Source organism: Cricetulus griseus, chromosome 2, assembly GCF_003668045.3.
Source record: "Cricetulus griseus strain 17A/GY chromosome 2, alternate assembly CriGri-PICRH-1.0, whole genome shotgun sequence".
NCBI classification, from domain to species: Eukaryota; Metazoa; Chordata; class Mammalia; order Rodentia; family Cricetidae; genus Cricetulus; species Cricetulus griseus.
In genome coordinates this window covers 179,182,792-179,254,880 of record NC_048595.1, presented here as the reverse complement: position 1 = coordinate 179,254,880, position 72,089 = coordinate 179,182,792, and the positions used below count along the sequence as shown (strand labels likewise).

Below are 72,089 nucleotides of genomic sequence, written 5' to 3'. Positions count from 1 at the left end.
TTTGATCCAAGTAAAACTAAGAAATCTTTTACCCCACATAGAAAAACAATGAGAATGATGACCCTGTAGTGGTTTGAATGGGAGTAGCTCCCATAGGCTCCCACATTTGAAACCAGTCGTAGAACTATTGGGAAAACTTTAGGAAGTGTGACCTTCCTGGAGGTGAGTCAGTTTGAGTAGGCTGAGACTTGAAAATACTAGCGCTATTCCCAGTCAACTCTCTGCCCACTTGGGCATCAAGTGTGGTATCTTAATCCTCCCTGCCACCATGCCTTTGGTCCACCAACAGGAACACCAACTGTCTGAAACCATAACCCTAAATAAGATAATTTTTTTCTACATTGCCTTAGTTGTAAATGCTAATCACAGCAATAGCAAAGTAACTAAAGCAGAGGTTGATACCAGAAATGGACTATTGCTATGACAGACCAGACTGTGATGGTTTGGGAAAGAATATGGAAGACTGTGGAACTTTGGACTAGTAAAGTGGTTGATCACTGCTTTCAGTGCTTAATGGACCATCCTAGTAGGACTTGAAAAATAGTAGTGATGTGGAGCATAGAAGCCCAGTTCAAGAGGTTACAGAGGGGAACAATATGAGCAATTTGGCTAGACACCATTCTTTCAATATTTCGGAAATGTGTGCCAGCCTTCTGATCTTATCCTAAGAACTTGCTGAGGCTAAATTGAAAAATAATGAACTAAATTCTTTAACACAGGGGATTTCAATACAGTCTAATATCAACACTGTTTCTTGGTTATTAGTAATCAAACTTATGAAGGTCGACAATGAAGAAACACATGGGATGCATACAAAATTTGTAGTATGAGGAGAAAAATAGCAGCAGGAAATTTAATGTTGAATCTATTACTTTTGCTGAAAGAGAGAGAAGATTAAAGAGAGGCCCGTTCTGAAATGGAATAAAGTGGAGTTCCTCATATGGAAACACCCCATGCAGCTAAACTTCCAAAATTTAAAAAGGAAAGACCTGAAGAATTTTCTGTTCCTAAAATGGAGCAGCAAATGAAGCCTCTGTGTGTGATTCAAGGGAGCCAGGCTCCATCCCAAGTGGCCAGACAGACTTGGCAGTGTGGCCCAGTTACAACTTTAGACTTCTGAAGTACTCACACGGAAATGGGGAATCTAGATATCTTTCTCTGTGATTAAGGAGAATCACTGAGGCCAATGGAGGGAAGCCCTACATAGACTCAGAGAGGCCATTGCAGGCAGTTGTGAAAATAAGGTCTGCATTATGTTAGAGACCTCAAGATGTTATAAATCCGGAGCTATGAGACACCTCCAAGGAGAGTTCCACACAGAGTGGATCCGACCCACGAGAGAAAAAAGAAGGCAGCAAAGCTGGAAGAGAATCATCCCTATAAGCCCTCTGATATCAGACATGGAGCTACAGGATTTGGAGTTTGCACTGTTGGGTTCCAGGCTTTCTTAGATCCAGTGATTCCTTTACTATTTGCCCTTTCCTCTCTTTCAGAATGGTAATATATATTCTGTGTCATTGCATGTTAGAAGCGAGTAGTTCATTTTCTCATTTTAAAAGAGGTTACAACTAAGAGATTCCCCTTGAGTTGTAAAAGATACTTTGAAGTTCACTGGGACTGTGAAAGACTATGGAGACTTTTGTAAATGGACTAATTACATTTTGCATTTACACATGGCCATACACCTATAAGGGCCAGGGAGTGGAATGTGGTTGTTTAAATGAGTATGGCTCTTATAGGTCCATATGTTTGAATACTTTGGTCCCCAGTTGTTAGAACTGTTTGGGAAACACTAGCAGGTGTGGTCTTTTTGGAGGAGGTATGTCACTAGGAATGGTCTAGGAAGATTGAAAAGTTTCAGCCATTCCAATTTAACTCCCTCCCTCCTACTAATTGTGAATAAGATGCAAGATCTCAGATTTTCCTGCCACCACACTTTGGCTCTAGCATCATAGACTCAACCTTCTGAATCCATAAACTCCAATTAAATAATTTCATGATCCTGGTGTCCTATCAAAGCATTAGAAAAGCAAATAGGATAGATGGGTAAATTTGTTTGTGCTTAAATGTGTATTTATGCACATAATGATTTGCCATTACCATGAACATGCATGTTGTAACAAATGAACACAAGGCAACTGTTGGTTTCTCTTTACAATGTGTTTTCTAGTTTGAAATGCATTTTCTCCTGTGGGAACAAAGTCATTGACATGCTTGTGTTCACCTTTGGCTTTCAGCATCAATCCATCCTTTTCAGAAGCTTGTAAAACTATCCACTTTAGTTTACAAGATTTTAAGACTAAAAATAGATTCTGCTCCATGAACTTTGTTTCCTTCTTTATTGCTTCAGATATTCATTTCCATCACATTCACAATCAAACAACACAGAATATATTCTACCCATTTTTCTGTAACCAGAAAGACTCCTTGTTTCACCTGGCGCTTTGCATTGTAAAAATAAATACTATTCAGCAAGCTTTTAAGCATGTTCTTTTTTTATTTTAGGTTTCTAAGATTCTTCATATGCTGTCTGTCTTTTAAAAATAAATTTTTAAGGAGAAACAGAAAAATCTGTGTAAAAATAGAGTGCTTTGTTTTTTTTATAACCAAGAAAATAATAGTACAATTTTGGTAGACAAAAAGGAAGTAAGAATGAAGTCTGTGATTAAGATTCTGTCTAGCAGATCTGAGTAAGAGAGGGACGATCAGGAAGAATGTTATAGGTACAGAAAACAGAACATATTGACAGACTAATTTAAAGCAGAATCAACTAAAGAAAGCTAAAGGATTCAAACAACATGAATATGGACAACCAAAACTTCCCTAAAGACAGACTAAAATTTCATGACAATTCACATTTATGAAAAAAATTCCACATTTGAGCAGGAATGCAGAGATCTCAAGACTACTGAAAAAGGATCTGACAGAGGTTCTCTTATAAAGGTGAAGATTTCCTTTCCCCGTCCTGTTTATCTATGTAATATTTGCACAAATTATATACTACTAATTTTCTAAGCCTTTATGTCACCTGGGCACCATAATTCACTGCTTCTAAGATAATGTTTGAGGCATATAATACATTGAAATACAAAGTTGTGCTCTGTTATTAGGCACATATTCTCTCCCAGATCTACTGGCCCCCTCCCTCCTCGACAGTAAAGACAGCTGGGAGACACTCTAAGACCAGCTGAACTGCTTGGAAGAGGCTCAGACCAAGCAGCCTGGAGAAAGCAAAGACAAGACAGGCAGCTTGAAAGAAGCAGAGAGCTGCTGAGCTGTCTACATGAAGCACAAAGCTGCCACACTACCTGGAAGAGGCTTGGACCAACAGAATCACCAGGAAAGGATGCCCTTCCATCTGTTGAGATGTCTGCAGGCTGTGCTGTGAGCATAAGCTTCCCAGGTTTCCAGCTTTCAGAAACTGTCACTTGTGCTTGGGTGGGCTTTTGGTGAGGTAGCTGCCTTTGAGTCATTTCTGCTCCTTATATAACTTTATATAAGTTTATTGTATGTGTTTATTATTGTAACCAATAAAACTCATTAGTTCTCCAAGTTTGATATTGGAGGTATCTGTACTTTGGTCTGCCATTGGTTCCTTGCCCAGGATAAGTGACATTTGTTCATGTCTACATTTGATTGTGTCACAAACACACACACACAGACAGAGAGTGAGAGATAGATAGATAGAGAGAGAGAGAGAGAGAGAGAGAGAGCCTACTTGGAACATAAAACAGTCTAGACAGGAGAACTCTTAAAAGTGATGGCAGGGATGCTGAAGTGTAGCTCTCCACAGTTGCTGGCTTATGGTGGGGGTGGGGTTGGGGTGGATTCAGTTTTCTTATTTTTATTCCCTTTCTTTTTTAATTTAATTTTTTTAGTTCAAATTAGGAACAAGCTTGTTTCACATGTCAATCCCTTCTCCCTCTCCCTCTCCCTCCCCTCACCCCTCCTACCCCCCACCCCATCCACCCTCCACTCCCCAGGCAGGGTAGGGCCCTCAATGGGGGCTCCACAAAGTCCACCACATCTCTTTCTTAAAATGCCTCCTGAAAAACGAGCATGTTCACCACACATCACTTATGGACCACTTTAGAGTTTCCTTGCCCCTTCACTCTTTGCTACCTATTTCAGCTCTAGTTACCAGACCAACCAGTCCTAACTTCCACAAGCTCAAAAACTTCAAACTGGTGTGTGTGTGTGTGTGTGTTCTGTACACTACTCACATGCATTCTTGGGTCTCTCCTTAGTATTTTCTAATGTTAAGAGCTGGTGGAAACTATGAGAAAATTAATACCTCCCTATGATGATACTGAGACCAATAGTAATCTAGGGATGGAGTGGAGACACAGGCAGATAAAGGCCATCCATTTACCTTTGGGTGGACTCCCCTGGGCAGCTGTCTATAAACTTATTTAACAATAACCCTCTATATGGGAGCTGGATGAACTATTTGATAGCAAAATGTGTTACCTTTAATGGGCTGGCCACTGGAAGCTTGACCATACTCCAGTGAATATATGGACAACATAAACTGGACTTAGTGTATTTCTCTTCTTTTATTTGTGGGGGGGTCACAAGATGGGTGAAAACCTTGGAGGATTGGGAAGCAAGTCTGATTGGAGTGTGAGTGCAGTATGTGAAATTCCCAAATAATCAACAAAAATATTACATTGGAGTGAAAAAAAATAACCTGTTTACCAGCTTGCTTCCACCTGGATCTAGTTGCTGTCTTCTTATTACTTTGAGTTTCTGTTTTCAGGGTATGGGGGAAGTGGGCTATGACTAATCTTAAATTCTATAAGATGGAGAATTGAAGACATCCTAACTGAAGTGGTGTATCCAGCAGTCTGAACCCATAGTAGAAGGGTGAACTAGACACAAAGGCATAGTGCCAAGCACCTGTGCCTTCTTGATTGACAGAAAGAACAAAAAGAAATGCCCTTTGACAATGTGAACAAAGCACCTGATTCTTGGACAGGTTTGGAAGCAGGGTATTGAAGGGATAACATGAAGTGTTATTAATCACTATTTTAAAATATCCATTATCTTGACAAAATTAAAAGGACGTGTGTCAAAATTACAGTGCAGATAAGAATATTGAAAACAATGGTTTCTTTGACTGAAATTGAAAGAGACTAAATTTAGAACTGGTTAATGACTGCTTGTATTTGGAGGTGGGTAAGACAAAAGGACTTATCTATGAACATTCCAAGAGGCACCTAAAGCTATTTAGTGAATAGCTTCAACCCAGCACAGATTGCATTTCTTACTCAAGGTTCCTCGGAACCTGGGCTTTCTGAAGGGGCAGAGCATTCACCCCAGAGAAAGAAAAATGCCCTTCCATGATTGCTCTGTGGGATGCTAGGCTGGTAACATCACACACTCCTTTTCTCCCAGTCAAAAACACCTACATCCAAATTAAACGCATCTTCAGAGTACACCCTCTGAAAATGCCATTGGGACAAAGAAACAACATAGAAATTAGTGATATCTGCTCCAAGTCCAGGAGGATTTCAGTCTAGGAGGAGGAAGAAATTAAAAGCAGTTTGTGCATAACAGGAAAATGATGCAACAGAATATGGATAGCTTGGCCAAGGAGGGAAGGAAAACAGGAAGCAGAGCAATTCCTTTTCACAGACACAAACACTGGTTAGTTCTGAGCAGAATGAGAGAGATACCATCATCAAAAATGAACAAACCTGTTTGGTAAGAGTGAAAGAAATAGCAGGATGGCCAGGAGGGCAGCATGAGGAAAAGCATAAGTAAGAGAGGACTGCAAGTTCCTTTAAAGATAGGCTGTGTTCTCGGGTAAAGAGTGCACCCATCAAAGTACCATGAGACCAACCGTTTCCCCGGAGGCAGTGGACACTCCCTTTCAAATTCTCCACAGCAGAGTCAAGGTAAACCACAGCTGAGTCAGATAACAGCAAACACCTGAAGACACATAGCCCTGGAAAAGTCGCATTAACTGTTCACCTGGAGAGATACACAGTATTACTCGAGGTTGTAATCTTAGATGCTGAGAAATTCACTGGCTGGCATAAGTAGAGGACAGAAGGACCATCATTCTTACTCTGGAAGGATGCTCCTCGTGGATATTTTATATCATCAGGACGTGAAGCCACACAATTGAAATATGAGCCTGTTTTAATGTCTGAAAAATCAAGCCAAGAAAATACAATCTGTATCCATTCCTTCATTCAAGCCACCTTGTTGATTGTTTATTCTGTGCCATCAGCCAGCTAGTAAAGCCAGCAGTGGAGCAGAGAGGGTAGGCACTCAGAGCCATGTATGTTCTACAGAACCCCCCCCCCCCAAACTAAAGCCATTGGCTGCAGTAATTAAGGACACATGATCTAACTGGCACTGGACAGTGACTCAAGATAAGCTGGAGTCAGTTCTTAATCTCCAGGGAACCTGGATATGTAGCCAGGGTTGAGAAACAGTACCGCAGATCAGATCAGTGCCTCTGAAGCCAGCTAGGGTGTTGGCCCAGAGCTTTGTTTATGGAATTTTGTTGATTTGTTTTGTTTTTCAAGTCACAGTTTCTTTGCACAGCCCTGGCTGTCCTAGAGCTCACTCTGGAGACCAGGCTGTCTTTGAACTCAGAGAGTCACCTGTCTCTGCCTCCCAAGTGCTGGGATTAAAGACGTGCAATGCCACTGTCTGGTTATTCTTTTTATTTTTAATGTATTGAATAATGTGTTATAGTATATTTCTATATGTGTTCATGTGTGTGCAGGTATGTGCATCTGCCAGTCTGTGCAAAGGACACAGGTTAATGTTGTGTGTGTCCCTCAATTGCTCTCCACTTTCTTTTATAGGAGGTAGGGTCTCTCACTCCACCAGAGCTCACCAGTTTGACTATCCTGACTGTCCAGCAAGCTCCAGGGATCCTCTTTATTCTCTTCCCCAAGCACTGAGATTATAGGCATGAACTGCCGTTTCAAACTTTTTCATGTAGAGCCTAGGGATCCAAACTCAATGCTTGTGTACACCAAGCACTTTACCCACTGGACCATCTTCACAACACTCTATTTTTTACTTAATGTCCAATCTAGAGTAGACCAATACTCATAAAATACAATTTTATAAAAGCATAAACATGTGCTGAAAAACAGCCATCAATTAAAAGCACTTCATGTTCTACCAGAGGGCCAGAGTTTGCTTCCCAAGCACACACCACAGGTTGTTCACAACTGCCTCTAAATACAGCTCCAACAAACACTTCTGTCTTCCACAGGAGACCCTTCATACACATGTGACATACATTCAAATACATACACACATGGTGGCAGGGGACAGACACATTTCTCTAGTTTAAAAATAAATAAGTCTATGAAAACATGAAATACCTATTGGATATCTCACTGATGTCAAATTGCTATAAACAATTGCCACCAATGCTTCAAATTCATTCCCACTTACAGACAGATGTCAGTTTTCACACAGCACATAAATATAGTTAATGGCATGCATCTAACTTATAAGTGGCTCCAGACTCCATAAAAATAATTTGTAAAAACTTGTTACCCAAAAATCAGCATGATATGGAAGGGCTAGGAAGGAGAGAGATTCCCCTGGGAAGAGATAATATTCACATGACATTGCCTTACCTTTCAAAGCAGCTGCCATTCAATATGCAATAAACACTTGTGTATTGTTTTAATTTCTGATCTGGAGAAACTACAATCTCACTTTGGAGAAACTAGCCATATAAATCAACAACAACAACAAAAAAAAAAACTGAACATAGCTGGTGATGGTGCAAGAAAATGTAGATGTATGCACTAAATACAAAACTATGCACAGATACATATATAATACAAATATGCATTTCACATTCCACACATATGAAGAGAAAACATATTTTCTACATGTCTGTAGGTTTTTGCACTTGGGTGACAACACTCATTTATCTGTTATAGTATATTGGATATGGAACTAATTATTATTGATTTTGGTCTCTTCCATTGATTCTATGTCATTAGTAAAGAGTAGGACATAGGATTAAGGTATGTTAAAGTAGATATACATTAAACATTCATTTATGTAACTAGAATTGTTTTCCTTAGTGATATACATCTTTCCTAGAGATTTGTTCACTCTCAAAATGACACTTTGTAAGCCATGTAGAGTTATAAAATTCCCACCATGGTGCAAATGAAACAAAACTTCCCAGACATTAATGTATGTCATCAGTTCACTTAGGAGGCAGTTTGAATATTCATTATGCTTCCAATAAGATCTTGGCAAGTCAAGTGAAGAAGCAGGCCATGAGAAGAGCCAGGGAAAGGTCAGGAAGGGGCTCTCTCTCTCTCTCTCTCTCTCTCTCTCTCTCTCTCTCTCTCTCTCCCTACTCATCATCTCATCATTTAGCTGAGGGTCCTGATGTTGCAGCTCTCTTCTTGCAACTCACTTAACAACACCCCAAAGGCATCTTCCTGTGGGTTTATAAACTCTACTACCTGAAGCTAGGCAAGGCAGCATATCTGAAATTCTAACTCGTGCAACTGAAGCAGGAGGATTGCTAAGAATTCCAGGCCATCCTGAACTACATGATAAATTTCAGACTAGCCTGGACTATAGAACGAGACCTGGTCTCAAAAACAACAACAACAAAAATGAAATAAACAACAAAAAAACACACCAAACAAACACCCAAAATGAAAAAATAAAATAGCTCTTGACTAATTAAATTCAAGATATATATAATAAATATATAATAAATTTTTTTCAAGAAGGAAAACATTGGTTCAGAGAAGCAAGCTTACTTCCTTTAGAATAGAAGTATGTTTTCTGGGGTTTTCCTACTTTCAGATTTCCATTTACTCAATTCTGTGTCTATGGGTTAATTTAGCTGAAAGAGTTAACTAGTAACAAGCCTGAGCTATTGACCAAGCATTTATAATTCATATTCAACCTCTAAGTTGGTTATTTGAAAACTGGCAGGTATGAAAGAAAGCTCTGTTTATTCATATAAAACCTAAAAAGGCTTATAAAATGAGCCAAGAGCAGCTCCCTAGTCTCATTTTTTCATGCTGTGGTTCACGGACCTGTGGTAGTTCCCAGAGTCTCTCAATACTGGCCTCAAGTACAGATAAGCATCTCCCAGCTTAAAGGCTCATGCAGTCAGAAAAAAGGCTAAATGATGCACAGTAAAGCAGGTTCAAATGGACAAAACTTCTAAAAAAGGTTCCAGTGTGTGTAACAATGGTGTAGGCTTAAGAAAGAAAATAAAGTTGATATAGACAGTGCCTCCAGCCTCCTTCACTGTTTGAAGCAGACAGTGAGGACAAGGTTTAAGGGATGCAGAGAACTTGGAAGCAGGGTGAGCACTGCCTCAGGAACTGACCTCACTGAATACGTTCAGGTGCTGTGACCAACCAAAATCTCTCAGCCCCTCATTAGAATCACAGAAGGCTAGTTGTAGTTTATGATCATTTCTGCCATGGTGGAAAATGAGCATACCTAGGAGCTACCTTGGGTAAAAACTGAAAGAATAAAAAGAAAAGAAAAAGAAAGTAGCAAAAACTTCAAACAAGTTATTACAGCCTCAACTTTTATTTAAAACATCTGATGTTAAAATATTTTATTTCTAGTATCTAAGTTTGTATTTTTGGAAAATATTAGTCATAAAAGAACCAAAACCAGAAGGAAGAAAAATGGTGTGCTCTGATTCCTGTGCCACTGGGGACACTAGTAGAAACATCCAAATACTGATTTTAAGGATTACAGCAAAACAATAGTTAATTCAAATGCCTAATTATATTATTTTATGTTATCTTTACAACAAATTTCTCATTACTACATGATCTCTATGTAAGTGAGGAAAATAAGTTTGATGAGGCTTTCTCTGTGTACTTTCCATTGTAATATATACATGTAATATCTATATGTAATAGAAAGTCCCTAATGTTGGATAATTGGAAAAGGAAATGAATCCACTTAGGCTCACATTTCTGGCAGCTGAAGTCCAAGATGAAGGCCCCACACAGCTTTAGCTTCCTGACATGACAGTCAGAAGATCAATGGCATTGTGCAAAAGGGACAAGACATGAGTGACAGTCCGCTTCTTCCCCAGCCATGCAGTCACTAACTAGTCAAGGAGAATTAGGACAGCTTACTCTCAAGCACTAAACTAACAACACAAGAAAGGCATTAACTGGACTTTCAAATGGCACAGTGGGTAGGGCATTTGCCCCACAAACTTGAGTTTGATCCATGGAACCTGAGGTGGCAGAAAAGAACAGACCTCAACACAGGTGCAGTAGCTCTGTGGTGCACAGACACACATGCCAACAAGTACAATTTTTAACATGTAATAAATATTAAGATATTTTGAAAAGAAAGGCATTAAACTACTCATGAGTGCTGTGACGCAGGAGTAAAACACCTTCCACTGGATGCAGCAATGTGGCACCAAGGACTTAGAGTTCCAGTATGCGACATTTGGAAAGACATGTTTAAACCAAAGCAGAAGTCAAACAATCAACAAAATTCTACAGCGGCACTCGGGAGGCAGAGGCAGGCGGGTCTCTGTGAGTTTGAGGCCAGCCTGGTCTCCACAGCGAGTGGCAGGACAGGCTTCAAAGCTAAACAGAGAAGCCCTGTCTCGAAAAAAACAAACAAAAAAATTCTACAGCCAATGGACAGCAGGGACTTTAGCACAGGCCCCTCTGAAGCACAGGTTACATAATCATGTGCCATCTCCCACTGGATAATTAGGTGGAATTTTACTCTTGGCACAAAGAGTCTACTAAGTGACCTAAAATGGGCACAAGACTTGGCCAATTTCTTTTCCTTGAACTAAGGTAAATGACCATAGATAGTGTTATAATTACTATAAGATATTAACTAATGAATTAGGCATAATAGCGATCAGATTAGGAACTAATAATAAACCACTCAAAGAACATGTTAGCTACATGAGTGAATATACATGTCCATAACCAACAGGCGCACACAGTACATTCAGGTATACAATACATATGCATAGATATCAACATCATTAAATTTTGGATCACTACAGAAATATCGCTTCCATATCCATAAACGGAAACAAGTATTATGGTCCGCCTACAATGACACTCTCAAAGTTCACGTGCTGAAGCCTTGATCCTAGCTGATGGTTCTACTGAGAGTTAAATACCATCATAAGCCGACTATTCTTAGGTGGGCCCTGGGTGTGGAAAAAAGGTCACTAGGGGCATAACTTTGAGTGGTGTGTATCTTGTTCCTGGTCTCTGTTTCCCTCTTCCCCACCCACTTTCCTCTTCCTGGCTGTCATGAAGGAGGCAGATTAGCTACACTACAGACTCCCAATCAGGATGGCTTGCCTGACCTGGACCCAAAGCAATGGAACCCTCCTAACATAGACTGAAACCAAGAAATTCAAATCATTTATTTCTCCCTACGAATGCAATCTGAGGTACTTTTTAAATCAACAGACAGCAAGGCTGGCCTATCTCCAAATTATTGTTTTCTTCCCTTCCTAATTCCACGCCTTGTTACTAGAACCTGAGGCTTGAACCTTTCACCTCTCTATCAAAGGCGAAAAACAAACAACAACCAACCAAACAAACAAACAAACCTGGAGGACAGAAAATGGGTCTTGAGGAAGCAAAGAGGCCTTGTCAAGGAGTGTGAAGGTCTCTCTCTCTCTCTTTCTTTTGTTCTTTTCGACTCAAGGTTTCTCTGTGGCTTTGGAGGCTGTCCTGGAACTCGCTCTGTAAACCAGGCTGTCCTCGAACTCACAGAGATCTGCCTGCCTCTGCTGAGATTAAAGGTGCACGTGAAGGTCTCTTAAGGTTACACAACAGGTTACAATGAAGGTGCAATCTTTCTCTGTAGAGAGTATCTCTTCCTCCTCTTGAATGCCTTCACAGACCTGGAAGCAGGACTTCCTAAGATCAGCGCCTGCATCTTCTTTCCAAGCAAAACCCTTATATTTGTGCAAATCAATTTATATGTGCTGGGATGGGGGGTGGTGTTACAGAAACTTATCTTTAGAATTGATCCATGTGAGAGAATGTGTTATGAAGGGCTGGGGGGGGGGTGAGAACATTTTCCCTCTCTGAGACACCTGTCCTTTAAGTGGTTGGCCAGGTCCTGTGTGTGTCATCAATGTGAATAATCCCAGTTACCAAGGGGGAGCTGCTTGGTTCAAAAGCTGATCTCAACTGACGCTCTCAACTGGTCAAGTGTGTGGCTTTTCTGCCTTCCATAACTGGATATGGGCTCAGTCTGTGGCAACAGACAGGACATATTTGGAATAAATTCTTCTGAGTGTAACAGAACCACTTTAACCAAGGTATCTATCAGATGGTTTTGTGAACTACAGAGATAAATCTGTTAAAGAGTTCTATTCAAACAAAGGAGTTTGCACGAAGGCCAGAAGACAGAATAGAAAGAAAAAGGTGTTGAAAAAGTCTGAAAGATGATTAACTACCTGAATATCTTACTTAGACTCACACTTGTCAAAACCCCACTTTATTAATTATAGCACACTCAATCAGAGCTGGCATAAAAATAGAAGAATTTAACTACCATTTCACTGTGGAGTCACAGTTAAACGGATGATGAAGTTCAGAGTTGGTGAGGTAGGAATGTTAGTGGAGGAATAGTGAGGGCTAACAGCCTGACATGGGACAAGAAAAGAAATCTGAACACAACACACTTGGATAAATCCTTTGTAATGTACAAATAGACCCCTACTTCCACCAACCCAATGGATAAGAATGCCATCAGATACTATCTCAGGACTATCTGATGGTTCCCAGGTTTTCTGGGAATTGCCTACCTGATGTTTCCAGCAATGCATTTGAAAAACATCCTGATTTATGATTTTCTTTCTTCTGTTACTATAAAACTTCATGAAACTGTTACCACATTGGAAAATGAAATTTGGCATGACCTACATTGTTCCAGGGCCATGGTCACTTATATTTGGCTCCAGAATAAACTACCTTTACCCCTTTGAAGTAAGAGTTGCATTTTTGCATAGACGTCTCTTTTTAGCTACCAGCATACAGAAAGAGTGTCTCCAATGAATTGGAATTTCCTCAGAATCTTATGCCAAAGGAAGGAAAAGATTGAAACTCTGAACCCAGCCAGAGGTAGAACTCATCTCCCAGGAAGTAATCCCATATAGCACTGACAATCTCCCTGACCATCTTGCAGTGGGCACTAAGTGGAGACAATGATGAGTCAGTGATGGAGGGGACCAAGATGTTGACTAGAACTACTTAGTCGTGCAGGTCTCTGTTCTCTGCCCAAGCTTAAACTTCATGTCAGGATCCTGAAGAGACAGCATGAGTGGGTAGAGGTAGCCTGTGTATTTGTTCCTTCATCCAATAGAATCACAAGGAACAGACACCATTTCTCTAATTTCCACTTTTACTCCATCCCCTTACTGATATATTGAAAAAGAGTGGCCCTGGCTTGTGCCTTGAAAACTCCAGTATTAATATCTGAACCATCAGCTCAGTCTTAAAATTAAATTTCGGGAGAGCAGGGCAGATTTCACAAGACATGTAAGAAACTAGTGATCAATCATGAATTGCCTAAAGTGGCTGCAGACCTCATATACATTCCTTGAAATCCTTGCCACCACCCAATGAGATGGGCACCACAATCCATCATCACTGAGAAAAAACGGAATGCAAGTAATGGCCCCAGGTTACCTTCAGATAGAAGAGCATGGCTTTGCAACTAGCACTCTTCTGCATTCCACTCAAGCCCCATAGAACCTAATCATTTTTAAATGTGGCAAAAAAACACATTCAGACAAGCAATAAATGGCACCCAGAGGCTCCAGGTTTCTCCTTATGGGACAGAAAACCCCAGGCACCTGGAAAAGACAAACAAAAAATAACCCCAAAGGCTAAGTGCATATTCCAATAACAAGACGCTGCAGTAAAAGGAGTGAATGCTGCCAAAAAGAGTCCAATTTTCTCCAAAGCATCAAGGTGAAGACAAAGCTCTCAGCAGTATTACACATAATGAAAACCATTAGCAATCCAGCCTCCATTGCCTCTCTTTAATTCTTTTATCATGCAGATTGCTTTAATTCGATTTCGGGATTTCTTTTCCTGCTATTGTTGCCAAGAACTATAAACATTTTTCGATATGAGAGTCAGGTATTCTGGGTCTTTATTGTCATTATTATGCTCATTTCTTTTAGAATCTAAGGTTCGACTTTACTAGCCAAGAGCCTAGCTCTCCATCTTTTCACATAAGATGTGCCAGTTAGAAACCACTAGCCACGTCGTCAGTTCTGCTCACCAGTTTTGCAAAGCTGCCCTGGAGGAAAAGCTATACCAAACAGAAAACACCTGGAAAACTCATTAAAAGTCTTTGTGGAGAATGATGTTTCTCTGGGATTGAGCCACATTTATTAGGTGATGAACACACCCTCTGGGCATTCAATTTATTGGTCAAGCATGCTCTATTTTGCTCAAGTCTCTGCATGGCCCGCACTGCATGCCTGCCAGTCCTCACATAAGCATCTTTTATTTTAAAAGACAATGTCATAAGCCGGGCGTTGGTGGCACACACCTCCCAGCACTCGGAAGGCAGAGGTAGGTGGATCTCTGAGAGTTCAAGGCCACTCTGGTCTCCAGAGTGAGTGCCAGGATAGGCTCCAAAGCTACACAAGGAAACCCTGTCTCAAAAAACCAAAAAGAAAAAAAAAGGCAATTTCATAATTAGGTGAGTTACTCCTTGCACTGAGGAGAGGAAAATGTTGGGCACCTAAATGGCAAGCAGTAAGGCACACCACAATATATAGAGCCTTTCATCCTTAGCTACCAAATTTGCCATAGGCTCCAACCTGAACCATCTAATCATTCCCAGATGAACTAAGTCTCTCCTGAATTCCCACCTATAAAGTGTAGCTTACAATGCTTCAAAGAGCAGTTGTGAGTGTAAAATGAAAGTGTGTCTTCTAAGCAATTAGTGCAAGTGTTGGCAATTGTGCAAACTGAAAATAAACCTGTTTGTATCTATATAAAAATTTAGAATCACAAGAAAAGAGATAAAGCACCATCCATTTCAAACATGAAGGCCATATGCCTTGTCTTAGGGTTTTTATTGTTGTGAAGAGACACCATGACCACAGCAACTCTTCTGAAGGAAAAAACATTTAATTGGGGTGGCTCACCTACAGTTTCAGAGGTTCAGTCCATTGCTGTCATAGCAGGAGCATGGCAGCATGCAGACAGACAGGAGCTGAGACTCTTACATCTTGTGGGAAACAAGAAATAAACTGACATATTTAATTGTTTCTTTAGCATAGAAAACCTCAAGGCCAGCACCCACAGTGACATACTTCTTCCAACAAGGCCACACCCACTTTGACAAAAACCACATCTCCTAATAGGGCTACTCCCTATGAGACTACAGAGGCCAATTACATTCCAACTACCATAGGCCTGGCAAATTGGGGGTGTTATATAGACAAATAAAATGAAACAGATTTCTTTATTTAAAAGTTCCTATACTTTTTACTCTAATAATATACATTAGGCACCTTCTAGAGACACCTATTAAACTGACATTCAAAAAAATAGTTTCAATGAAGCCATCAGTCAGTTGAAGAGAGATGCCTGATGTTAAAATGGCATTCTGAAAGGCATCACACATAGTGTTCTAAAGGGAGACGCAAGTCAACTCTCAGTTCAATCTGAAAGGAAAGACATTGAAAACAAACATGGAAAACCCCCAAGAAACTTCATAGCAGATTAAGAGAAAAACAAAATCTGCTACATTGAGGATGCTGCTATTCCACTTAGCTTGTGAGGCAGGGGAGTAGAACAGAGTGGGTTCCCAAAAACCTTGCACAAAGCATATGATGCATGTGATCAAAGAAGTTGAGAAATAGTGAGTCTGGAACATTCCCCCATACCTCCACCACTAATTAAAACTAGCTCAACCAAGAATAAGGAGGGGCTCCAGAGTGTCTGCCTCGAGCCTGTAGCTCAATATATTAGTAAAATGCATAACCCTGTGTGAAAATGTAAGATGTTAATGAATATGACATACATTCTGTTGTGTCCAAAACTACAGGAAAGAGGTATAACATGAATAAGAATATCTGTGCATGCAAATGAGTGATACAGCCTCAATCTTCTGTTAAGTGGACTCTTGGTGCTGCTCAACTCTTCTCTGCTTCAGCCCACTTCCTCCATTAGGTGGATATTCTTTCTTAATAAATGTCCTCACTCTGCTTGCTACTACTGTCTATTTGTCTCTGTCCAACTCTTTGTCCCGGGACACAAGAACCTATAATTTCTCTAGAGGTACTGAATTAGTTCAGGTTTCTATTGCTTGCTGTGAAGAGACACCATGACTGCAGCAACTCTTACAAGGAAAACACTTAACTGGGACTGGCTTACAGTTTCAGAGGTCCAGCCCATTATCATCATGGCAGGGAATATGTGGTAAGCAAGCAGATATGGTGCTGGAATAGTAGCTGAGAGTCCTACATCTTGCAGGCAACAGGAGGTTAGTTGACTGAGACACTGGGCAGTATTCTGAGCATAGGAAATCTCAAAGCCCATCCCCACAGTGATACACTTCCTCCAACCAAGCCATACCTCCTAATAGTGCCACTCCCTATAAGAATATGGGGGCAGATTATATCCAAACTACCACAGGTACCCTCCAAACCACACAAACCATTATGACCTGGATGCTACCCTAGTCTCTTGGGATATACAGCAAAGACATGAGAGGAAGAAATGCTATGGCTTGTCTTTGTTCTCCCTTGGGACCTTTGTCTAAGTGAGCTAAACAACTTTCAGAACTTGCTAAGGATGATGCTATGGGGACTAATTAGAGTATGTGGGTTTATTTGTTTGGTTGGTTGGTTTGGTTTGCTTTGCTGTTGTGCCCATTAGAAATGGCTATACTGAATTTAAATTTAGGATACTTATCAGCACAAAGATGGAGATAAAGTCAGGATTTCCTCCAGAAACATGACATAATGAAATGGGACTTTGCTACTCAAGGTATGACCCATGGACCCAGAGTGTTGCCATATCTGAAAGCTTGTTGGAATGTCCCAGAAACATAGAAGTACAGACAGCATTTTCACAGGATTCATAGGTGATTCAGCCACACTTGGAAGCGTGGGAAGTACCCAGAAAAAGCTTTTCTACAGCACACACTGAAAGTCTGGGGAAAGTTGACTGAAAAGGTACTAGAAATCTGGGGGATCCCACTGTAATTGCCACATGTTACCAGGGATTTCGGGGTCACTTTTTAAGTTCTTAGTCTCATTGATAAATGATTTTAATAACAAATTCAGGGGGAAAGGCTCAACAATTTCATTAGAGTTTAAAAGAAAAACTCCAGGGCAACAAGCTGTGATTTTGGCAGCTACCCAGGGTGGGGAGATGGAGACAAAAAGAGAAAAACATGTTTCCTTTTGTAAGCAGTTGCATGGTAGGGAGGAGGAAGGTTCATCGATGAGTGACAGAGCTCAACATACCAGAGAAAGCACACTCTGACTCTGGCCAGCCTTCAAATGAAAGAGACAAAAGAGAAGGAAAAGCTGTGTCTTTGAGTCCAGAGGCAGAAAAGCGGGGAGACTTAAAGAAGTCCTGAGGCAACTGCACAGGGAGCTCTGGGTTCAAAGAACAGAAAGAACATTATCTCATTAAAAGGATTATTATTCCTCCCATCTTTTTAGCATAGTTCAAGGTTAATCCCTTCACAAGGCACAAAAGGATTGGCTCTTCATGGAGAATAATGACACATCTCTAACAAAGGTAGATTCCATTTTTTTTTTTTATCAGAAGGAAATAGCTTTTCCTTAATGGACTTCAAATACTATTTTAACATAAGGAAATGAAACAAAGAAATAAATCCATACCCTTCTGGATCAAATGTTTAAAATTCTCCCTGTAATTATCCTCATGTTAGAAAATAACTATAAATTTTCAGAATCTTTAGAAAATGATTAAGTACCATGTCTTCACCACATAGAATATATAAAATACAGCTAAAGTGCCCAAAGGAAAGTCAACATGTTGAAAGCTTGTCCTCATAGTTGGTCAACAAAGGGCATGGAGATGAACCACTCCTCCCCTCATAGTGGGTCAATAAGGAGCATGAAGATGAACCCAGATGTGGCTTCAGGGAACAGCATCTACTTTAGTGCATGTGAGCAACCACTTCTATAGTGAAAGCCTATCAACTATGAATGATTAACACAACACCTCAGATTGGATGGTGAGCACTCACACCACCAGGGTCTTATGCAGTGCAGCACATTAAAGGAGACAGGGAGAGTGCAGATTCATCCCCAGGCTGATTACCAGCTACTTACACTACTTCAGAGCTCAGTGCTCCTGCTCTACTCAGACATGAGCAAGTAGCTCATGCTTCTGCTGTCATAACTGCAATCCACTGCTACCACCCAACTCCCACTACCATGACTGTCCTTAAACGGTGGATCAAAATAATTCTTTCATCCCTTCAGAGGCTCCTTGACAGGCGTATGATCATAGCCACAAGAGACATAACTAATAGCATATATAAGAATTTAGTGACTTCATCCTAGTGTATAGGAAAACCTTGAGATGATCAGATTCTGTTTGGTAACCCATTACAGTGATAGGGCTAGGACAAACACTGAGTTTCATTCAAACCAGGTTAATACATGCTGGTGAAATGACTCAAACCCAAAGAATCGTATCAATAGTATAATGTCGAAGAATGCAGCACAAAACAAAACTGTGTCCTGAGAAAGAGAAAAGAAAAATTTACCCTGTCAAACTTGATGTTAAATGAAAAAATAGAAAATAATAATAATGTAAAATAAATTTAAACTGGAAATAACTCAATTTATAATCAACAAACACTATAGATTCAGATAGAATACTCATCCACCTGAAATAGAGACATTGTACTATTGAATTAGGTTGGTTGTTTATAAGTATCCACATATATAATCTGCTGCTGAAAACCACATATGAAGACCAGTAAGACCACAGCAGACTGCAAGGCAAATGTCCTGAAAACTGTAAACTGAGGTAGCTTTAACACTTGAACAAAGTGGCCAAGGAAGTGTAATTATCCCTGGTGATTACACACCAACAGTATGGCTTCCAGCTTCCTGAAAAAGATATTCTTGGGCTGTGAAAATGACAAGAAGCTTTTATAAAAATCTGCCTTTTGAAGGAGGTTTAGGAAGAATCTACAAATTTGCTAACATGTGTTCTCTAGGAGAAGAAAGACATCTCAGAGCCAGAAGAAACCCCCATAAAGTTTACTCAAGCAGGGAGCACCCTAAAGACCATCTATTGTTTTGGTTTTTTTGTTTTGTTTTGTTCTTTATTTAAGGTTACAGAAAATTTACTAAGAGCCTTCCTTCCAAGCCCTTGCAATTGCTAATCCACTTTCTCTGCTTGTGGATCTTTCTTGTTAGCCCTGAGAAGATGGCTATGGGCAGAGGTGCAGCACACTGTGATGGGGGAAGTATTTCTGTGTATGTTTATCTTACTGATTGTTTAATAAAGTTCTGCTTGGTCAATGAAACAGCAAGTTAGGCAGGACTAGGAGTCAAAGAGGATTCTGGGAAATGTAGTAGAGAAGTGATGTTCCAGACAGGAAGTGACATAGCAGAGACTCATATCTAAGCGAGGAAAGAGGAAGTCGCCCCTTTTTCCCCTCCGCTCCTGCTCCAGCGGCACGATGTGATCCACCGGCAAGGAGGGACGCTAATAAGGTATCTGATAAGATAAGTCTTGTAAAATATATAGATTTATGACAATTAAGACTGAGCTAGCAGATGAGAAGTCCTAGTCATTGGCCAAGCAGCTTTGAACCCAATACAACTTTCTGTGTATTCATTTGTGCCTAACTCAGGCGGGCGGCTGGCGTAAAGCTCACACGTGGCTGTGGGGCTCAGGAGGCTTTGGGCAGAAAGATTTATTGTAACAACACTGTTCTAGGAGACTCTAAAGAGGGTGTGTCCATTTTCCTCACACAGTGTTTCACCTGTGCCTCTTTCTCTAGGTCCTTCTGCCCACAATCCTCCTCTAAGATCTGTCACTGTTGCACAATGACTTATAGCAGGCACTAAACTACCACCCAGCTGCATTTGTTGTCCTGGATGTCATTTCCAGTCACTGAGAGGTCTCCAAAGAGATCAAGATAGTTACGCCAGATAAGAAAGAATGTGTCCATCTCCAGCAAGAGTTTCATGGCATTGGCATGAAATGAAACTCCTTTTCCCCATCAGTACCTGCTGTGTACACACCCATCATCATAGACAGATAGAGGAGTAGGCAGCTATAATGTACTGGCAGTGTGTATCTCTTCTTAGTGTAGTACCAAGATCCACGTGGCTCTGGAACATTATGATGAGATACAGAATCTGTCTAGTGCCAAAATGACAGGAACTCTGCTGGAAAAGCTTGGGCACATGTTCAGGTTAGAGCTGATCCCAGCAGTAGAACTTTGTAAGACCTGAGATAGAGTATTGCAGAAGCAGAGCATCATTGATGCCATCCAAAACCAAGCCTGGCTTATGATGCTAGCAGAGATGTGTCTGAAGAGGGAGGAAAGCATCCATGATGTCATCTGTCACAAGGAAGAAAGCTTTAGCTGTTCCACATACCAGCCCACAGTCAGGGACCACTAGAAACTCTCATCATCCTATTTCCTTGGTTCCATCAGCTGCAGGAATGTTTACAGTAGAGTCAAACCTGAATGTACTTGCCACCTAGGCATTGTACTCTCTGACACCCTTGAACCTATAATAGCATTTTCCATCTCTCAGAGCAGATTGAGGATGTCCATGAATGCCGAATAAAAGAATAAGAGATAGTTATTTGGGGAACACACACATTGAAGGTAAATAGCCACCAATCTTCTGACCTTGGGGGAGAAGGATTCTGCAATGCAAGATGCTTAGACCACCACCCAAGAGAGCACAAGTGACCCCTCCTCTTCTTTATATGGGATCATATCCACATACCAAAGCCATGCCCTAAGACTCTGAAACTATTGGCAGAAACAGATTTCCACTACATATCTTCATGTGTCTTAGCTCATCCTCAGTCAACACCTTGATAACATGCAAAAAAGGTTGCCTAACATCCTGCCTTTCTTGAGTTCTACTTCCAGTTTCTAGGTTTGATTCCTTCTGAAGGAAGAGCACATTTCTCTTCTCCTAAATGTGGGTTCTAAAGTCCATCTTGATGGAAGTAAAGAAAGCAACAGCTGGGACAGAATATTCAAAGAATGACAGGTTTAACTTAATAGACAGGTATAAACTACTATTAAATAACAGTTGGGGAACTGTCCCTTGCAATCACTTTTATAACCTTACTAGACAGAATAAATATAATCCCAAAAGAGAATCATGCCCTGCCTCTTCCTTCAGCTATCAGACTATTGAGAAAATGGACAACAAAATTTGGAAATTTCCCAGAAATCCTGTGAGAGACAGAGACAGAGACAGAGACAGACCTCATTTATATCATTTGTAGCATTATATTATTGTTTTGTTGGATATTGTTTGCCATTCCTTTGTATGAACAATTTATAAATTCAATATTATCATGCACACTAATACACTCTAAAGCATATGGTAGATACAGGGTTATTGTAATCCATGGTTTCACACATCCAGTTGGCACTTGGACAAGGAGGAAGTACAGTTACAGCTATTGCATCTGCAAGAAAAATGAGTTTTGATTCTGTTCTGCAGATTGAGTTATTAGTCCTATTTCAACAGATATATTGGGTAAAGGAAAAACTCAATTTGGATGAAAGTACTATCTTGCTTTGGTATTTTTATTTATAAATAGGTAGTTTGAATCATTTATACACTTCTACTGCCTATTATTTGTCAATTATACCTCTACAACACCTAACATGTTCATCCCATTCAATTTTATCTCTTACCCACATTATGACATGTTGCTTTCTCAAAAATCTGATGTACCATGGTGCTGTTGTCCTGTCACTAAGCTAATTCCCACTAGCTGAAAGAGCTCAAGGAAACCTGTGGCCTTGCAGCCAGTTTAGCAAAGCACTTTGCCACAAATAGCATTGAATGTAGTCCAGAGAACTGACCTATTTATTTCATAGGCTAATAAATACAAAGGTGCAGTTCTGTCTCTGCTAATGTGGCAGAAACTAAGAAGGAAGCAAATCAACAGGGCACAAGATTTTTCATCTTAATGCCTGACTAAAGCTGTGGAATATGATCAGACATTGCTGCTTGGAAAGTGATGCATCTTTTTTCTTGAGGGAAAGGCCACAATGCAAGATCACTTGGGTTGCCATTATTCCAAAGAGAGGTTTATTTGTACTCCAGCCAGCAGCTTCTTTCAAGATTTTAACAACGACAGCATATGAAATATGACTCCTACATGGCTTCAGACATTTTCTCACATGTGATTGAATCTTGAACAATGCATCTTCAGACAGAATCTCCACTTTCCAATGCTCTAGTTGCCTCACCTTCAACTAAGTATCTCCTTCCACTAACTAAGTATCTCCTTCCACTGCAAGCCTGGTGCTAAAAGCCTGGCACCATCTAAAGCATCAGTTTCCTGCTTCTCAACAATCTTCTGAGCAGCTGCTGTGGATTTCACTGAACTCTAGATTTTGGAAGATCTTGCCATTTGTTACTTCCTGGAAAGAAATAGAACAGGAGAGAAGGAAGCATCCACACATAAGCTATATATGCCTAGCCAGGGTGCTTGCTAGCATCTCTCAAGAGCCATCTCAACAGATGGAAAAGATTCTTTTTATCTCGACAGCATTATTATAAAATAAATTCCTGAAATAAAACATGTCTGTTCTGTCTGTACCACTTTCACCAATTATGCCTTGTTTAACCTTGAATCTTCAGAAGTCACTGGCTCTAAAAAAATAATAAATTTGCTTCCTCTGGAACCCTTTATTACTTACTGAAAATTATATATTTAAATATATAAATTTCATATGAGATCACGAATCTTCCAATGGATTTTTTAGTTAAATAACAAAAAAATTAATGTAAAGGATGTGACACAAGCACATAATTATTCTTTTTTTCTCTGTTGGCACTAATAATTCTCATTTATACCCAAGCTCTCCATTATCCATCTCAGAAATGTGGTTTGTGCTAATTAGAAACTTATATAAAAATGTTTATTTTTTCTTTCATCTTATAACAATGGTTTTAGCTCAGAATCTATTGGGTGAGTGGAAAAGGCTGTTCACAGCCACTGGAAAAATAGCTATAAAATCTAGAGTAGTAGGGGCTGGAGAGATGGTTCAGTGGTTAAGAACACTTGCTGTTCTTGCAGAGGACCGGGGTTCTGTACTCAACCCAACATCAGGAAGCTCACAAACACCTCTAACTCCAGCTCCAGAGGATCTGACACCTTCTTCTGGCCTCCATGGGCACCTGTGCCATACATGTGCCATACAGACATGCATACACACACACACACACACACACACACACACACACACACACACACACACACAGACACCAATAATTTTTTTAATCTGAAAAGGGAGATTATTATCAAAAAAGAACCAGTTGATAAAGGAAGCCTTTGGGGAAACCCAATTCAGTAGAACATTACCATGTTAAAGCACCACTGTTCAATTAGCAGAAAATGTGAAATCTCATAGCCATAAGAAAACAATCTTGGAAACCAATCCAAGCATGGCATTTCTTGTGTCTTTTGAACAATGGGCTGGACAAGAAACATTGACATTAGTCACTAGGGGGTTTGGTGTGCTACAGATCCATTCCAAGAAATCCACCTCCTACTGCTTTTTGTGAACATTCCACATTTCAGACCTTTATTCTTCTCTGTCATCTCAACAGCACATTACTCTGTAACAGAAAGATGCTAGTCCCTGCCTCTCTCTGGCTTCCATGTCAAGCCTTTCAGCATTTCCTAAGCCTGTGTTGCTCCTTTCACCACTGACAAAAAATATTCCTCTGCTCTAAGTACCTCCCCTTCCTGGAACAACAAGGAATGCAGTTTTGCAAGATGAGCTGACTGTTCACTGTTTGTGAAGAGTGGAAATTTCTAGGTAAGAATGGAGAGAGATGCACATTAGCCCTGTGAAAAATCTCACAATTCTAGGGTCTAATGAAGCAAGACTCTGATGCCAGACAACAGGAATCAGTATCTTGTGTAATATCTCTTCATAGAGATGTGTTTACTAACTAGTGACAGTGGGAGTTGGTCATTCCAGATACTTTAATAGAACAATGTGACCATTGTTTCTCAGTGTAATTGATGGAGTTAAAGGCTGAGTGTCTAAAGTGATGATTCAGCAAATACTCTGCGAACTTCAACTTTAAAGTAAGAACTGAATCTTGTTTGTGGAGACATCTGCTATCAGTATATGTTGCATTTGAGGCATCTTTTGCTTCTGTTTTCTGAATATATTTTTATATAATGAAATGTAAGTCCCACAAAGAATATGAAACCTGACTTCAAAACAATGGGAAAGGAGGAGCTAAAAGTTGACTAGGATTTGAGTGCCTATGTGTTTATTTCTTGGACTGCTTGATAAGCACATGAATGCTCTACACATTTCTGAACTGTGTAAGAGTGCTATAAAAAAAAAAAAAAACTTCAGCTGAATTATTTGTGGAAACTTTAATAAAAATTTAAAGACTCTAAAAATGGTCCAAAAGAATGCAACAAGTTAAAAAAAAAACTACAAAACTAATAGTTTACTAAAACATTTTAAGAGCAACAACAATCTATAACCCATTACTGTGGCGGTGCAATATTAGGAAAACACATCTTACATTCTAAGAGACTGGAAATTTTGCTGGCCCTCACAGCCACAGTTAATGATTACCTGGAGGTTATTTAAGACTTAAGACTGCTATCCTACTGTGTAGCCAGCCTGTTTGTTTAACCTGCTCTTAAGAGAGCAATGCAGAAATTAACTGTGCTTGCCTTGAATTTCCCATGTAATCAACTTTTACAACCTAAGCTGATACATAGCTATAATCTTAATTATGTACTCTTCCATAACCCCAACCAAAAATAATACATGTCTGTCATTTGCTGGAAAACAACAAAAACAGAGGTTGAAAGAAATCTTATAACATTAATATACACCATATATATTGAATGCCACATTTGGATAGTGCTTAACAAGCAACAAAGGGGCTGGAGAGATGGCTCAGTGGGTAAGAGCACTAACTGCTCTTCTGGGGAACCCTGGTTCAATTCCCAGGCCCCACATGGCAACTCACACATGTCTGTAACTTCAACTCCAGGGCTTCTGACACCCTCATACAGACATGCATGCAGGCAAAACACAAATTAACGTTAAATAAAAGTAAAATTAATAAATTATTTAAAAACAAAAATATGTTAGCAGTGGTGGTGTACACCTTTAATCCCAACACTCAGGAGGCAGAGGCAGGTGGATTTCCATGGATTCAAAGTCAGCCTGTTCCACAGAGTGAGTTCCAGGAAAGCAAGAGCTACACAAAGAAACCTTACCAAAAAGAAAGAAAGAAAGAAAGAAAGAAAGAAAGAAAGAAAGAAAGAAAGAAAGAAGCTTAATAAACACTAATGTTTGTAATATTGTATGTTATGTGGGTCAGTTTGAGTCAGTGATTTAATACCTTGTAATACTCCATTAAAGATTTCTGTAAATTGTCCTTCATTTTTTCTTTCTGTGATGCTTTCTGTGATGTGTAATGAACATAAAACAAAGCCTTTTGTTAGAGACAGACACACAGTCTCACAGAGACAGGCATACACAGTCAAACAGACATAGTCATACAGAGACATACAGAGATAGATAAAGACACAGGGGTAAATTCACAGTAACAGCTTTCAAGCATGCACAGATTCAGACTCATACAACACATAGACAAATGACACAAAGACACAGGGAGTATGAAGTAAATAATTCAAATCTGGGCTCACTTTTGGTTAAATGACACCAAATGCTTTGATTTCTCCTTAATTATCAGTGTAGTACTGGTGACTGGCAGTTTATTGTTAATACATTCAAACCAATTGAATTTTAGTGGCCCAAGTGAGGAGCTTGTGAGATTTGGTGAGAACCCTTTAATATATTTAATTCATGCATACTCACTTCTAGCAACTCCAAGCAGTTGTAGGCAAGAACACGGGTTTCTTTTACTCCATTTCCCTGTCAAGGCAGAAAAGAATGGCCATACCTCTCATACTGCTACAGGTTGCACAACCAAGTTCCTAATGCCTTCATAGGCTTGGAGACTCCCTTTTCTTCAGCCCCTGCTTAGAAGCCAAACATTCTAACCATATGCTGGCAAAGGATATTAGGGTACTGGTTACCCCATCCCTGGTCACTCAGAAGTCAAGACGTCCCAGATGGCAGAAGCCAGGCAAAGAAACCAGATGCTACCAAGCCCCACCTACTTCCAAGTAATCAAGACAAGAGCATCATCATTCAGAAGAAAACATACTAAGAACGTTCACTCCAGATCCAGAGGGAGAGGCAGGATACACACTGGGGAGCACTGAGGTCTTAGCGAACAGAAATTAAGCACACCCTGTAACCACATTACTGATCAGACTCCCATAGGTTAGCCTGTTTACCATTTAGAAGCAGGACAAAGGAAAGTAAAAGAGAGTGCTCCCCTGGAGTTAGAACAAACAGACATGCTCCTCAAAAACTAACCCTGCAGATGAGCCTGGATTTAGATCACTCTGGAGACAAATGTATGCCCCACAGCATTATTAAGAACAACAGAGTAATCAGCCAGGAATTACTGGGCCTGGCTGCAGCCAGAGAGATAGTGAGACACATTTCTAAAAGCATCTTTACAACGTCCAGGGCTGCAGTTTGGAGATATCAGTGGCTTCTCATTGCAAGGAAGAGAAACCAGAATAATCTAGCCAGTCTCATATATTAAAATAGCAAGCAGTCGACAACCTCCTTGGAAGAATGGGGAGACCGCCCTCATTTTTTTGTGTTATACTATCTAAGATGCTGACTTTTAAACAAAAAAAGAGATTTTTTTAGAGGAATTTTGACCCTCACATAGGGAAACATAATCAATAGAAGCTGCTTCTCTTAGTTAGGGGTTTCTCTTGCTGTGAAGAGACACCAGAACCAAAGCAGCTCTTATTTATAAAGGAAAACATTTTATTAGGCTGGCTTACAGTTTGAGAGGTTTAGTCTATTATCATCATGGCAGGACATGCTGACATGCAGGCACACATGGTGCTAGAGAAGGAGCTAAGAGTTCTACGTATTGATCCTCAGGCATCAGGAAGTAAACTGTCACACTGGGTATGGTTTGAGCATATATGAGACCTAAAAGCCCACCTCCACAGTGACAAATTTCCTAATAGTGCCATTCCCTATGGGCCAAGCCTTCAAATGCATGAGTCTATGAAGGCCATTCTTATTCAAACCCCCACACAGCAGCTCAACAATAGATCTAACTGACAAAAACTTCAAAATAAACATTATAAATATGTACAAAGAACAAAGATAATCAAAATTAAGGAAGTAAAAGGACAATGCCTTATCATGTAGACAGCATCAATATAGAGACAGAAGTCATAAAAAGAAGTACAAGGAAATTCTGAAGCTAAAAGTTCCAATAACTAAAATTAAAAAAAAAACCCAGTAGCTAAAATGCTACATTCACAAGAGGCACACAGCTTCTGTTTGAACTTGCAGAAGAAAGACTTGGCAAACTTAAAGACTATAAATCCAGATTACACAATTCCAAAAACCAGAAATATAAAACATGCAAAAATGAACCGAGCTGTAGAGAAATGTAGGCTTATGAACATACACAAAGTAGACTATCAAAAGTAATGAAGGAATAAGAAAGAAAATATTCCAAAAGTCATAACTTAGCACTTATGAAGGGATCTAATAAAGTTAATATCTGAGGGCTATCGAGATGGCTCAGTGAGTGAAGGTACTTGCTGTTAAGCCTGGCAATCTGAGTCCCATCCTAAGGACACATAGAGCATACAGAGAGGATCATTTCTCAGAAGCTGTCCTTTCACACGCACACACACACACACACACACACACACACACACACACACACACGGGGGGAGAGAGAGAGAGAGAGAGAGAGAGAGAGAGAGAGAGAGAGAGAGAGAGAGAGAGAGAAAGAGAGAAGGAAGAAATGTGTAACCATAATTAAAAGAACTAATAATTGAAATATTGGAGACCAGAAGGGCAACACAACATGTTCAAAGAAAAAAATGACCAGCAGGGATTATAAACTCTGTAAAAGCAGACTTCAAAAATAGGGCAAAATAAAATATGACAATAAATGCAAACTGAGATAACATACTACTTACAGAATGACCTTATAAGGAATTGTAAAAGAAGTTTTTATGGATGGAGAAATAACCCCAGAGATTAATTTCAGATACAAAGGAAAAATGAAAATCCACCAGTAAGTGTAATTAAATAATTATAAAAGACAGTGCAAATGCATATTTCTCTTCCTCTCTTCTCTAAGTAATTTTAAAACCAGTTGTATGAAACAATACACTCATAACTGTATGGTCGGGGCTGTTAAATACACAATGGATTCATTTTCCTATAATAACTAGAAGAGAAGGTTGGAGCACAGTACATTTGATTAGGAAAATGACACCTTTTAGCACTTTCCCCTCCACCCATTTCCCCAAAAAGGAGGGGCACTTCAGGTTGAGGTAGAAAACTGGTGCAAGGGAAACTTTAAGAAATCTATGACTCCAGCTAAGATTCCAAGCAATCTGGGATTGGTAGCCTGAACTGGCCATCTCCTGTGACCATGTAAGACTTCCAGTTGAGGGATTAGAACACCAACCCAACCATATAACCTAGTCTGTCCTGACTATGGGATGTCCTGGGTCAAGGGTGGTGCAGAAATTGTAGGAGTGACCAGCAAAATGACTGGTCCAGTCTAAGACCCATGCCTCAAGAGTAAGCCCACCCTGGGTACAGCCAGGAGCACCAGGACTCACAGGATGGATGACCCAGAGACCTAAGCTAGGACCAATCATGACTGGAGAAAAAAAAATGTCAGTGTAATGGTGCCTAATGATATTCAGCTATACTCATAGATTGGTGCCTAACCCAGTTGTCATCAGAGAGGCTTCATCCAGCAACTGAAGGAAGCAGATACAGAGACCAACAGTCAAACATTAGTCCATGCCTAATAAAGAGAGGGAGAAAGGATTATAGGAGCCAGAGGGGTAAAGGGCATCACAAGGAAACCCACAGAATCAACTAACCTGGGCTCATTAGAGCTAACAGAGTCTGAACGGACAACCAGGGAGCCTGTGTGGGACTTACTTATGCCCTTTGCATGAATGTGACAGTTGTACAACTTAGTGTTCTTGTGGGACTCCTAATAGTGGGAGTGGGGGTTGTCTTTGATGCTTTTGCTGGCTTTTGGTACCCTATTCCTCATAGTGGGTTGCCTTCTCAGCCTTACCACAAGGGGGGTGTTTAGTCTTACTATAACTTGATATGCCATGTTTTATTGATATCCATGGAAGGTCTTTCCTTTTCTGAATAGAAATGGAGGAGAAAAGGCAGATGGGGAGGAGAGAGGGAGGCACTGGGGGGAGAGGTGGATGGGGTCTGGATGTAAAATAAATAAAAATTTTAAAAAATCTTCAAAAAAAAAACCATGACACCCAGTGGTAGCATAAATCAACAAATAAATGAAAAGAACCAGAACTGACAAATAATATTGTCAGTATATCAAATACATGAATTTCTATTTCCTCCCAAACATCAGAAGACATAGGCTTATATTAAGAAATAACTATTATAATTATTAACTTCTTCAGGAAGGGCAAGGAGAATTAGTTTAAGAGAAATTGACGAACTGATTATCGTTTTGGGGTGAAAGATGTACTTTTAAGGTTTCTTGGGGAAGGTAAGGACTTATACCTCAAGAAACAGGTTTGGTTCATGTGTGACCTATGCCTGGGACTGAGGCTAGATGACATGGATCACTCTTCTCCTGGGTAGAGAAGTGAGGCACGGTTAATGTATTAGCTGTATGACATAACTGTGACCAGAATCAGGCTGTCTTCAAACCCCAGCAGCTGAGGGGCTGGGCATATTCCTGTACTGCTTAGGGCCTGGTTACCTGGAAGGCCAGTTCTAAGAATAACAGTGTAAGCTGGGTTTGCAACATATAGATGAAATGTGTAAAATAAGAATGCAAAGAGGAGAAATAAGACAAGCATGTATAAAAATAACTTTGTATATTGTTAGAATTAAGTTAAAGTAAATCAGAAGCAGGTTCTGTTCAATGTGCATGCATGTACACACACAGACACACACAGACACACACACACACACACACACACACACACACACAATCGCTACAAAATACAGTTAAAAATTTAAGGAATCAGAATGTTCCATTAGAAGGTCCTCATTTTGTACATAAGAAAGAAGTAGGGAAGGAATTGAGACCTGAGACTAATGACCAGAAGAACAGAAGTAGCATGAACAATCACAACACAGTCCCACTCACTGTCACTGAAGTCAGTAATGTTAAGGAATGAAACAAACAAGGCAACAAACTGCAAAAACAAAATCTGTGTGCTATCCCAAAGAGACACAGATAAGATCCAATGTTATGAATATATTAAAATAATGGGAAATCCAAACAAAGCTGAAAAGGCTACATACACCATCATCAGACAGACTTTCAAACAAAAACAACATAAAGAAAATTTGTAGTGACAAAATGGTGTGTTCTTGAAAAACACAAAATAACCATAAATATATATATGCATCTCATAACTGATAAATATACAAAGGATTTTTCAGAAATGAAAGGAAAAAGAAATAGTCCTCATTCTTCAAAACATTCATTAAATAGTGACTAGAATACTTGTGGAAGATAGAAAGTGACATGAAGTTTTCAAAGACATTATGCACAAATCAGACCTAACAATTTTCTAATTACAGACTATGTATCTTTTCAGGTGGCCTTGAAATATTGTTTAGGCCCGATCATATGCTAAGCCATGAACCTTAGTAAAATATTCTCCAGCTACAATGAAATAAAATTAAAATCAACAAAAGAAAGAATTAGGAAATTCATGAATACACAATAATTGAAGCATTAAATAATTCACAGGGAAGTTAAATATTTTGAGATAAAAGAAAGTGAAAACACAATACCAGAGAATGTGTTATACATCTAAAACAACCACCCTTAGAGAAAAACTTGGCGCATTAATTAAACAATAAGAAAAATCTCAGATCAACAGTTAAACCTGCTACCTGAAAACACGAAGGCTAAAAGAAAAACTAAACAGGAACAGGAAGAGGAGAGGGATAGAGACTAAACAGAAGTAAAAGAAAGAAGAGCAAAACAGTAGAGAAGATTCATGAAACTGACTAACCAAGAAGAGAATTGAGAAGACTGACATCCTTAAGAACAGAAAAAAAGAAGGGACATTGTTACTGCTGAACAGAAGTAAACATTATTAGAGATCATAAACAACACATTACAGTAATTTAGAAAAAATATAAATTCTTAAAAATAAAAGACCACCAAGCTAACAATAGAAATGAACAATATCTATGGATTCATAACAACTAATAAGACTAAACACACAAAAGAAATCTGGAATTTTGTCAGATATTTTAAAAGCATTGAGACTAATAACTCACAAGAAATAAGAGAGGGCACTTCTGAGCTCATTCACCAATGCTCTGATAACAGAAGCCAGTGCATGTTCGTGCACACAAAATGAGCACTAGTCCCAGTGAATGCTTGTTTAGATATTGCTATCTTTTCGAGTTTAGTGTTTTTAAGTTTCAGCATCTCTGCCTCATACAGTTAAAAAGACTTACACATATGCGAGAGAACCATTACCACCCATGGAATTGAGAACATACATAAATATAACTCAAGAAAAAAGTATACATGCAAAACTTGTTAATGAAATATTAACAAATGCAGTTCATCAGCATATAGTCTGGACTGCATGCATGATCCTCTTGGATTTATCCTAGCTAATATCATAATTAGCAATGAAGACTAGATTTCACCCTGAAATCAAGCCCACTTTCACTACTTCTGTTTGGCATCATAGGGGAGATTCCATCTAGGGCAACAAGGTAATAAAATGTCCACAGAAGACATCCAAATTATAGAGTCTATTAATTAACATACAATGTGGGGTTTATACAGCATAATCTAAGCAATCTTGTAGGAATTATATTGCAGATAATACGTTCAGCTAGTATAATCTTTGGTTTGATTATCAACCTGATAGGATCTAGAATGACATAAGAAACAATCCTGTTGGCATATCTGTGAGGGATTGTCTTGATTGGAATAACCCTTGACCCTGCCTGGGAGAGATTTTCTTGATTACCTTATCTGAACTGGGAAGGCCCAGCCTGAGTGTGGGTAGCGATTTCTAACAATAACCCTGATATAAAAAATGAGGTTCAGGGGACAAGCTTTGATTTTTTGACCCCTTCTCTTGGCATCTTGCTGGGGAAATTAATCTTGTTCATGAGTTCATCTACCACTGCTGCCACAGCTCTTCTTGATGTCTTCCTTTGCTAATATCAAAAACCAGTCTTTTCTGTATTCTGATGCAGGCTGAAGAGCAGTGGCCCTCCAATAGTCCTCCGTACCTTCAGTGGTAAGGCATCCAAACTAGAGGACTGAGCAGCAGCAGGATCTCAGCCTCTCCAGAGGAGAGATGGTCATCATTTGATTATTCAGACTGTACTGTGCAGTGCAATGAGATAATATATAGTCTAATATATAATTGTCATCATATCAGTTCCGTGTTAAGAACCCCAACTAATAGGACAAAGTTTAAAGTTAGAAGATCAAGACACAGAATACTATCATGTTTTATTCCTTTACTGTTCATAATTGAAAAAGGAAATTAAGAAATTAACTCCACCAGGCAGTGGTGGTACATGTCTTTGACCCCAGTGCTCAGGAAATAGAGGCAAGTGGATCTCTGTGAGTTCAAGGCCAGCCTGCTTGAGTTCTGGGACAGCCAGAGATGTTCCACAAAGAAATGCCTGTCTTGGGAGGAAAGAAAGAAAGAAAGAAAGAAAGAAAGAAAGAAAGAAAGAAAGAAAGAAGGAAGGAAGGAAGGAAGGAAGGAAGGAAGGAAGGAAGGAAGGAAGGGAAAAGAAAAGAAAAGAAAAGAAAAGAGAAGAGAAGAGAAGAGAAGAAAAGAAAAGAAAAGAAAAGAAAAGAAAAGAAAAGAAAAGAAAAGAAAAGAAAAGGAAGAAAAACTAACTCCAGGACTAACAAGATGGTTCAGTGGAATAAAAGCTTGCTGCATAAGCATGAAGACAAGAGTTTGGCATCTTAGCACCTAAGTAAAAGAAAGTGGTGCAGGAGTGACAACTACCTGGAATTCCAGCAGGACAGAGCTAGGGACTCCCCAAGGCAAGATGGCTAGACATACTAGCTGAATCAAGAAACTCTGAGAAATAGCCTATCTCAATAAACAAGGGGAAGAGCACTCCAGTATGGATGCACAGACCAAGATTTATGGGACTCTGTTCAATATAGGATAATATAATTTTATTCAGGGAGAAGGAAGACAACGTTTCATTTCTGGACTTCCACATGAACATGCACAGAGGTGCACCAGGACCTGCACACACACACACACACACACACACACACACACACACACACACACACACACATGCAAACATGCATATACACATGCACACACCAAGACACATACAAATACAAACAAAGAAAATGATTCTACTATACCATCAGAAATAATAAAACACATGCAATAAACAATGAAAGCAACACAAAATTAACACACTGAAGGCAAATCAGTGTTGAAAGAATTTAAGGACATTCTAAATAAATGAAAAAGCATCCATGTTGATGGGTCAGGAGACTAAACATTGGAAAGATAATGTGGTGGTTTGGATAAAAATAACCCACTTAGGTACATATGTTTAAATGCTTATGGAATTATTAAAGAATAGGAGGTGTGGGCCATATTGGAGGAAGTGTGCCACTGGGGTGGGCATTGAGTTTTGAGATTTAGAACTCTCAGCTACTCCTCAAGAACCATGTGTGCTTATGTGTGACCATACTGCCTGCCATGCTGATAATGGACTAAACCTCTGAAACTGAAAGGAAGCCTCAATTAAATGCTTTCCTTTATGAAAGTTGCTGTGGTCATGGTGTCTCTACACAGTAATAGAACACTGACTAAGAAAGATAATCTACCCATGGACACCTACAGATTAAATACAGCTTTATTAGATTCAGTTATATTCATAGTTAATATATGTATCAAAAGAAATTGCCAAATATTCAATGGAAACAACACACACAAACAAAAACTCTTGTAACCAAAGAGATTTTTGAAAAATAAGTTAACCAAAATTAAAATGCTTTAATTAATGCAAGAATTTTTCAGATCAAATCTAATAATCACATTTGCAATCAACTTAGTATTTTCAATCTTATTTAAATGTGGAAGCATTTATTTGACCACTTATCTCCCACACAGCGATTTTGAGAAATGAAAAATGCTAGTGGTTTTCTTCCTTCCTTCCTTCCTTCCTTCCTTCCTTCCTTCCTTCCTTCTTTCTTTTTTCTATTTTTTTCTTTTTTCTTTTCTGGGGGGAGGGGATTGACTTGTCTGGAACTTGCAATGCAGACCAAGCTAGCCTGAAACTCACAGAGATCTGCTTGCCTCTATTTCGTGATTAAAGCCATGAGCAGCCATGTCTAACTTGTTTGATTTGCAGAGTTTTGTTTGTTTGAGAAAGGCTGTGTTAAAAGGGAAATCAAGTCACTCTATTGGCTTCTCTCCACTCTTGAATCTCTGGTAAACAATGAGGTCACCAAAAGACAGAAAATGAAGTCATGTGCATGAGCACATATATCTTTGCCTTTTGTTAAACAAATATGTCATGGAATATGCTCATTTACAATGACCTCTCAACAGGTTTACTGAAAAGCCTCTCCTAAATTCTCCATAAAAATCCAAACAAACAAACACAAACATGTACTCACTACTCTTATGTGTTGATGGAGAAAGCCTGGAAAGGACATGTGCAGTCACTAATGAAGAATGAATTAAGTCTTATTATTCCCAGTTTCCCATAACTTCCAAATTGCTTAAAAACTTCCAAGGAAATAATTAATACATCAACATAGGCCATGTCGATACATGGGGCACGGGCTAACTTCACATCAGAACATCTGAGTTAGTCCATGAGTTAAGTAGCTAGGACATAAAAAGGTATATAAGAGAATGTTTAGGTTAAGGGATACTTTAAAATCACTTTCTAAAATTAAATTACAGTATTTAAAGATATTGCCAAGACATACATTCGGATTAAAGCACTAAAATCTGAACCGTGATTGCTCTTTGAAAGGGAAAATGTTGTAACTGGACTAGAGCATGTGAACAGCTTATGGAGTGGCAGTCAAAGGCCTGTTCTCTAAGTTTTAATAATTCATTATGCTATAATCTTTGTTATATATAATTAACGAGCCATTCTTCTTTTGGTTTTTTGTTTTTGTGTTTTTTGAGACAGGGTTTCTCTGTGGCTTTGGAGGCTTTCCTGGAACTAGCTCTTGTAAACCAGGCTGGTCTTGAACTCACAGAAATCTGCCTGCTTCTGTCTCCCGAGTGCTGGGATTAAAGGCATGTGCCACCACCACCCAGCTTTTAATGAGCCAGTCTTGCAAATTAATTTTATGAATATGTGTTTTATTTTGCAAATAAAATGTTTTATTAATAAGTTTGCACCAAAGTGTGTATTTGCCCATTTCACTTCTAAAGAAAATAGCCTTTTAGTAAGCACATCTCTGCATGCTTTCCTGTGAGAGTGGACAATTTCTCATGCCACCATATTAAAGTAATACACATTGTGAAGCATGGCAAGGTATGCATGTAGCAATATAACACACAAGTGTATTTTTAAACTCTTTCTTAATAGTTCTCTATGGAAGCCATCAAAATTTATTATGAAGTGATTTGTTTTACTCACTGCAGTAAGACATTCAAAATATGTTCTTCATGGGGTATGCAGTTCATTTTTACATTGCACAGTAATTGAATTAAGTTTATGACATTAATAATAATTAGGTACTAGGATATGAAAGACAAGCAATTCAAAATTTGACTGGTATTATTTAAAATATCACAAACACTGAAGTCTATATTGTAAAACATTAAAAAATAAAGTCTTTATTATACCTAGTATTACATAAATATGACAATTTATATAATATACATACTTGTAAATTGCTAAGGTAAAATGCAAGTCCAAGTCTTGAATATAAAACTTGTACTTAAATTGAACTTGAACTCCACAGACATGAAAAGAAGTAAACATGTTATGCTAAACTACAAAGCACATAACTGCATGTCATTTTGATAATGTATGCATGCACAGGATGCAAGCGAGAGATAACCAATAAAGTTAAATGCCCAACATCTAAATTCAGCCTAGCCAGGTTAGTCAGTCTTTCTCACTTTTAAAATAAGAGAGAAACGGTTTAAAGAAGAATTTTATTTTGGCTGAGGGTCTCAAAGATTTCAGTGCATGGCTGGGAGGCTCCATCACAAAATGAAAATGTGGGAAAGCAGAACTGCTGCACATTTCACTGTGGCCAAGAAACAGAGATGGAAACGGGAAAGTCAAAGATGAGATATAACCCCAAAAGATACATCCTCAGTGACATATTTCCTCCAGCTAGGCTCCATAGACCAAAATTTCTAGCTCTCTTAAAATAACACCACCATCTGGGGACTAATATATAAGTACATGAGTCTGTGGGATTCAGTTCATATCCAAACCAAACATAGAAACAATTCCTCTCTATTGGAGAATCTTCAATCGATGAAACTCATCTTTTTAGAAAAAAATTGAAGTATGCTCTTAGTGACAGATTAACTAGAGAACTTGATCTTTATGTCACCAATTAGGAGACAGGGGACAGACAAGAGTTGGGAAGATGGAGATAAATACTCTTTAATGAGCACTGTCTACAGTGATGGGACACAGCACATTTACAACATGAATAAGTATTGTATTTTGGCCCAGAACAGGAACACATTATGTAACGACATGAGTCCACATTCACACCCAATCTTAGTAGCTAGTATTGGTTGGGAAATACTCTATAAAATGCCCATACTCTACAAAACTGAGAAATAAAAACTGAGACTTGTATGGATGGTAGATTTGGATAGAATGGCTCTTGCTAATTACCTGAAAAAAGGGAAGTTGGGAACTTACAAGGGCATACACCTCTGGCATCAGGTATCCTTCATAACAGTACCATTGGGCAAGGATACCCTAGTTATGAAGTCAGTTCCAAAAGAGTTATTGTCTTTTGTTCCAGGGGGTGGAAGGAGAAGAATCCTATGGTGCAGCATGTTTAAGAAGCAATCAAATACTCAGATCTCATTGTTAGCCAAAGCATTTACAGAAAAGAAAATGCAAGACACCTACTTCTCCTCCCAGAATTTCAGTGTACTTACTAAGAACAATATTAAAAGCTGAACAAAATACAAAAATCAAGCTTTATTTGAAGGACTTGCAGAAAAATAACTCAACTAGGACATGAGGGTATAAAACGTAGACAGGTGAAAAGCACATTATTATAAATTCAATTTTCTTCACATTACTTCTCCTCTCAGGGCATTTGACAATTCTCAGAAAAATGCATCAGGCTTGGAAAACAAACACAGGCTGGCAGAGAAGTCATTAGAGTTTGGAGTTGGGCTGCTAAGGAAAACAGAATATAAAGAATGATGCACACAGAAAGTGCAGTCAGTACTGAACACAATTACCCCATCAAGCCATTTGCTGAGTAAGCTCGATGGGTCAAAAGGTTGAGAAGCAGAGTCAAGGGGAACTAAAAACTACAGAGAGGTTTTCATAATCTCAGGTTACTGGGAGTACAAAAAATTGGAGTTCAGAAATTATTAAGAAAAAGAATCCTGTGAAACACCTCAGGCCCTTATTTGTAATATTGAATGTTTTTACTTTTGAAGTTAGTGAAGAAATAAAAAGAGCCACCATGCAAACTGTGAAGTGCTTCAAGTCATCCTAGGTCCTTGTCACAGTCCATCTCTCAGATACTAGGCACAGAATTGGAGAATAAGAATTGTCCCCATTCCCCACAATACTGGGACTGTCTTCCATTAAGTTAAAATACTTGTGATTATTAATGTATACAAGAAAATAATTATCAATGCCATTTTAAATGGAAATTGTAAACCAGAGAAATGTGATGACTAAAATTTAAAATTTAGCAGATTTAGCATTAGACAAAATCAACCTCAAGAAAGTTGTGATCTAGAATATAAGAGCAAGGTCAATAGAAAATACTGAAATTCAAACACAAGAATAAAAACCAAAAGTGGAACATAACATGTATGTGAAATATGATAAAAACTTTTCCTTTTAAACTTTAAATTTGTATTGTTCTTTAATAATTTCATACATGCATGTGTATTTTTATTATTTTCACACCACACTACCCTTTCTCCCTCCTCTCACTACTTCTAAACTCTCCCTAACAAGCCTCCCACCTATTTTCATGATTTTTCAGTAGTTTGTTTGCTTTGTTGTCTTCATGACCCACCATGTTTAATTAGAGTTGCTTGCATGAGCATGGGTGGATGTTATTTATTAGAGTGTGGGCAACTTACTCGTGGTTAACCCACTGAAAGTGTCTTTCCCTCACCCAGAAATTGCTAACTGCTATAGCTTTCTGGGTGGAGTGAAGCATCATGAGCCCTTCCCCAACCATGATCAAGATTTAATGTCGGGGCCCATCTTGCATAACACTTGTGCAGGTATCCACATCTGCTGTAATATCGTGGGTACAATATCCACCATGGTATTGCACAATGCCCTTCTCTATCTCTGGCTCTACACTCTTGCTTCCCATCTTCTGCAGTGTTCCCTGAGTTTTGGAAGAGTTGTTAAGAGATGTCCCATTTAGTGATGAGTTCTCAATACTCACTTATTCTGAACACTTTGACAAGTTATCAGTCTCTACATTAACTGTTATGCACTGTAAGCAGAAGTGCCTCCAACTAAGGTTGAGAAGCAGCACTTATTTGTGGGTATAATCCTAAATACTTCACAGTTATTTTGGAATCATGTCCTTTTAGCAAAACAGAAGTATGGGGGTGTCCCTAACCAGGTCTAGCCATCCTCAACCATGAACTTTTGACCAGGTTTTGTAGTACCAACTATGAATTTGCTCCCATGGTATGGGTCTCAAATCTAAACACTCTGAGAGCAGTTGATCACCCCTGTAGCAGACCTGCCACTATCACATCAGGGGGTGCACCTTGTTTTGTAGGTTGGTATTGTAGCCTCAGAAGGGCATTAAAATAAAGGAAAAATAAAGATGTCTTGAGAAAGTAGAAACAAAAAAATAAAACAGAATGCATCAAACTTAATAAACAAAAGCTAGCATAGCTCTAGTAGGTATACAGTGGACAGCATTCTCAGGGGTGAAAAGTCAAGGCCCCAAAGAACAATGTTCTTAGCACTCACTCAGCTGTGATAGAAGTCCCGGCAAGAGCAATCATGCAAGAGAAAGAAATAAAAGGCACCCATCAGGGAAAGGGGAAGTGAAATGATCACCAACTGCTAACAAAATGTGAAGTGTGGAAAACCCTTACTACTCTGCCAAACTCCCATCAGAACCAATGAACAAACACAGTAGAGTTGCAGGATAGAAAACTAACATGTGAAAGTCAAGTATAATAATGTATAATAATGATGAGATATTTAAAAAGAAACAGAAAGAATGGTCATATTCAGAGCAAACTATCAGAATAAATAAGATACTTAGGTAGAAACTACCCAAGCAGATAAATGACATATATATTAAAACCTACAAAATAATAATGGATAAATTAAAGACACAAATAAATAGTAAGACATCTTGTGTTCAAAAATTGGAACAATTAATATCAATACATTTTCAATTTCACTTTTAAAAAAAATTCAGACTTCACATAGAACTATGAAAACTGTATAGCCAGGACAAACATTAATAAAAGAGAAATGCTGAAGAGATGGCTCATTGATTAAGAGCACATACTGCTCTTGCAAAAGATCCAAAGTTGGTTCCTAGCATACATATTAAGCAGGTCACAACCACCTGTAATTATAGCTCCAGGGATTCTTCTGCCTTTTGCAGATACCTCTCTCTCTCTCTCTCTCTGTCTCTCTCTCTCTCTCTCTTTCTCTCTCTCTCTCTCTCTCTCTCTCTCTCTCTCTCTCTCTCACACACACACACACACACACACACAAGTATAAGTAAAATGATTCTATTTTAAAAGAACACAGTAGAATTTGGTTTCAAATTATACTACAATATAGCAGTAGTGAGAATAACGTAGTGTTGCTGTAAGAAGAGATATATTGACAAATGAAATGGAATATAGAACCCAGAAATGAATCCATACCTGTAGGCTCAATTTATCATTTTTTAATCAAAGTGACAAGGATATACAATGGTAAAAATATCAATCTCCTTTAGATAAAAGATGTTTATAAAATTGGACTTCTAAATGCAAATTAATTCATTTTAACTATTATACTATGAACAAGAATAAACTCGAAGTGGAATAGTTAAAGGTATAGATATAAAACTTAAATATACTAAAGTATAAAAGAAAAACTACACATCATTAGCCTAAGTAGTTTTTGTTTTGTTTTATTTTAGATGTAAACCTCAAAGCTCAGATGATTAAAAGTAAAAACAGACAAGTGGGACTACTTTCAGAACAATTAATATGTATCAACAAGACATGCAGACTGAAAATATTTGCAAGCCAAACATCCAAACAGGGATGAATAACCATAATATAGCAGGAATTCCTCAATAGTCAGATAACAAACCAATTATAAAATTGGCAAGGAAAATGAATTGATATTTCTTAGTAGATACCACACAACAAGTGTTTGAAAAAAATGCTCATCAGTGATCATCATCAGGGAAATGAAAACTGAAACAATAAAATAGGGGATTGTGCAGATAGCTCAGTCAGTACAGTGCTTGGCAAGCAAGCATAAGGACCTGCATTTGATGCTAGCACCCATGAGAAATGTTGATAGTAGCAGCGCTAGGGAGGCAGAGGCAGGAGAATCCCAAGGGCTCAAGAGCCAAATCAGCAAGATCCAGGTTTAGTAAGATAGGGGGAAACCAACTGAAGAAAACACTTAATATCAACTTATGACTTCGAGACAAAGATACTGGGCTACAGTAAAGTATACAAAATAAAACTCATGTTGGTAAAACATAATTTCATACAGTAAGAACAAAAAATTTTTAAGGGGGAACTGAGTGTGGCAGCACATGTCAATACTCCCAGCATTTGAGGAGAGGAGGAAGGAGGATCAGAAGTTCAAGATCACTCTGCTACATAGACAGTTTGAGACTGTGTGGAACTATAAGGAGGTCTGAAAAAGATTAAAAAGGAATTACCAACAAATCCCCCTTCTGGGTAATTTAGATTTGAAATCAGTTGAAGAGATGCCCTCTCTGCCATGTTCAGTGCAGAGCTATTCACAATAGCCAAGACATAGAACCACTTAAGTGTTAACCAGTGGATGAATCAGTAAGTGAAATGTAGTACAGACACACAACTGAATGTCATTCAACTTTTAATGGGAAAAAACATTCTAAAACTATGACAACATGGGAGGAACTGGACAGCATTACACTGAGTAAAATAAACCAATTACAGAAGGATTGATAATGCATTTTCTCGTTTACAAAGGATATCTAAAACAACCAATGTCCCAAGGTAGAGTTAAATGATGGTTCTAGGAGCTGGGGTCAGATGCACCAGGAGATGGGCAAGGATTACCAGATGAGGAGAAGAGTAAGTTTTTAGAATGGTGGGATGTGCTCTAGTGCAGAGTGTTATAAATACAGTCACTAATGGTGTAACAAATTTCACAGTCCCAAAAACATTAATTCCAAATAGCCTCACCATGAAAATATTTTGAAAGGATGAATTTATTAACTCACTTGATTAATTATTAATCTTTCAATGTTGTATTCATAAGTCACATCAACTCCATAAGTACATGCAATCAAAATTACAAGGTATTATGCACAGTAGCTTTTAAAACATGTGCAGAGGTCCTAATTAATGGCATGAGCTAGAAAAAAAATCACAAGGGTATGAAAAGAAGTAAGCATACCATAACAAATTACTGACTTTATATGTCAAAAATCCAAAATAATCCACAACCAGGAAATAATATGTGAAGTCATAGATACAAGCTTATGTTTTGATACTGGTAAGAACATAGATTATACACTTACCCCAGATACTGTCAATTTCCTTATGTAATGCTTTTTCAGAATTAAGAGGTTATATATATATAAATTAAAACATCATATTTTAATTCATATACACATCTAATATGACATAGGAAAGACGCTGTGAAGCCACTTCATAGAGATCTTATAGGGCAACATAAGGGGAGTGTCTAGGGGCACGCACAGGCTCAGGATTGGTGTGCCTCCAGGATTGGAGGGTTTGCCCTGTGTTGATTGGTCAACTGGTTGTTATGGCCCATAGGCCCTCCCAGGGTGGTTGCTATGCTCTGCGTGTCATTGCTGTGCACTTGTCCATAAAGCACACCCAGAGCCGTAAAGCATAGCACCACCAGCTAACTTCTGATTGGTTCCTTACCACGAGGCAGGCATCTGACCTCCTAGTGAGCAAGGCAACTTCAGGGCAAGCACATGTTACTGTCATGGCTGCCTAAAGGGGCAGGCATCTGACCTCCTAGTGACCAATACAAGGTCAGGCAAGTATGTGTTCAGCTGTTATGGCTGCTGAAATGGGGAGCTGGTCCCTTCACTACAATGGCACCTTGTTATATCCTGTCATTGCAGAACCCAAGAGATCTGTTTCTACTTCTCTCTTTTTTATTTAAATTCTTTAATTACTACTGATATTTACATATCAATCCCTCCATTCCTTGGCCCTCCCATCCTCCCATGTTCCCCACCAACCCCTCCAACCCATCCCCCAACTCCTCCCCAGGGATAGTAGGGCCCTCCACCAAGGATCTTCAAAGTATGTCATATCATTTGGGGGAGGGCCTCAGCCCTTTTTGCTGAATCTGGCTGCAATAGTATCCCTCCATAGGGGGATATGTGACTATTCTCCAGTTTCTTCATGTGGGCACTTAGTGCTATGAACTTTCCTCTTAGCACTGCTTTCAAAGTGTCCCATAGGTTTAGGTATGTTGTGTCTTCATTTTCATTAAATTCTAGGAAGTCTTTTTTTAATTTCTTCCTTGGCCCAGGAATGGTGCAATTGCAAATTATTCAATTTCCATGAGCTTGTAGGGTTTCTGCAATTGTGTTGTTGTTGAATTCTAACTTTAAATCATGGTGGTCTGATAAGATATAGGGGGTTATTCCATTTTTTTGTATCTGTGTAGGTTTGCTATGTTGCCAAGATGTGGTCAATTTTAGAGAAGGTTCCATGTGGCACTGAGAAGAAGATATATTCTTTTGTGTTTGGATGTAATGTTCTATAGATATCTGTTAAACCCAATTGGGTCATAACTTCTGTTAGTTCTTTTGTTTCTTTGTTAAATTTCTGTCTGATTGTCATATCTAGTGGTAAGAGCAGAGTGTTGAAGTCTCCTACTATAAGTGTGTGAGGTTTTATGTGTGAATTGAGCTTTAGTAATGTTTCTTTTAAGAATGTGGGTACCTTTGTATTGGGGGCATAGATGTTCAGGACTGTGACTTCATCTTGATGCACTTTTCCTGTCATAAGTATGAAATGCCCTTCTGCATCTCTTTTGCTTGATTTTAGTTTGATGTCTAATTTGTTAGATATTAGGATTGTTACCAGCTTGTTTCTTGGGTCCATTTGATTGGAAAGTCTTTTCCCAACTATTTACTCTGAGGTACCATCTGTCTTTGAAACTGGCATGTGTTTCTTGTATGCAGTAGAAGGATGGATTCTGTCTTTGTATCCATTCTGTTAGCCTGTATATTTTTATCGGCAAGTTATGACTATTGACATTTGAAGGGATATTAGTGATTCTTGTTTGTTTTGGATTTGTTGGTGGTGGTGTCATTGTATGTGGACTTCCCCACTGTTGTTGTTTTGGTGTTTGGTAAAGTGGGATTATCTGTTGCCTATGTTTTTTTGTTTGTTTATTTGTTTGTTGTTTTTTTGTGTGTAGTTACCTTCCTTGGGTTGGGGTTTTTCTTCCAGTAATTCCTGTAAGGCTGGATTTGTGGATATGTATTATGTAAATCTGGTTTTGTCATGGAATATATTGTTTTCTCCATTTATAGTGATTGAAAGCTTTGCTGGATACAGTAGTCTGGGCTGGCATCCATGTTCCCTTAGCATTTGTAGAACATCTATCCAGGATCTTCTGACTTTCAAAGATTCCATTGAGAAGTCGGATGTGATTCATATAGATCTGCCTTTATATGTTACTTGGCCTTTTTCTTTTGCTGCTCTTAATATTTTTTCTTTATTCTGTAAGTTTGGTGTTTTGATTATTATGTGGCAAGGGGACTTCTGTTTGTGATCCAATCTATTTGGTGTTCTGTGAGCTTCTTGTACTTTCATAGGCATACCCTTTTTTAGCTTGGCAGAATTTTCTTTTACAATTTTGTTGAATATGTTTTCTGTACCTTTGAGCTGAATTTTTCACCTTCTTCTATATCTATTATTATAATTTTTGTCTTTTCTCTGTGTCCCATAGTTCCTGGATATTTTGAGTTCGGGATTGTTGGACTTGAGATTTTCTTTGGTTGATGACTGTATATCCTCTAATGAGTATTTAACACCTGAGATTCTCTCTCCCATCTCTTGTATTCTATTGGTTATATCAGTGGTTCCTGATCATTTACCAACCATTTCTATTTCCAGTGTCCCCTCATTCTGTGTTTTCCTTGTTGTTTCTAATTCTGCTTTCAAACTGTGAACTGTTTGAATTGTTTCCTTCACTTGTTCGGTTGTTTTTTCTTGACTTTCTTTAAGAGATTTATTTCTTGAATTTTTTGGTTTGTCTTTTCCACCATTTCATGTAATTTTTTGCTTGATTTTTTTCTTCTATTTCTTTAAGGGATTTTCTTATTTCCTCTTTAATGTTCTCTATCATCTTCATAAGATAATTTTTAAGGTCCACCTCTTCTTCATCCTCTGCACTGGGCTTTTCAGTTCTTGCTGGTGAGGAGTCCCTAGATTCTGGTGGTGTCTTATTGGTCTTTCTGTTGTTGAGTGTGTTCTTATTCTCTTGTCTTCCCATCTCTTCTTCCAGTGGGTGCAGGTGAGGTCTCTCTCTCTCTCTCAAGTGTCAGGCAATGGGCAGAGAGCTGAAGGGTGACAAGGGCTATGTGCATCTGGACTCAGGTTGGGTCTTCTGGTCTGGGCAGCTCACTCTTGTCCAGAGGGAGGCTCAGGAAGAAGAGAGCAAGGGGGTGATCGGGGAAATTGGGGGCAGAGCAGTGCCCAGACTCACCTCAGGCAGCAGGCACCAGTCTGAAAGTAACATTTTTTAAAGGCACTAAAAACTGATAGATTTCTAGGAATAGGAATGATGTCTACCAAAACTAGTACAGAAAAATATGCAGAACATTATTGAAAAAATCAACAATAACAGAAAACTATAAATCTATGTGTGAGAAGTTTTGGCATAGCTGTTAAACATTCCATGTAATTTTATTTGCATTGGTGTAATTCTGACAAATTCTGAAGTAATTCTGATAAAGCAAAAGTAGACAGAAATTTCTGCAAAGAGAGTTCACTATGCTAGGCACTACTTTTGGTGCCTGGCATAATGTTTCTCTCTGTATTGGGCAGAAGAGTTCTCCACTCCAGATCTATTGAAGGAACAAAGCCATGGCTAAGATATGAAGCCAGATGCACTAATTTATGCATGTCCTCATTCAGACTCTTCTCTCTCAAATTATAAAACATGTTGTGTACAAGCCCTCAGAAAAGCAAAACCTACCAGGTTTTGCAAAAACAACTCTGTTCCCCATAGGCATATACAAAATTAATTGAATGTTGGCTCTAATATTAAAAGGCTATGAGATTTGGATGAATAATTTAATCTCTTTTGAGGATTAATTTATTTCTTTTATTTAAATTAGAAACAAGCTTATTTTACATGTCAATTCCAGTCCCTTATCTCTCCCCTCCTCCCATGCCTGCCACCAACAACCTATCCCATCCTCTTTCTGCTCCCCAGGGAGGGTGAGGCCTTCCATGGGGGATATTCAATGTCTGTCACATCATTTGGTGCAGGATCTAGACCCTCCATCCCCGCCGCCCCAAGTGTCTAGGCTGAGAGAGTATCCCTCTATGTGGAATGGGCTCCCAAAGTCCATTCCTATGCTAGGGGTAATTACTGATCCACTACAGAGGCCCCATAGATTCTGCAGGCCTCTTAACCAACACCCACATTCAGGGTGTTTGGATCAGTTCTATGATGGTTTCCCAGCTATCAATATGGGGGCAATGAGCAACCCCTTGTTCAGGTCAGCTGTTTCTATGGGTTTCTGCAGCCTGGTCTTGACCCCTTGGCTCATCACTCCTCACTCTCTGCAACTGGATTCCAGGAGTTTGGCTCAATGTTTAGTTGTGGGCATCTGCTTCTGTTTTCATTTAATCTTTTTTTTCTTTTTTTTATTAGAGAGAAAATTATTTTACATGTCAATCCCAGGTCCCTCTCTCTTCCCTCCTCCTCTGCCCCCCCCAACAAACACCCTACCTATCCCATACTCTTTCTGCTTCCCAGGCTGGGTGAGGACTTCCATAGGGGGTCTTAAAATCTGTCATATTCTTTGGGATAGGGCCTAGGCCAACCCCCTTGTGTCTACACTCAGGGAGTATCCCTCCATGTGGGATGGGCTCCCAAAGTCCATTCCTATGCTAGGGTTAAGTACTGATCCACTACAAGAGTCCCCATAGATTTCCAAGGTTTCCTCACTAGTGCCCACATTCAGGGGGTCTGGATCAGTCCCATGCTGGTATCCCAGCTATCAGTCTGGGGACCAAGAGCTCTCCCTTGTTCAAGTCAGCTATTTCTGTAAGTTTCACCAGCCTGGTATGGACCCCTTTGCTCATCAGTCCTCCTTCTCTGCAACTGGATTTCAGTTCAGTTCAAGGTTTAGCTTTGGGCGTCTGCTTCTACTTCCACCAGCTGCTAGATGAAGGCTATAAAGGTTTAAAGAGAAATCAAGCACTAGGGAAATGTCTAGAGAGCTACAAAATGACACCAACTAACAATCTAAACAACAGAGAAGAGGCTACCTTAAATGCCCTCTCCTGATAATGAGATTGATGACTAATCCATTTAATCTTTTAAGATCACAATTTCTTCAACAATAAAAAATAGGATTCTTTTTCTTTTATCACAAATAGATTTTTAAATGCAATATATTCTGATTATGGTTTCCTCTACCTCAAATCTACCTAATTGCTCCCCACCTACCATATCATTCAGATCCACACCCTTTCTGTCTCATTAGAAAACAAGCAGGAATAATAATAAAATAATATTAACAAATAATAAATAAATCTAAGAAATAAATAAGATAGAACAAAGTAAAACAAATGAGTCAGATAAGGGTAAAACAAACAAACAAGAAAAAGAGCCACAGAAAAAGCAAAAGAAACACATAGAGATGCAGAGACACACGTTTGCACACACAAGAATCCAACCAAAACACAAAACTAGAAGCTATAATATGAACACAAAAGATCTGTCAGGCTTGAAAAAATCTCTGGAACATTATGAGAGCCTTCTAAGATACCAGAGAATTTGTTTTCTGTTGGCCATCAAATATGGGACATGCATCGTACCACTAACAGTGGTTTGTTTTTCACTCTTGTAAGACTCACTTAAAGAAAACCCATTTTTCATTTATAAGGGGTTATCAACCACAGTTAACTTCTGGATTAGATATGGAGGCATGTGTCTACTTTTCCTTTCAGCTCTGAGACCCCATCTGTTCACAGACCCATGCAGGCCCTATCCCTACTGCCTCAGTCTCTTTGAGTTCATATGTGTGTGAGTCATGTTGGTTTAGAAAACATTGTTTCTTTGGTGCCCTCTATCTCCTCTGGGTCTTCCACACTTTTTGCCTCCTCTCTTGCAGGGTTCCCTGAGTCCTGAGGGGATGGATTTGATGGAGACATACCATTTAGGGCTGAGTTTTCCAAGGTCTCTCACTTTCTGCACACTGGTTGGCTATGGGTAGCATATGGCTATGCTACAGGAGAAAGCTTCTCTGATGATAGCTAAACTAGACACTGATCTATGAATAATGTAAAAATGTCATTAGGAGTCACTTCATTGGTATGTTATTTTAGTAGAATAGTAGTGTTTGGTTTTACCCGAGCTTCCTGGGATATTTAGTCTCAGGATCTTGGTCACTCAAGCAATGTCAAGTGTGGGTTACATCTCATGGAGTGGACTTTTTGTCAAATCAGGTGTTTGTTGGTTCCTTCCACAAGCTTTGAGCCACTATTATATTACATCAGCATACCTTGCAGGCAGGTCACCATTGTAGATCATAGGGTTTGTAGCTGGCTTCATGTTTACATTTCTTTTCTGGCAGCATGCAGAACGTAGAACATTGAACTAATTGTTCATAGGGGTGAAGGCTCTGTGTAGGCACCAGCTTAACTTTTTTGTGTTCAGTGAGTTGTTTAGGTACTATTTTCAGCAAGTGGGACTTAAAATAAATTTGTGGAAAACAACTAAGAGCATTGGCAACAGCCTGGGTTGCTTAGGGTTTCTCACAGGACCTCTTTTGCCAACAATTCAATTAGATATAATCCATTCCTATATTGGAAGCTTCATTTGGTAATGAGAGATGGCCAGTTGGGACCATTTCTACCACATTATTTGGCAATTTCATTTAGATAGGCTTCATAAATGTATATATTTTAGGAAGCTTCTGATGTAATCAGTTTCCATAAGACCCCCAAAATGTCCCTTAGTTTTAGCTGTGTCTTCTCAAAAGGGGAGGAATTCCCTATTCCTCTCTCCCCTCACCTTTCCCTTTTGATCCCCTATTCCAGAACCTCCCGTTGACCATCCATAACTGTTCTGTTTCACCTTTCCAAGGAGATCGGTCTTCCCCTACTAGTCACTTACTCTTTACCTAACTTCAGTGGTTCTATGCATTGTAGCTTGCATATCAGTGATCTAACTGCTAACTTCAACATATAAGTGAATATATACTATATTTGTCCTTCTAGGTTTGGGTTACCTCACTCAGGATGATTTCTTTTCTCTAGGCCCACCTATTTATGTGCGAATTTCATGATTTCCATTTTAAAAGATTAATATTCCAAGCCGGGCATTGGTGGTGCACGCCTTGAATCCCAGCACTCGGGAAGCAGAGGCAGGCGGATCGCGGTGAGTTCGAGGCCAGCCTAGTCTCCAGAGCAAGTGCCAGAATAGGCTCCAAAGCTACACAGAGAAACCCTGTCTTGAAAACCCCCCAAAAGATTAATATTCCATTGTGTAATTATACCACATTTAATTTATCATCAATCTGTTGACAGACATTTAAGATGTTTCCAATTTCTGGCTATTATGAATAGATCTACAGCACTAATTCTAGTTTGTATTAATAACAAATAATACTGAGACAGATACTGGGGTTAAAGTTGAAGATCAGAGAAGCAGAGTGGCCAGCCACTAGAGACTTCTCACCTCTACTAATGTTTAGACTGAAGGGGCAATCCACTGAATCTCAGATTGCATTTCCTGATTGCACTGCTCTCTACCAAGCCTCAGAATGTCCTCACTTCCTGCCTTATATTTCTCTTTAGTCCTGGGATTAAAGGTGTGGGATCTCAAGTGCTGAGGTCACCTTTTGTGAGCTCTGTTTCTCTTTTAGACTAGATCAATTTTGTTGAGCTCAGGGTAGCCTTGAACTGAGATCTGTCTGCCTCTGTCTCCCAAATGCTGATGTTAAGGTGTGTACCTCACTGCCTGTCCTCTATGTCTAGTCAGTGTCTCTAGCTTTGCACTCTGATCTTCAGGCAAGCGTATGTTTATATCATAAACAAAATATCAACACATAGAGCATCAATGAACATGGTTACATAAGTCTTTTCATAGTAGGAAGAGTCATCCTTTAGCTATGTACTCCAGTAATATGGCTGTATCCTAGCCATATTCCCAGCTTCCTGTGGAACTGCCACACTGACTTCTATAGTAGCTATACAAATTTGCATTCTCCAAAAAGTGAGTGAGTGATTCCCTTATTCCACATACTCATCATTAGGAGCTTTCATTTATTTTATTGAGCTTGGCTATTCTGACAGGGATAAGATGAAATTTCAAAGTAGTTTTGAATTTCATTTCCTTGATAAGAATGTTGAATATTTCTGTAAGTGCTTCTCAGTTATCTGAGTTTCCTCTTTTGAGAATACTTCATTTAGATCTATACACCATTTTTAATTGGGTTATTTGTTTTCTGGATGTCCACTTTTTTTTAGTTCTTTCTTTATATATTTTGAATTTCAGCCCTGTATTGGATATCTATTTGGTGAAAACATTTTTCCATTCTTTAGGCTGATGCTTTGTCCAAATGATGGTGTCCTTGCCATGCAGAAGCTTTTCAGTTCATAAGGTTATATTTGTTAACTGTTGATCTATCTCAGTGCCTGTGCTGTGTTCTGTTGAGAAAGCCTATCCCTATGGCAGTGAGTTCAAGACGATTCTCCACTTTGTCTTCTATCAGGTTCAGTTTATCTGATTTTATGTTGAAGTTTTTGATTCACTTGAACTTGAATTTTATACTACGTGATAAGTATAGACACATTTGGATTCTTCTATAGACAGCTGCCCAGTTTGACCAGCACCATTTGTTCAAGGTAATATCATTTTCCCAGTGTGTGTTTCTAAATTCTTTGTCAAAAAGCAAGCTTCAATATGTTTGTGGACTTATGTCTGGGTTTTCAATTTGATCCCAATGATCATTGTATCTGTTTTGTGGCAAAACCATGCTGCTTTTGTTACTACAACTCTATAATACAGTTTGAGATTAGGATGGCAGTAAAAGAGCTTGTTTTTCACTCAAGAGTGTTTCAGGCATCCTGAGTTTTATGTGTTTCCATATGAAGCTAAAAATTGTCCTTTCAAGTTCTGTTAATAATTGTATTGGAATTTTAATTGATAATTCATTGAATCTATAAGTTGCATTTGATAGAATAGCCATTTTTACTATATTAATTCATGATCATTGGAGAACTTTCCATCTTCTAATATCTTCTTCAGTTTCTTTCTTGAGTTTCCTTGATTTCTGTCTTAAAGTTCTTATCATACAAGCCTTTCATTTGCTCAGTTGAGTTACCCAAAAATATTTTATATTGTTTGAGGTTACATCCAGAAAGATGTTATTTCCATTACAGTCCATTTGTCATTTGCATATAGGAAGGCTACTGGTTTTTGTGTGTTACTTTGGTAACCTGCTACTTTTCTGAAAGTTTTTGTCAGCTGTATGATTTTCCTGGTGGAGTGTTTAAGGTCACTTATTTATACTATTACATCACTTGCAAATAAAGGCATTTTGACTCTTTTCCATCCTATTTGTGTTCCATTGATCTCATTCATTTATCTTATTGTTCTAGTGAAGACTTCTAGTACTGTCTTGACTAAGTATGGAAAATGGACAACCTTGCCTTGTTCCTGATTTTAGTGGAATTGCCTTGAGTTTCTCTTCATTTAAATTGATGCTGGCTATTGACATGCCAGCATGTAATTGTATCCCTAACTTCTCCAGGACTTTTATCATGAATGGCTGTTGGATTTTGTCAAAGTTCTTACTGCTCCCTAGAATAGTTGTCTGAGAAAAAAAATGCTGAAAATTTTTAGATGTAAGTTTCTGGCAAATAAAAATATTCAGTTCAGGTCAACATACTAACTAATCTACAATAATTGTTGAAAAAGATAAATTCATTGTCATTTAATTACCTGCATTGAGTGACAATTAAACACAGGCTTTTAAGTTAGAATGCAAAGTAAAACTATCTAAGACTCATTTCCCTGAAATATAAGGTCTGCCAAGTAGTTTCCGAAATTCTAAGGAGAATGCATGAAATTTTTATAAATTTTGCTGCATGGCCTTTGGATCTCACATACTGGTTAAGACAGAATGAAACCCTGAACTGAGATGAAAATGTAAGGGTTTTGTTGCTATCACTAATGAACTGATAAAGGCCTCCTAAGGATGCTGAGACCAGAAAAAGCATCAGCAGCTGTTGTGAATGTGGGAGGTGGGGATGGCAGCAAGCATGCTGTGTTCTTTACAATCCTGCCCTTCCCTAATGGTTCGAAAAACCCAGCATGTGAAAATCCTATTAATGAGAACATTGATCTTCAAGTTTCCACCTACAGTAGAAGTAGAATAGTTATCACTTGAATGTACACTGAGCACCAAAATACTTGATTATTAAAGTTATGGTCAATAATTTTGTTTTATTAATGAAATATAAACCCACATGCATTTGAAAGATACTTTATATTTTCTGTCATATTCTTTACACAAACTGCCATCAATTAGTGGGTTTTGTGTATTTTCTTGGCTACTTGCCACAAATGTTATAAAAAAAAAACTTGTTATGTAATATGCTTCAGAATTAGATGTTGCATACATGAATCAAAACATCACATTATAACTCATAATTTTGTACCAATATTATGTGCCACTCTAAAACATTTTTAAGGCCTGAGGTTCTTGGCCCAGAGTCGCTGTGGTTCAACAGTTCTTGAACAGAACCAGGCACTCAAGCCAGCCAACCCCAACTAGATGATGCAAACCAGAGACCTCAGATACCTCACACGCCCACACGCACTCCCTAGCCACTGCTCCAAAATCGCCACAGAGTCTCGCCCCACCTCATGGGCAGTGACCATAGTGATTCCCTAACAAGTGTGCCAGAGCTGCCGCCAGGACTGCCATTAAATGCCAGATGAACCTGGAGCCAAATGTCTCTTGTGTCTATCTGTCTACATTGATACTTCGACCAGGATGGTGTGGCTCTAAAGAACTTTTCCTAAATACTTTTCCACCAGTCTCATGAGGAGAGCGAGCACGCTGAGAAACTAACGAAGCTGTGAAGCTGCAACACTAAGGAAGTACCCAAACCTGCCTGCAGGATTGTCAAGAAACTAGACCGTGATGACTGGGAGGGCAAGCTGAATGTGCTGTCCTTGACAAAAGAGTGTGCGAATCAGTCACTGTTGGAACTGTACAAACTGGCTACTGACAAAAACCAACCCCACTTATGTGACTGCATTGAGAATCACTACTTGACCGAGCAGGTAAAATCCAGGTTACTGAACCACCATGTAACCAACTTGAGAAAGATGTGAGACCCCGAATCAGGCATGGGGGAATATATCTTTGCAAGAATACCCTGGGACAAGGTGATGAGAGCTAAGCTGACTTTCCCAAGACAGTGTAATGATGTCACTGGTCACCAAGACAGCACATGCAGGTAAGGGCTGCCTTAGCTTTTTCTGTATGTTGCTCCAAAACGTTCACTGAAGTTCTTTAATCTGTATCATTCCTTCAAATAAAGAAATTTGGTATCCATCCCCCCCCAAAAAAATAGCTTTTAAGCTGTAACATTTTCTAATGAACGTGTGATAAGATGAGAATGTTGTGCAAGTAATCCTGCTGTGTATAACAGCCATGAGACAAGTTGCATACATTTAAAGCCATTGGTGAAACAATGTCATGATTCAGATATATTTCAGAATGACTCAATCACATGTCACAGAAAATGAGAAAAATGAATGTCACTTGTTTTTAATTAATTACAGAATTCAAATAGTTAAGGTTTCTATTTCCCCCCTTTTCAGCAAAAATAAATGGTTCCTTGCCAGGAATGGTATTTACTTCCTGGAAAGCATTGGTACCACAAGGAATTTTCTTTTATCATGTGTATGTGTATGTTCTCCGTGCATGTGTATATTAATGTTTTCCTGTGTGGAGAAGAATGCATGCATGTATGCTCGCACAGAGGCCAGAGATGGATGTTGCATCTCTTCCTTAATCCCTCTCCACCAAATACATTAAGGCAGTGTCTCTCACTTGATCTGACTATCTATATTTCGGTTGGACTCTCATCTTTTTACTTCCTGAGTGCTATCATTACAGGGGGACACAGATGCTGAGTTTCCAAACTCTGGCCTTTGCACATTTGTCCATTGAGCCAGTCTCCAAGGCAGAACTTTTAAAGCACCCCTCTATATCGTCTTTTCTCACATACCAGCCTCTCCTGAATGTAGAGTGCAGAGTGCTGCCAAAGCTAATGAGGCATGCCTGCACTGCAGAGAATAATTCTGCTGGGGACATTAGCCCATGCACATCTCAGTAGTTCATGTTAAACATCTACAAATCCTCTGGTTGTTGGAAGGAAAACATGATTCCTTGTCTCTGCTCTCGTGCCCTTTTAATCATTCTCTGCCTTGTTTGTATAAGACCTTTTTTCTTTCTTTCTCAATGAAAGATCAGATTTAATGCGGTGGCTCAGCAGACTCACGGGATATTTTAGCAGTAAAAGCATCTATAAATCATGGGAACAACATGTGACCTGGAGAATATGACCATAGTCATCTCAGTCAGTTATAATTCCATCTTAACACATCTTACTACAGCATCATCTTAGACTGTAACTTCCTAGTGAGGTCTGTGGTTGTTGAGGGTGCTTAAAATGACAACAGTGAAGTTTCTAGACCTCAGCAGTGATTCTAACTTGAGGTTTACTCGCTCGTGGTTTCTCTTTTCTAAAAGTAACAGAGAAAGACTAAAGTTAAATATAAGACTAAAATTCCTTGGAATTGAATGTTAAGACTGGGAACTTCCAGGTGTGTATCTATCTGTGTGCAGGACACTGTCTGAGATGTGAAGTATGTACATGGGAGTAGTATAAGGTCCCTCCCTGCGTTTAGAAGCCTTCTCCATGACCATCAGATTGTAACACTTGAGTTGGTCATGTGAAATGAATGGGATGTTTCACAAGACTGAACAAGACAGTCTGTTGCCCACAGCCTGGTTAGGGCTGAATTAAGCATGAAGTGTTCAAACTTCTACTGTTCTCTAGAACAATGCCACACACAGAACCAAGGAAATAATGCAGGAAGACAATCCACTGGATTTGTCACACAGATTCAGAGTCAATGGGTCAAGGTTGGAATCCTCAAAAGTGTTTTCAATTGGTTATTGTAAGTGTGTGTGTGTGTGTGTGTGTGTGTGTGTGTGTGTGTGTGTTTAAAAAACACAAGTTACAAGTTCTTCCCTTCATGGGTCTGTTTGGACTTGCTACAAACTTACCACAAATCCTTTCTCAGAACTTCTCCAAAGGAACGGATGAAACCATATTTGATTCTTTCCTCCAAGGGCAGGAAAGCATTTTCTTATCTGAAGCATTTTCTTATCTCATCCCCTGCACTAACGTGTGGCATACCAGGACCTGAGAACTCTGAGTTTCACTCTTATGCTGAAGCTGGGTTAAACTTGACTAAGCTCCTAGTGTGATCTTAAATACCTCAGTTCAGCCGGTGCAATAAAACAGAATGCCCTAATATTCCAATTACGTCAATACGTTTATTTGTTCCTTGTGCTCTTCTTTCTTTTCCTCCTGCTCACTGTGTCTCCTTCTTCCTCTTTCTCAATAAAGGGTTCCATTGAATTACACAGTTTTTCTATAATTTTACAACTAACCCCAAGCTTTTGACTGTAAGACCATTTAGATCAGTGGTTCTCAGTCTTCCTAATGCTTCAAACTCTTAAAATTGTTCCTCATATTGTGGTCCCCCCAACCATAAAATTATGTTTGCTGTTCCTTCATAACTGTAATTTTGTTACTGTTATGAAACATAATGTTAACACCTGATATGCAGGATAGCTGATAGGCAACCCTGTGAAAGGATTATTTAACCCCCAGGGGTCACAACCCACAAGTTGAGAACCACTGACTTAAATAGAGGAGAGTAGTTCAATACTATTTTTAAAATATCTTGTCCCTTGATGTGATGAATTGTGTTACGTGTGGCTATAATAAAAGTAATCTCTGAAATAAAATATCTAGATGCAGTGGATGATGTCTTGATCCTCAATAATGATAAAAAGTCAATAAACCTTGTATTACATTTGTATTGCTGACCATGAAGAACAGTTCCTTGTGATTTGTTCACAGAAACAAAACAAAAATCTACAGAATTTCTATGTGAAAAGGAGAATGTTGACTAAGACATGTTCCTTATTCCTGTAGAAAGGAAAGACATCTATTGGGGTACAAGTGTGAAGATGATGGGAGATGGAAGAGTGAATAGTAAGTCCTCACAGGAAACGGGAAGGACACCTGCTATTTTCTGTAAGGTGGGGGCTAGCTTTCCAACACTGATCCTAAGGAAACCATGGCTGTGTATCTCAATAATTCTACTGTAGGCATAGAAACAATGTGGATAAGTTAAATGACTGTGCTTAGCAGAAATTGTGCTATTTTATCTGGATGTTTTTAGTGAAAAGATCAGAGGAACCAAGCCATGGGGACTAGAAATTTATCTAGCAGAAGAAACACTCTGCATAAGTAGATTTCTGTCATTCCCTTATGTTATCCCATCACGTCTCTTTCTTCCTCCCCATAACCCCTCCCCCTCTCTCCTTCTATTCCTCCCCCCTCCCTCTCTGTTATGAGCATTAAGCTAGTGAAGGCAAATAAGGACTCAGCAAAATCCAACCTCTACACATGACTGCTACATATTAAAATAAGATATTTCTTCTGCTTCTCTCTCTTGACAGAGTCCTTTGAGAACATAATTCATTGGTTCCATCTGGTTTATTGCCATTATGGCTGCTTGAGTGTTTATTTGTTGGAGACAGGTGTAAATACAGCTAAGTTATGACCTAGAAGATGCAAAGTAAGGTTATAAACCTGTGGTTTAATTCTCCTTTTCCAGATGCCACCCCAGTCGTAGACATTCACACAAGACAAATCTGCTAGGCTAATGAGCAGAGCAGAAACAGCCAAACTTCAAGTGCAGCTAAGAAATCTGACAGTCTTTCTCAATGGCAAAGAAAAATTGCTTTATTTTTTCTGGGAATTTTTTTCTCTTTTTAATGAAGGGGCTTAGGATGTGTCTGACAAAGCTGCTCAACTATAAAGGGTTGGTCCTTAGTAAGGCTGATGGAAGCTCTTCTCACCATACTCATCTCATTTTCTTTCTCTACCCACTTTTGCTTCTGTCCTCCACAGGTGTGAAGCTTAACTACCATACCACATCATTTCCAAGTTAAAAATGAAACGATGAGGAAAAACATTTAAATCTTAACTTTACATCCCTGACAGAAGAGGAAAAGAAAAGGGTCAAATGACTCTAATTTACAAAAGTGTACGGTAATGTACCATTACTGAATTAACAGTTTGCTCATTGTTTTTTAAATTAATGGGCTTAAGATATTATTTTAAACTATTAATATTGAAAAGAACATTGTAGTGTAGAGGAAATCATCTGCTCATACATTTAAAAAATATGTGTTTTCTGGGCAATGCCCCAACATAATAATTGTGACTTCGATAAGTATGCAAGATACCTTGACAATTATCAAAATCTGTCAGATGGATCATGATAACTCAGACTAAAAACAATCTTTGCAGTCATGTTAGAGCCTCTATGATTTAGTTACTATCCATTAGGGGCAGGTCTCTGAAGCTTTATTATGGGTATTATGGTTTTACTCTTACATGTTCCATATGTCTTCCATAAGTAAATAATTTTTATGTCTCCTCATAACTAATGCCTCAAGAAGAAAAAACCTAAATGAATCAAGGTGAAAGAATGCAAATGAAATTTTACCTTCATTTGATGCTACATAGAAAGCCTTAGATTTCGAACCACATAGATATGAGTTCATATTCAATCTCTGTCACTGCCAGTGTAGTATTGGCAAAATGTCTTAATACCCAAGAGCCGGACTTCTGGAGGCATCACCATCCCTAACTTTAAGCTCTATTACAGAGCTATAGTCCAGCTTGGTATTGGCACAAAATAGACAGGTAGACCAATGGAATAGAATTGAAAACCCTGATATTAACCGACACACCTATGAACACCTGATTTTTGACAAACAATCCAAATATATACGCTGGAACAAAGAAAACATCTTCAACAAACGGTGCTGGCATAACTGGATGCAAACATGTTGAAGACTACAGATAGACCCAAGCCTTTTGCCCTGCACAAAACTTAAGTCAAAATGGATCAAAGACCTCAACATAAACCCAGCCACACTGAGCCTACTAGAAGATAAAGTAGGAAATACCCTTGAATTAGTTGGTACGGGAGACTGCTTCCTGAACATAACACCAGTAGCACATACACTGAGATCAACAATTAAAAATGGGACCTCCTGAAACTGAGAAGCTTCTGTAAGGCAAAGGACATAGTCAGCAAGACAAAACGGCAGCCCACAGACTGTGAAAAGATATTCACCAACCCCACATCTGACAGAGGGCTGATTTCCAAAATATACAAAGAACTCAAGAAGCTATTCTCGAAAACACCAAACAATCCAATTAAAAAATGGGGTACAGAACTAAATAGACAATTCTCAATAGAGGAATCTAAAATGGCTGAAAGACACATGAGAAAGTGTTCAACATCCTTAGTCATCAGGGAAATGCAAATCAAAACAACTCTGAGATACCATCTTACTCCTGTCAGAATGGCTAAAATCAAAAATACCAATGACAGTTTATGCTGGAGAGGATGTGGAGAAAGAGGAACACTCCTCCACTGCTGGTGGGAGTGCCAACTTGTACAGCCACTGTGGAAATCAGTATGGCGACTCCTCAAGAAAATGGGAATGAGTCTACCAAAGATCCAGCAATTCCACTCCAAAAGAAGCACATTCATATAACAAGGACATATGTTCAACCATGTTCATAGCAGCATTATTTGTAATAGCCAGAAACTGGAAGCAGTCTGGATGACCCTCAACCAAAGAATGGATAGAGAAATTGTGGTATTTACACAATGGAGTACTACTCAGCAGAAAAAAAACAATGGAATCTTGAAATTTGCAGGAAAATGGATGGAACTTGAAGAAACCATTCTGAGCGAGGTAACCCAATCACAAAAAGACAAACATGATATGTACTCACTCATATGTGGACCTGCTTTATGATACATAGTAGTGACCATGCTTTATCAGAGCTGTTTTTAATGATGTTGCTCAGAATGGTTTCCTCCCAGATGATGACTGAGAGGCTAATTTAAAAAAAAATGGTGCCAAGTACCACAAGAGTAACAGAACTGCTCTGCTTTCTGGGATTTTTTGTTTTTTACTTTTTTGTTGTTGTTGGTGGTGGTGGTTGTTTTGTTTTTTTGCTTTTTTTGAAATGGAGTGTGCTGGATATCTCTACAATTTTGTTCAAATGACTGCAGAACCTGGAAAAACTGTTGCTGCTATTGATGCATAACATACTGCCATTATTGCTCTCTCTCTCTCTCTCTCTCTCTCTCTCTCTCTCTCTATGTATATATATATATGTATATATATATGCTAATTGAAACTCAAATATGTGATGAATCCAAGTTGTTTCAATGAGTGCTCACCTGTGCATGCAAATTTGATTTCACCTTTAGTAAGTAGTAAAGTTATATGCTTGCCAAAATAAAAAAATAAGTGACACACTGGAAGACAAATGTCACACAATTTCAATTTTATGTGTAACCTAGAAATGATGAACTTATGGGAGCAGAGAGCAGAATTGTGGCTATTAGGCTTCAATGTGGGTCTTTTAACAATGGGGAAATGATTGGTTTAAGGATATAAAACTGCAGTTGGACAAGAGGCATGGACTCTGTGAAGTCTTGAGGTCTACTGAGAGCATGATAAATATGGTTGATAACAATATGCTATATTCTAAAAGTTGTGAGATAGTATACTTTAAGTGTATCAAAACAAAAATGATGAATATGTGTGATATAACATGTTCATTGGTTTAATTTAGCCATGATGTTGTGAACATACTGTATTGTGTATCATAATTGTGCATGACTTTATTTATGAGCTAAATAAATGAATGGAAAAAAATAAAGATAATTTTGCCTAAAAAACAACAGAAAATTTAAATGGTTTGGAGACTGATGTAAGAAGCTTTACTTAGATAACTATGTCAAATGCTTCACAATAAATCCTCACATAGTAATATCCCCCTCATCCTATTCCATGTCTATTCCCTATTTCCAGGTCGAAAGGACATATGTTTAAATGTCCTTTAAACATAAGGACATTTCCCTACCTTCTCTAAATGCATTTGGCAGAAAAGAAGTCCTGGATAAATATGCACTCCTTGTCTAACCTCCACAGTCTCTCTAGACTATAAGCATTCACCCAAGCAAGGCTCTCTGAGTGTTACCTGTCTCCATCCACACAACAGCTTTGAAGCATGCAAGAGCAGCAAGGCAGTCTTAGGTAAATAGTAGAGCTCCCACTGTAAAACTGGTTAAAATTTACCCATTTCTTGAACAAATGGACACAAAAAGGTACCAATGCAAATATGTTTATTGGGGAGAAGAGAGTGAAATTATAAAAACATGTTTGTTGGTTAAACCTCCTATATACCCTAAGCTAGAGCCATCATTGTGGGTTAGGATTCACAAAAAAATGTTGTTCCTTAAGTTTTCAAAGGTTGAATCTGAGTGAATTTGTATCAGAATTTCAGCAACAATAAAGCTAAGATTATTAGTGGAAATGGAATTAATTTTACATCTCTTAGTCATAAAATTTATATGCTGTATTACCCATAAAGTTAAGTCTTAGAGCCTCAAGAATTCCACTTTATTTGAGCTATTTATCAGAGGATATGTGAATAAGAGTCTATTTTAAGATTTTAAGATACCCCGTTGTAATAACATTGCAAAAGTAATAATACTTTTTAAAATATTAAAACAGCATACTTTCATTCATCATAAATCCCCTTCCTATGATTCCTCATCCATTAAATGAGTAATGTTTGTGACTCCAGGGTGTTGTTGGCTATTTTCTGGAACAAATAAGTCATTATTCAACTTTCAGCCCCAAACTAAATTTTTCCTGACTTCACAGCTAGATGACAGCCTTGGGAGCTAAATATTTCTAGGAGGAATATGTTTTCAAAATTTCTTCATTTTGTATTGCAGAACCAAACTAATATGTGATAGATTGCTATCTATTCCCAGCTTACGTGCACATACAGAAATAAGGCTTTGTTACTATTTTGAATTTTTATTGGTAATCAAGCATGCATAACATAGGAAGTTTTAACCATATTTTAACCATTCTTACATTCATGGCTCAGTGGTATTAGGCAGGTCATATCATTGTGCAATCACCACCATCATCATTAATTTCTAGAACTCACCATCCCTTCCAGACTCTATCTCCACTCAACCATAACTCCACATCTCCATTCAGATACTTCCTGGCTTCATGAATTTGATTTTTTTATTTTTTATTTATTAGTTCTTCATCTGAAAATTTTTACAATGCATTTTGATCATATTTACCATCTCTCCCAATTCCTCATAGTTTTACCCCTTCCCCAACCATCCATTAAATACAGTTCTTGTTGCCCATATATTCTTGGATGTATTACCTTCAGTAGAAGATGGTCTATCAACCAGGGCTCATATCCTTAAAGCAAACCAAATTTATCTCTCTCAGCAGCTATCAACTGCCAATAGCTAAGGGTGGGATTTATACCCACCTATCCTGCTCCATGTTGGGATTTTGTCTGGCTTGAACTTGCCAGGTCTTGTGAATGAATGTGGTCTTAATTGCTGTGAATTCATGTATACAACTTCCTTGCTGTATCTGGAGAAAATAAATGTTTCTCTGTAGTTATCCACAACCTCTAGCTCTTACACTCTTTCCATCTCTCTTCTGCAATGATTCCTGAGTCTTGGGAGAAAAGATTGTGACATGGGTGTCCAATTTAGGGCTGAGCATTCCATGGTATCTTACTCTCTAAACCATTATCATTTGTGGGTCTCTGTGTTAATCAGAAGTTGCTGAAAAAAGAGACTTCTCTAATGAAGACTGAGAAATATACTAATCTGTATATGTAATGGTAAGTCATTAGGTGTCGGCCTAATTATGTGCATTCAGCAGAGTAATAGTAGTAGGTTCTCCCCTGGAGCCTATGGCATGTCTAATCACAGGTTCTTGATCCCAATATCATTGTCAGGTCTGTTTCAACCTGTGAAGTAGGCATTAAGTCCAATAAGAAAGTAACTGGTTGCACCCTTGATATTTGTGCCACTATTGCATCAATGGTCATGTCTGGCCAAGCCAGTATTTTGTAGCCTGCAGTATTCATAGTTGGATGACTGATGATTACTTTTTCTCTACTGGTAGTTCATAGCAATTTCTAGCAGTATGAAAGCTAGCCAGTAGGAATGGGATTTGCAGGTAGGTATCACTTCTATGATTATTTTATGATTTAAGTATGAGGTTTCTTCAGCAATGGGATTCAAGAATCAAATTCTAGAGGGCAACTGAGTGAAGCACTTTCAGATGGCTTTATCCACAGGAAAATAAAGGGGAACAAAGTCCTTCTGTGTAAAAAGTGCTTTAAGGAGGAGTCCAAAGGACATTAATTTGGGACAACCCTCCCTGAATCATTGAGATAGAACCTGATGTTTCCACCACTCTGGAGCAAATATGAAAGAAGAAAGAATGGGGCAGTAGGAGGTAATAAGAGAATACACTCCTTTCCCATTTGAAGTTACAGCCAGAGAATGCCTCAGAGATGCTCTGCACCCTTTGTGCTGAGTGTAGTGCAGGAGACACAACAATAGTCACTTAGGCAAGGATGGCACTGGCCATCCCCCACACCTCCATGTGCATGACAGATACTCAGATACGAACATTTGAGAGACAGAAGATGAGATACTTAGCAGAGAGCTGAGAGTTAAGAACAACTTACCTTCTAAAAGACTGAAGAATTGGAGAGGAAAGCAGTGAGGTGGAAGATAGAATATTTATTGAGTCCCAGAGATGCTGTCATTAAAATGGGTAGCAGCCCAGAGATGCTGTCATTAAAATGGGTACCAAACTGCTACATCCCAACCCAAAATTCAATGACAGCCCATATGAGGAACATTTTCCTTCTTCCATCAATCAGAGTGCTATGCAAACCTTGGCGATGTCAAGGAAACATTTTTAAAAATGAGTGTTTTATATACTGAAGGAGACAGAGTCATACTGAATAGAATACATCATAATGAGCACAGATTTGTATCTGTTACTTAGTGGAAATCAATGATATTGAGCAAGGTAAATCATATGTATTAATTTATGCACATCTGAATTATACCCTTCTCTTGTCTTTAAAGGGTCTATCAAAACGTCCTCAACTTTAACTGTATGAATCAGGAATTGAAGGCACTATCATTTTACTCACCTTGCAAGATTACAGAGCATGTCAGAATTTTCAAAAGGGAAAGTTTTTAATGAATTCTATCAAATGCTATCAAGTGTTGATGCATGTATTGATTGAAGTATGTGTGTGTTGTGTTTTGGTGCTTCAAATAAAATTCATTACATCTCAAAGGCATGAGTCTGGAGAGGCTGTCATCAGAATAACACCTGTGCTTACAAAGTTATAAACTAGTCTGGGATTTTTTAATTGAATAGCACAAGAGCTTCAAATAGAGAACCCTTAAAAAGAAATAAATGTGCCAAATCATATCTATAGCAAATCAACATTATTGGCCTAAAATGAGTATTTTTTACTCAGTAGAACTCAGTACTTAAATTCTCAAAAGCAACCTGCTAAAAACTAGAGTCATTGTAAACATGCTGTTCTGAGCCCACCCCATGCTTCACTGGCCCTGGGATGAATGATCCTGCAGCAGGAAAACTGGTCCTACACCTCATGGGAAAGCTTACCCCATACCTCCTGCACTCAGGAGAGATGGTCCCACCCCTCAGCATAGGTATCCATCTCACTTGGGAAGTACACTAGAGCTGATGTTGTTGTCAGGTACTCAAACGTGCCAGCCTTGAGGGCATGAGAGCAACAGATACCCTCCCCTCTCTGCCCCTTCTACCTGTGAGACAGAACTGGCTTCAAGGTCACTAGAGTAAGGGAACTAGCCCTGCTCTGCACCTGCTACAGCACACAGGAGAGTGGGCCCTGCACCCTGTATGGGCAAAAGAGTAGAGCTGGCCCTGGCATATGAGTGAGGGGGACCCAGATCTGAAGGTTCAAGAGCACAAGGACTTGCTCTGCTTTTTGTTGTAGGCTGCACTGGTGAGCTAGCCAAGGTAAGGCTAGAGAGCTAGCCCAGGTAGTGATGATGAGGGAAAGCTAGCAGGTGACAAGTCCAACTACCACACAGGCCCAGAACCAGAACTATGAATTTTCCAGACCAATGTCCACCAACTCTATGAACTGTTGGAGTATGTGAAGGGGATGAACCTACAGATCAAAAATAGCAAGATATCCAAGAGGAACCCCAGTGAGAGCTGATTATTAACTGTGTAGCAAAGACCAGAGACTTTGAGCCAGACCGATGATTGACAGCAATGAACACTTGCGGATAAAAATGAACAGACTAAAGAGTGAACTGTGTATCTCAACAGGCCACACTACAGCTTCGAAGACAACAAGACGATCTTCTTCTTCTTCTTCTTCTTCTTCTTCTTCTTCTTCTTCTTCTTCTTCTTCTTCTTCTTCTTCTTCTTCTTCTTCTTCTCCTCCTCCTCTTCCTCCTCCTCCTCCTCCCCCTCCTACTCCTCCTCCTTCTCCTCCTCCTCCTCCTCTTCCTCCTTCTTCTCCTCCTCCTACTGCTTTTTATTTTGTCTTTTTGTTTTGTTTGGTCTTTTTGTCCTAAATTTGGTTTTGATTGGGGAGGGGGTTGCAATGTCAGAGGGCAGAGGGCAGATGCCAGGGGACAGGGGAATTGGTGGGAATGGAATGCATGATGTGAAATCCACAAAGAATTGATAAAAGTAATAAAGAAAAGAAAAGAAAAACTAGTTTCTTAAGTTGGGCTGCTCTAGAGAGTAAAAACAAGGTTTATCAGAGAGGGATCCCAGCAAGACCAGTCAAGAAAGCAGTACAGGAGATAGAAGATTAATACAGTGTAAGATAATATGCAGGTGATCATCATGGTTAACTGAGGCTCAATGCCCTGAAAACTCTCTCAGGGAATAGGTCCCTCCTCGGAGTCTTATATAATGAGAAAGTCAGTATTCTCCAATGTCCATCCCTAACTGGCTGAGGCATGCTCATAGGAACATTAATACCTCAGCCATTCTGACGTGTCTCACTGTACCAGGCTTTTTTTCCGGGGGGGTGGTTGTTGGAAGGGGTGGGCACCAACCAGCTCCCAAACCATGACATGGAGACTTCTTATTAGTTATGAATGCTCAGCCTAGCTTAGGCTTATTTATGGCTAGCCGACTAGCTCTTTTAAATTAACCTGTTTCTCTTTATCTTTCTTTTACCTCAGGACTTTACTTTTATTTTTTTTTTACTTTTCCTCCTTTTGCATATTTTACTTTTACTGCTAATCCTGTCTGGTTGTCTGACAGCTGCCTGGCTGGCCCTAGTGTCTCTCTTTTTCTCCTTGTTCTCTTCATTCCTAATTTTTCCCTTAGTGAGCCTAGATTTCTCCTCCTATTTATTTTCTCTGCCTGCATCCCTGTCTAGCCCTCTCCTGCCTAACTATTGGCCATTCAGCATTTTATTAGGCCAGTCAGGTGCCTGAGGAAGGCAAGGTGCAACAGCAACCCATCTTTTAACGAATTACATAATTACATAACTAAATGCAGCAGAAAAAAATGTAGCACATCCTTGCATTGTTAAACAAATGGAGCACACCCTTACATAGTCAAAATAATATTTCACAACATCCCACACAGGGGACATGCTAAAGGAAATACCATAAATGACATGTGTGAGGCATCAGTGCAGGGGAGATGACCAAGCCCATTTGACATTTGGGTGACATGAAAGTAGAAAAGCATGAATTAGGCACTTCTGGAAAAAGAAACAAGTCTAAGTGGGGGTGAAGATGAACATGTGAAGACATTATTCTTTTGTTTGTCTGTTAAGATAGTGCCTCCCTGATTGTTTTAGAATAGCCCGGGATTTGCAAAATTTCCTACCTCTGTCTCCCAAGTGCTTGGATTACTTGCAATGCCACCACACCCATCTTAAAAGGTATTATTCTGGAAAGTTATGAAGTGTAATTTTGCTTCCCTTGTACATTTGCACTACAGTTTTGCTTAATTATTCTTTGCCACCCAATTCAATTGAGTGGATCCAATGAAAGGATGCAAACATTTTGAGAAATTGCCTGCTGGAGTCTAGTGTAAGCTGTGAAAGCTTAATTCCTTTTCTTCACATTCCTAATAAGAGCAGATCTAAAGAAGATAAGTTATATTTGAGAATGAGAAAAGAAGAAGTTTAAATTATTTTATTTCTTACATGCTTCAAGTTTATAGCAATAATTAGGGAATAGTGAGTTTTATAACATTAGAATTGAAATTCAAATTATTATTATTATTATTAGCAAAAAGGTATTTAATGAGAACACATGAATCCAAATTAAGCTTCTGAGCTTAATAAGTGTTTTGTGTTCACTAAGGGATCAAACTAATAAGCTAACACAAGACACAGAGCATATGAAGTTAACTCACTTTCTACTATGGTTTAGTTATGAACAAATTAATCCATTGATGGTCCACAATTTGAAGCATTATTGGGAGTGGTAGAAGGAAGGACCTAAAAGGGTATTGCTCACTAGAAGGACATACTTGGAGTCTCTGTCTACCTCCATCTCTTCCTCTCGCTCTTATTCTTCCCATATATCACCATCTCCATCCTGGCTCCCATGAGATGAAGAGCCTCCTGTGCTCACACACTCACACTGTCGTGATAGCCAGTCTTACCTAAGCCTAAAGCAACAGGACCAAAGAGCAATGGTCAGAAATTTCTGCAGTTATGGGCATATATCTATTTTTTCCCAAGTATTTGTCACAATGATGAAAAGTAACTAAACTTTATGTAAATTTTAAGGAACAAAAATATGTTTGTGGGAATCTAATATTACATTCAACATGTAAAACTTTCTTGGATATAAGATTTTTCGTGATTCCAGGTTTACAAAAAAAAGGACAAAAGTTTGTACAAATCTAATATTATATAACATTGTCACATCATGCTGAGTATTAAGCTAGGTATTTAATAGGATTCTCATGTAACAGCTAATCTTCACAGTGAGTCTGAAAATTACAAATCATTACATTATTCCTAAAGATAAGACAAGGAAATTGAATTATAATTAGTTTCTTTAAGAACAACAGTTGGCAATTAACAAGCCCGAGAACTCAAAGCCCAGGCTGTTTGCACTGACTGTCTCCACGCTTCAAAATTCATGTGCTTGTCCCCTTAGTATTGACACTCATGTTGTTTATAAATGAAATTAACACACAAAATATATTATAGCGAAAAGAAGACAAAATCCAGGGAGTAGAAGAAAATACTCATGTGTCCTTCATGGCCACCAAGACACTCAGAAAGCTGGTCCCAGTGAGGAGTGGAAATATATCACCTAAGTGAAGTACATGAACAGGGTTTGTAAGAATCCACAGCAGTTAGAACTACAGATGCCACATTTGTCATTCTCTACACCTCGGCGTGTGTGATTGATGTCAATTTAGGCTTCACAGAATGAAAGTGCTGACAGACAAGTGAATCGCTTTCTTAAGGTGCTATAAAAGGATAAATGAAGCCTGAGAAACTTTGTTTGCTCTAGACTCAGCATTACAGAAGTCTGGCAAAAGTAAACATCTCCCCAGGATGGATGAGCCATGACTTAGCCAGCTCCATTTTTCACAGATTATCATCCCTTTAGATTTCCTAAAACAAATCTCTAGATTTTAATTTTTAAATTTTCTCTAGATTCACAATTTCAAAATATTTGATCTCACTTTGACGACATGTGTCAGAATGCTTAGCTGTTATAATAGTCATTAACTCCCTAAAACCCTTCTGTTAAGCCTTTATTAAAATAATGATAACCACCTCTTTCTTAACCCCTCAAATGAAAGAGAAATTTGTGTGTTGTAAAAGGAATCACTAACTGTATAGAAGCCCATTGAGATGTGTAGACTTTGGGTCTGGTTAATTTGGAGTGTGTGATGCTTCTTAGTCACAATTTTTTTATAATAAAGTTAAAAAAAACATAATCCACAATTCCTTCTCACTAGCCAGGCTCTCATTAAGGTCTTTTGGAACTCTGAATTGTTGGGGATCTTATTTTTACTATTTAGTTGCTTGGGGTTTCTTGTTCTGTGTTTCGTTTTCTTTTAATTTGTTTTTGTGGGAATGTCCTCTCACACAGCCCAGTCTGGCCTTGAGCTGTCCAGACATTGCTGACAGCCCAGGCATGCTCTACCATAACAGCTTGGTGTTAGACTTCAATGTCCTTCAAAAATTCCTCCTACAAATCCCAGCTCCTCAAACATTACCATATAGTGTACCTGGGAGAATCTAGGACACAAAGCAAAAACACAGTAGGACTTTAGGAAGAATACAAACACGAACCAGAGATTTTTCAGGACAGATGATAAATGTCAACTTTGGCTTCTAAGCTCTTTCTGGGAACTTTCCAGCTTTCCTTTCACTGATAACATAGTTTTCATTTAAACCTAGAGAAGTGGCACCCAGTAAGAGGAAATTGCTCCTTTTCCACAGAGATGGATGCACATTAAAACCACAGTTAGGAAAATAAACTGGAGGAAAAAAAAAACTATAAAGGCCATACAGTATTTCAAGGCTTTGTTATGCAATAAGAAACAATGGGCACCTTTTCTGAGTTTAGGGACTATCAATGGCTAGCCAATAGAGAAAGATAGCTTTCTGCTTTGATTCCTGTCTTTGCCTAGAAAAATTAAGCTGTACAAACAGAAACCTGTACAGCATTACACAAGATTTTCTAGAATATGCCTAAAAACATATCTGTGAATATTTTTCTGGGATTTCTAATTTATCATTTGTTTCTCCCTTTAGATAGTTACCATTTGTTCAACCTAAGAATTTCTAACCCATTTAAAACCTCTTCAAATCATATCTGAAGATGTTCCAAACAATTGTACACTCCCCAATCAATCCCATTTAAGCATCCCCAGTAGTCACCAATCAATTTGGGTAAACAAACTGTATCACTTTTCAGAGTAACAGGGGGGTTGGTGAGGTCTGAAGAAGGCTGAAAATGATACTCTTCTCCCTGTCAAATATCAGACAGTTAAAAATGTAAACATGAGCTAGGAGACACAAAATATATCATATAAATTAAACTGGGTTGGGGGAGATGGTTTGAAAACAAAGATCATCCTAAAACCCCCTTGCCCAGAATCACACACTCGCCTTTCAATCTTTAGCAGCCCTGGACTGTGGCAGCCTTTCTTCACACAACCAAGAGCAAACAAAACTTGGAAAGAAAAGAAAGTCTCATATATGACAGGACAACAGACTGCCAAGCATCCAAGTCCTTATCCTCAAATCCCCATGAGGGTTATCCCATTAAATTTCTATCAAAAATTCCATTAACATCTTATTGAGAAATAGAAAAGGAATCCTAAAGTTTGCATGGAAGCACACAAAAATCCCAAACAGAAGGATCTTGAATAAAAGGATGTAATCTGACCATCACATTGTTTCACTCTGAGATGTGCTGTAGTACAGTAATAAAGTAGATAGTGCTGGCATAGAAACAAACATAGAGCGTGGCATCATTACAGATGGTCAAGAAATAAATATTTCCATTTTCAGCCAACTGATGCTAAGCAAAGATAACCAAAAATACCCAATGGGGAAAGGATTTGTCTTCACTAAATAGCATTACAATATTTAGTATTTACATGAGAAAGAAGGAAACTGAGCCCTTATTTTACATCATGTCCAAAGTCCATCTAAGAAAGATAAAACTTAAATCTAATGTCTAAAACTGCAAAAATACTAAAAGACAACAAACCCCCATGAGAGTTAGTCCAGGTCATATTGCACTGTGCTCTCTGGAGCATCTCCAAGAAGACAAGTATGACAAGTGACTGCTTTAGTTAATATTTCAATTGCTGTGATAAAACATCATGACCAGAATCAGCTTGGGGAAGAAAAGGTTTATTTTATCTTGCAACAGACAGGTCACACCCTATCACTGAGGGAAGCCAGGAGAGGAACTCAAGGCCAAACCTGGAGGCAGTAACCTAAGCAGAGGTCTTGAAGCAATGGTTCTCAACATGTGAGTGGTGATCCCCACAGAATCACATACCAGATATCCTACATGTCATATATTTACATTGTGATTCATAGTAGCAGCAAAATTATAGCTATGAAGTAGCAATTAAACAATGTTATGACTGGAGAGTCATCACAACCTGAGGACTATATTAAAGGCTCACAGCATTAAGAAGGTTGAGAACTACTGCCTTAGAGGATTATTGGTGTTTACTGCCTTGCTTGCTCATGGCTTGCTCAGATTGCTTCCTTATAGCACCTAAGACTACAATAAGCTATGTCCTTCCACACCAATCATCAATCAAAAATATGTACCACAATTTTGGCCATAGGCCGATCTTGTAGGCTCATTATCTCATTTGAGATTTCTTTTTCCAAAATGACCCTAGTTTGTACCACATTGACATAAAACTAGCTAGCCAGCATAGAAGCTATCATGGAACTCTGTGTGTAGCTTTCTCCAAACATAAAGTATAAATCTACCATATGACACAGAAACCATACATTTGGATAGTCAAATAAAATAAAACAAACATGTCAAAAAGATACCTGTACACATTCATTGCATCATTGTTTTAATAGCCAATACATGGAAACAGTCAAGTAGTAGTTGAAATGGATACAGGAAATGTGACATATATAAAGAAATAACACTCTTTAAAAGAAAAAAGAAAAAAATCTTGCCATTTGCAACAACATTGATGAACCCACAAGGCATGCTAAGTAAAATAAGACAGACACAGAAACACAAGTACTTTTTGATATCATTCACTTGTGGGTTCTTAAAAAGTCAAATTCATTAAAGAAAAATGAAATTGTGGTTACCAAAAGTTCGAAAATGGGGGGTGAGGTGTTGGTCAAAGTGTACAAGATTCCATTATATAAGATGAATGGTACATGGAGAACCAACGTATAGTATGCATTGTACATTTGAAACTTGCTAAAAGATTAGATCATATATGTTCTCATCACTAAAAAATAATAACTGCTGATTGTGGTAATCATTCCCCAATGTGTATATATACCAATGTACCATAGTTTATACCTTAAAATATGTTTAGTTTTTATTTGTCAGTCAGTACAGAGAAAGAAAATAGAAGGGACATGCAGAAATGAACAGAAAATAGCTCACTTGACTGGCATCAGGGAAGAGGGATTCACCTAGTAGTAATCTGTAATTGCTGTTCTCATCTCCACGCTGGAGCATTTGATCTCTGGTAGAAAGAGATTCTGATGGTTAATCTTGATGTTTGACTTGATGAGATATGGAATCAGATAGGAGACCCATCTCTCTGCATCACTGTTAGGGTATTTCCAGAAAGTATTGACTGAGGGATAATTGCTTTCACTAGGACTGAATGGCACCTATCAACAATAGACTAGATTTCAAGATGTGAGTGGAAATAACAGCACTGCCTTCACCCCTGCCTGTGCAAGTGCACACATCACTACAAGTGCATACATCACTGCTGCTGCCATCATGAGCTGCCATCAGACTCCAGCTTTTTCAGCTTTCCAATATGAACTGAATAGTAACAGTACTCCGGGACTCCTACAGGACTTCAGCTTCAGCTCTTACAGGACTGCTGGCACATCCATTTTCATGGGCTGAGAAGCTATACACTTCTCAGCCTATGTGCATGGCCATTGTTGTTCTACCCAGCTCCTATATTGTAAGTCATTCATACAAATCATTCTCTCTCTCTCTCTCTCTCTCTCTCTCTCTCTCTCTCTCTCTCTCTCTCTCACACACACACA

The 72,089-nt window shown here is 38.7% G+C and overlaps 1 long non-coding RNA gene across 7 annotated transcripts; it reads left to right on the top strand.

The window, feature by feature from the left end:
- Nucleotides 1-19,676: 19,676 nt before the first annotated feature.
- LOC103162488 lies at nt 19,677-63,534 on the top strand. Of its 7 annotated transcripts, XR_004768332.1 has the most exons (5): nt 50,744-50,897; nt 53,098-53,522; nt 56,304-56,363; nt 57,288-57,428; nt 63,415-63,534. It is a non-coding gene; the product is annotated as an uncharacterized LOC103162488 (long non-coding RNA). The 7 variants fall into 7 exon arrangements; XR_004768329.1 differs by lacking the exons at nt 50,744-50,897; nt 63,415-63,534 and adding an exon at nt 19,677-19,735 and having other exon boundaries at nt 57,288-58,130; XR_004768330.1 differs by lacking the exons at nt 50,744-50,897; nt 63,415-63,534 and adding an exon at nt 49,352-49,428 and having other exon boundaries at nt 57,288-58,130.
- Nucleotides 63,535-72,089: the final 8,555 nt, after the last annotated feature.